The 72,089-nt window shown below is 41.2% G+C and overlaps 2 protein-coding genes across 3 annotated transcripts; one reads left to right on the top strand and one right to left on the bottom strand.

Moving 5' to 3' along the window:
- Positions 1 to 21,922: 21,922 nt before the first annotated feature.
- LOC117535310 (epsin-1-like) lies at positions 21,923 to 34,955 on the bottom strand. Of its 2 annotated transcripts, XM_034199740.1 has the most exons (11): positions 34,892 to 34,955; positions 34,168 to 34,298; positions 33,939 to 34,046; positions 33,141 to 33,296; positions 29,667 to 29,795; positions 28,905 to 29,025; positions 28,611 to 28,786; positions 25,502 to 26,987; positions 25,190 to 25,333; positions 24,580 to 24,741; positions 21,923 to 24,067 (listed from the first exon to the last, which is right to left on the bottom strand). In XM_034199740.1, exons 3-11 carry the CDS (start codon positions 34,005 to 34,007, stop codon positions 23,505 to 23,507), a joined length of 3,006 nt encoding a protein of 1,001 aa, XP_034055631.1. In that variant the 5' UTR covers positions 34,008 to 34,046; positions 34,168 to 34,298; positions 34,892 to 34,955; the 3' UTR covers positions 21,923 to 23,504. The 2 variants fall into 2 exon arrangements, with proteins under 2 accessions (XP_034055631.1, XP_034055632.1); XM_034199741.1 differs by lacking the exon at positions 21,923 to 24,067 and having other exon boundaries at positions 24,526 to 24,784.
- Positions 34,956 to 35,667: 712 nt separating this feature from the next.
- On the top strand, positions 35,668 to 50,664 carry necap1 (NECAP endocytosis associated 1). The gene is made up of 8 exons (XM_034199684.1): positions 35,668 to 35,809; positions 36,797 to 36,897; positions 47,095 to 47,199; positions 47,311 to 47,392; positions 47,716 to 47,824; positions 48,049 to 48,196; positions 48,516 to 48,609; positions 49,189 to 50,664. The coding sequence occupies exons 1-8, from the start codon at positions 35,715 to 35,717 to the stop codon at positions 49,241 to 49,243; spliced, it is 789 nt and encodes a 262-aa protein (XP_034055575.1). The 5' UTR covers positions 35,668 to 35,714; the 3' UTR covers positions 49,244 to 50,664.
- The last annotated feature ends 21,425 nt before the right edge of the window (positions 50,665 to 72,089 follow it).

Below are 72,089 nucleotides of genomic sequence, written 5' to 3'. Positions count from 1 at the left end.
CCATCTTCGTGCATCGCCCTGTGGTCAAAAAGAGAAGGGCCCCTGCACCACGATTCACCCCGGGACCTGTATCTACAAAGCCCATAGCTCATGATCACAGCGATAGTGTGAAAGGTGACACAGGTATAATAAGTATGAACTCTTAGTAACAAAAGTAATATTTCTTATTTTTAAGTGGTATAATATTTTAAATGTTCGAACATTTACAGTGCCATGTCTTCTACTTACATTAGTCTCAAAGATTGAGGGAAGAAGGGATGAGGAGACTGAGAGAAAGGAAAGTGAGGGTGAAGAAAGAGAGGACATGGCTAGTGAGGAGAGACAGGGAGGGCGTACACCACCCACTCAGCCAGCAGCCAGTCAGCATACGAGTGAACCAGCAGCCATTCAAACAGATCTATTACAACAATTAAAGAGAAAATTAAAGAGCCAAGAAGGAATCACCAAAAAAGCAAAGGCTGCACTAAGAAAAATCAGGAAGGAAAATGCAGCTCTCAAGAAAACAATGAAAATTAGGGACAAGAAATATAAGAAAACGTTTTCAAAAGACCAACTGAAGGCATTAGGCAGACTCACCACAAAGGGGATGAAATGGAGCAATGAGACAATTAAGAAGGCTTTAAAAATTCGCTTTGCGAGCGGACCAACGGGTTACAAAACTCTGCAGGAATTGAAGATTCCCCTTCCAGGAATAAGGACACTGCAAAGAAGGATGCAATGTGTTAAGTTTGAGCCTGGTGTGTTGACAGAGGTCTTTGATTTCCTAAAATTGAAGGCAGATAAATTGACAGACCTTGAAAGGGAGTGTGTGTTGACCTTGGATGAAATGGCAATCACACCAAGTGTGGAGTTAGACATGATTACAGGCAAACTGTACGGTGATGTGACTTTACCAGGTCACACAGGGGTGGCAACACATGCTTGTGTGTTTATGTTGGCTGGAAACACAACACGGTGGAAGCAAGTAGTGGCATATCATTACACTGGCAATTCTACCAATGGAGCAGAGTACAGGCCAATCATTATTGAGATAATACAGAGGGCAGCATCCATAGGGCTACATGTGCTTGATGTCACCACCGACATGGGTAGCCCTAACCGAGCCATGTGGAAATCCTTTGGGGTGGACCAAAATAAAACATCGGTGCCACATCCAGCAAAACCAGACAGGCAGCTCTATTTCATGCCCGATGTCCCACATCTGGTAAAAATTTAAAAAGTGCCCTTGTCCGTGGGCAGGTCTTCATAATTCCTGAGGATGTTGTTAACAGAGAGAACCTCCCCTCTAACGAGGTTTCTGTGGTCCCCATTAAGGACCTTTCAGGAAGGGATGGCCTTAAAAATAGCTCCCCATCTTTCAGCTGCAGCCATCGAGCCAAGTGACTTTGATAAGATGAAGGTTGGTCTTGCTCTAAATGTGTTCAGTAAGGCTACAAGTGCTGGGCTGAAATACATGGTGCAGCAAGAAAACCGCCCTCTGTCATACCTGACGACAGCGTGGTTCCTGGAGCAGGTTGATCGTTGGTTTGATCTGATGTCATCTCGCCATCCAATTACAGCCCTGAGCAGGCTCAAGATGGAGGAGTACCAAAAGGCCATCACCTTCCTCCAGAACATCGTCCATCTGTTTCGTGGGATAAAGATAGGTCAAAAGGGAGGTTGGAAGCCTGTTCAAACAGGGGTGATAATGGCAACAACATCAATTTTGGCCATACAAGAGGAGATGCTTACACAAGGACACAGGTTTGTGTTAACGTCAAGGTTCACACAAGACTGCCTTGAAAATACATTCAGCTGTGTGAGGTCTAAAAATCCTGTCCCAACTCCAGTGGAATTCCATCATGCACTGAGAATCATATCTGTGGGGCAGTTCCTCGCCACCATCAGCTCTGGGAGCTACCAGGAAGACCACAGTAGCTTTTTGGCAGACTTCCTGGACACAGGGGAGCCAAAAATCACTCCATCAGTCAGAGTGGAACAGCTGATGGCGGTGAACAGAGCAGCAGCACCTGACCTCACAAAAACTGAGAAATGTATTCTCTTCCATCTTGCAGGCTACATCGTCCACAAAATCATCAAATTTGCCAGCATCTGTGAAAAATGCAAAATTGCAACAGAGCACCATGATGAGAGTCCTTCTGGTGACAACAGCTTGTTAGTGGACTTGAAAGACTTCAAGGCAGGTGCTCTTTGTCGTCCCTCCCAAGAAGCCTTTGACTTCATTCACCAAATTGAGGAACTATTTAGGACCAAGACTGGTTCCTCCCTCATGCAGCTCCCCAACGCAGTGGGTGTCTTGGAGAAAGAAGCTCAGGCCCTCTCCAGCAGGCTTCCGTCATGCTGTGGAGTACAACAAAAACTCGTAAAAAGATTCATACGGCTGAGGCTGAGAATTGAGGCAAAACAAATCAGAAATGACAGAAAAAAAATAAAATTAAAAGATGGCCATTTTGGAAGCAAGAGCCAATCCAAAAAGGTGAAAAGGAACAACAGCAGCCAAGCTACCACATCCAGCAACCCCCAAACAGATCCACAGCTGTAATCATTTCCATTAGCCGTTGCAATGGAAATATTTGGACTAAACATTGCTCTTCCACCTGCCAGCACCCAGCTAACATCACTGCCCCTCCACCCGTAACATCACTGCCCCTCCACCTGCCAACATCACTGCCCTCCACCTGCCAGCACCCAGCCAGAGGAGAGCAAACAACAAAAACAAGCAAGGTGTCCCGTCATGTACCTGGAAGTTTGGGTTGGCAAAATGGAATAAGAGAGGGACTTGAAAAACCTTGGTGGCTCTCTACTCCTGTTGTTACAGTTGTCTTGGTTACAGCTCTCACGTGTTTTTTTGTTGCCATTTCCACATCTTTAGAAAATATGAAATAAAAAATTGAAGTGAAATCAACCTCTTCTCTGGAGAACAAACTTTGATTTCTCTGTCTTGTGAGTTTGCAGTCTTGCAGTTTTGCTCCTCCACCTGTAACATCACTGCCCCTCCACCTGCCATACAGTAGGTTACTAACAAGATTACTTATATAATACAGTGATAGAATACATGTTTAGTATGCTTACTTATATAAAACAGTAGTATTAAACTTACCTTGTGTGTTCACTCTCACTTAAGTCCCTCTCCCTTTGCCATCAATCCAAAATCAGCTGAGCTGCAACATTATACACACAAGTAATAATCAACATAATCACAAGGACACAATATGGCTCTGCTAAAAACACTCACTCTTACACGCACCAAAGTTATATTTATCTAATATTTAACTCCCTCCACCCCCGCATACAATCCCGTTTAGAAGCCCTTCTTCTCTAATTCAACAACGTTGGACCAAATGACATTAAGAGAACGGAATTTACAATTAAAAGGTTGTTCAACGTGTGTTGCTAACTTGCTTCGGTATCCTAGCTTGATCTGTTATCTGTAAACGTTCCCTAAATCTACTAATTTAGGGATAATCCACTGACATCCTTTAATACACATGTTCAATTGAATCAGATGTACTGATAATATCCGCAATATAAATCTTTAAACTTCTTCTTACCTTTAAAAGTCTGTCACGAACGGTTATTATGCTGCAACTCCACAGCTCTGCTAGCCTTGGCGCTAACTTCCGGGGAACGAATGAGAGGCTCCACGATCCGCCATTGCTGTAAAAAAGTGGTCCATTGGAGTGAACGGAGATGTCATAACTCTTCTATTATACGGCTCTGGAGCGGGTCACATTTAGTTTTCTTCTGCGCTGGTTCTTCTGACATGTTTGCAAGTGTATATATTATTTCTAGGTTAACGGCTGACACACACAGAACAATGTAACAAATAAAGTAAACAACGTAACAAATAAACAAATCTAAGCTTTTTTATTGGTTGTAATTTACATGGATACATTTGAATGGTGTGACAATGTCCTATTTGATTGGGTTAAAATGTACATATTCTTCCTGTTATGTCTGCCTGCTTTATTTTACCTAATGCAAAGTTACCTGCTGCTCCATCGAAATCAGTCGCATTCACCCGAAGACATATTTTGATTCCTAGCTTTCTAATGATATCAGGATTGTTTTTGTACTCCAAATATTAAGCAAAATTTGTCACATTATATAATGACTGTTACAGAGTCATCATTTTGAGAAAAAGGCCTTTAAAGTTTTCTCTTCTCTGGAATCCATCATTTCTCATCATCAATCATCATGATTGATTATTAGCGGAGCAAATGATCAAAATACTACGGAGGGAAGATATTTTCGTTTGGATTACTGCACTCACGAGAAACACCGGCTGTTGTTATGGCTGCTGTGACGTTAAACTACTCCGTTCTCCGCTTGTAATTATGCCGTCACAAGCTTCAAAGTTGTAGGCCTATTTATCATCTGAATTTGCCGAAACAAGTTTAATATTCTGAAACCCAAGACTTTGCTTATTTGAAATCAGATAAAAACAAACTGTAACGGACCCTGCCGTGTTATCTATGATTACTATACACCTTACATTCATAATTTCAGCGGGAGGGAGGGGGGCGGCGCTGAGGAACAGCAGAGTGGCGAGAGCTGTCATCTTCCCTTTACAAGCTTCAAACATGCCTGTAGCTAGTGAGATTGAATATAACAATCAAAAATAACAAAATATACACAACTAGATCAGATCACGTTTTAGATGCGACTTTAGAGTAGAGGGGAATTATTGAAACGGGATTTGTACAGTTTTCCGCGGCACATCAGCTTTTGGACGACAGTCAATATGGATTCAGGAAAGATAGATCAACATCTATGGCACTAATGGAATTAAGTGAGGAAATAGCAAACTGCATGGACAATAAAAAACAAGCAGTGGGAATATTTATAGACTTACAAAAAGCATTTGACACCATAGATCACAACATTTTACTGATAAAACTGGAACGGTATGGCATCAGAGGGGTGGGATTAAACTGGGTGAGAGATTATTTAAGCAACAGACAACAATTTGTTGAATTTGTTGAAAACATAAAACAAATCCACAGATACAATTATACTAGATAACATACACATAGAAAGAGTATATGAAATGAAGTTCCTTGGTGTGGTTTTAGACCACAAAATCAGCTGGAAACCTCATATCACTCATGTAAAAGCAAAACTGGCTAAAACTATCGCAATATTGGGAAAAGCCAGATACATTGGACTATAACTCATTGTATACTCTATATAACACACTAATATTGCCATATCTGATTTACTGTGTGGAGATTTGGGGAAACACGTACAAAACCAACCTACAGCCGTTATGCACATTACAAAAAAGGGCTATAAGAGTTATCAATAATGTTGGATATCTTGAACACACTAATGTATTATTTTTGAAGTCACACATATTGAAGTTCATTGATCTGGTTAAATTTAAAAACGGCACAAATCATGTACAGAGCCAGACATAATCTACTTCCTAGGAAATTAAAAACATTGTTCATAGACAGAGAGGGTGGGTATCATTTGAGAGGAAATCTACATTTTAAACAACTCAAGGTCAGAACAACTCTGAGAAGTATGAGTATAACAATCTGTGGGGTGATTTTATGGAATGGTTTGGAGCAGGAGTTCAAACAAAGCACAAGCATAATTCAGTTTAAAAGGATGTACAGAAACACTTTTTTGGAAAAATATGAGAATGAAGAAAGGTGATTGAAGACGAGAAATTATTGTATATGTATAAATGTAAATCTAAGTAGGAATAACTTGCATAATGATTTAAAGGACAATCATTGATCAAGTAAGGGGTGGGAATTAATAAGCATTTGCTTCCTCCTACTCCCTTTCGGACACATATGATTTATTATTATTATTAATATGAAGACTTTTTTTGTTTTTTTTGTTGAATATACAAATATTACCATGAATGTGGATAAATACTGTATTATAACAATACGGTATTCTGTTTTTCACATTTGTTATTTTTTATTTGTTATTTTTGAATCTGTTCGAAATAAAGACTGGAAAGAAAAGAAAAAAAGAAAAAAAATCTGCTGCTGCGAAAATGTGGGGCAGGGCTGAAAAGTGGGGGGGCCAATGGCCCCCTGGCCCCCCCGCTTCCGGCGCCCTTGATTCACAGTCATCATCGCTGTCACTTCCATCGTCGTCCTGATGTGGTTGTTCTCTATCCGTAATTGTTCTAGTTGTAATTTCTCTTTTTGACTTTGCAGGTTGTAGCTGTATCTCTAAGGGCAGATGGTCACATGGCAACAGGAGATTCTGGTGTAGTATCCGGCTTCCTCTACCCTTTCCTTGCTCCGGGAGAACTTCATAGATGGGCCTGTCTTTCCCAACCTGACGGATGACTTTGTGGATACAATCTTCCCAGTGGCTCCGAAGTTTACCTGTTCCCCCTCTGGGTGTCAGATTCCTGACGAGGACACGATCACCCTTGTGTAGTACAGAACTCCTTACTTTGCTGTCGTAGGTTCGATTGCTCCTCTCAGCACATTTCTTTGCATTTTCTGCTGTGATCTCATATGCCTCTTGCATCTGTTGTTTCCATTTTCTCATATACTCTTGATGGTCTGCATTTCCTGTCTCAGGGGTCAAGCCAAACAATAAGTCAACAGGCAGTCTTGGTGACCTCCCAAACAGGAGAAAGAATGGGGAGAAGCCTCTAACATCACAGTGAGTGCTGTTGTATGCATAAATGAGCTTAGGCATGCAGTGACTCTTTCCAATTTGACTTCTGCCTTTCAGGAAGCGTCTTTAGCATTTGCAGCAGCGTTCTGTTGAACCTTTCAACTTGACCATTCCCTTCCGGGTGGTAGGGCGTGGTTCTTGAGCCCATCACTCCACAGTTTTTCTTCAGCTGTGCAACTCCCTGATCGTGGTGGATTCTCCGAGGAAATCCGAACTTCAGTGCATAATCATTGAACACCTTATCTGCCACTGTCTTGGCGGACTTTGACATTGTGGCGTAGGCTTGTGCAAAGCGTGTGTAATGATCGACTATTACCAAGATGTATTCATATCCACCCTTACATTTATCTAAATGCAGAAAATCAATTGATACCAATTTGAATGGCTGTGTGGTGACAATGGAGGTGAGAGAAGCTCTTGTCTCTCTGTAGGGCTTCTTCTGTTTGAGGCAAGCACAGCTCTGAGACACGTAGTGCTCTATTTCCTGCTGCATATGTGGCCAGAAGAAACGGCCTCGAACAAGTGATGTTGTGCGTTCCACACCTTGATGCCCCATTTCATCGTGGAGTTGTCTCAGAACAGTTTTTTTGTACTTTTCTGGTAGGACCAGTTGTGTCCTGAAAGCAGTCTTTCTGTGAAGTATGCCATCTTCATCAAGGCCGAGTTTTTCCCAGTCGCGGAGTAAGCATTTACTCTGAGCATTGAATGATTTCAGCTCTTGTCCTGCAGGCCTCTTACCTAGCTATTTGGACTGTATCACAGGGCCAATGTTTTGATCATCCTGTTAAGCTTGACATACGGTTGACTTTGGAAGAGGTGTCGGTGTCCTCTCATCTGACTCACACTCAATAGCCATCACGGACCACACTGTGTTGCTTCCACTCCTTGCACTGTAGCTTCGATTGAAGGAGACAACATTTCCTCTGTACATTCTTGCATCATTGTTTCAATGTCACAAGGCATTCTTGAAAGGCCATCAGCATCACTATTTTCTCTGCCCGGACGATATCTGAGGGTAAGATGGAAATCTACTAGCTCAGCGACCCACCTATATCCTGTGGCGTTGAGTTTGGCTGTTGACAACACATAGATAAGGGGATTGTTATCCGTGAACACAGTGCAAGGTGAGCTGATCAGGTAGTCTCGAAATCTCTCAGTGACCGCCCACTTTAAAGCGGGGAATTCTAATTTCCCTGAATGAATATGGTAGTTTTTCTCAGCTCTGGTCAGTGTGCGAGATGCATAAGCTATTATACATAGCTTCCCCCCCTGTTCTTGATACAACACTGCACCTAAACCTTGGTTTGACGCATCCATGTGCAAGATAAAAGGTTTGTTGAAGTCTGGGAATCCAAGTACTGGTGGCTCAATCAGACAGTCAATCAATTGTTCCAGTATCTGCTGATGTTTGTCAGTCCACGTTATCAGCTGATGTGAGCTGGCTCCTCCATTCTTCATTTTTCCTGTCTTTGTTCTCGTGTTGTTATCTTTTTTGTGAGCCGTTTCAGGGGCTACAACAATTACAGAACCCAGAAAAACCCTCCAAAAATACCCTCTAACAACTATCACGCCAACAGTGTGCTTTTCACATTAATATTACACACAGACAGTCTACATACAGTTGCAAGAAAAAGTATGTGAACCCTTTGGAATTACCTGTATTTCTGCATAAGTTGGTCATAAAATGTGTTCTGATCTTCATCTAAGTCACAACAATAGACAAACACAGTCTGCTTAAACTAATACCACACAAACAATTATATGTTTTCATGTTTTTATTAGGGCTGTCAGTCGATTAAAATAGTTAATCGCGATTAATCGCAAATTAATCGCACATTTTTTATCTGTTTTAAATGTACCTTAGAGGAATATTTTTCAAGTTTGTAATACTCTTATCAACATATGAGTGGACAAATATGCTTTATGCTAATGTTTATTATCATTTGAACAATGACAAATATTCTCATGAATATTAAACACAACAACCTCTGAACATTACAAATATTCGCCTCAATTCAACCTGGAACCTCTCTCATACAATAATACATTACATTATATTACATTACATTGCATTTAGCTGACGCTTTTATCCAAAGCGACTTACAATAAGTACATTCGACCAGGAAGACACAACCTTGAAGAAAACAGAATCATATAAGTACATCAGGTTTCATAGAGCCAAACATTTCAAGTGCTACTCAACTGGCTTTAGGTAAGCCAGTCCTTTATTAGTATAAAAGTGCTTTGTTAATAGTTCTAACGCTCGAAGTGGAGTCGAAAGAGATGAGTTTTCAGTTTGCGCCGGAAGATGTGCAAGCTATCTGCAGTTCTGATGTCAATGGGGAGCTCATTCCACCATCTTGGAGCCAGGACAGCAAACCCACGTGTTTTCGCCGATGGGAACTTGGGTCCCCCTCGCAGCGAGGGTGCAGCGAGTCGTTTGGCTGATGCAGAGCGTAGTGCACGCGCTGGGGTGTACGGTTTAACCATGTCCTGGATGTAGGAAGGGCCAGATCCATTCGCAGCATGGTAAGCAAGTACCAGTGTCTTGAAGTGGATTCTAGCAGTTACCGGAAGCCAGTGAAGGGAGCGGAGGAGCGGAGTGGTGTGGGAGAATTTAGGAAGGTTGAAGACCAGACGAGCCGCTGCATTCTGGATGAGCTGCAGAGGTCGGATGGCACATGCAGGTAGACCAGCCAGGAGGGAGTTGCAGTAGTCTAGGCGTGAGATGACGAGAGCCTGGACCAGAACCTGAGTCGCTTTCTGAGTCAGCTGGGGACGTATCTTCCTGATGTTGTAAAGCGTGTATCTGCAGCAACGGGTTGTAGCAGCGATGTTTGCAGTGAAGGACAGGTTGTTATCTAGGGTCACACCCAGATTCCTTGCAGTCTGAGTCGGGGAAACAACTGAGGTGCCGATGTTGATTGTTAGGTCAAAAGTGGGACAATCTTTTCCCGGGAGGAAGAGCAGCTCAGTCTTGTCAAGGTTGAGCTTGAGGTGGTGAGCAGACATCCACTGAGAGATGTCAGCTAGACAAGCAGAGATGCGTGCAACGACCTGGGTCTCTGAGCGGGGAAAGGACAGAATTAATTGGGTGTCATCAGCGTAGCAGTGGTAAGAAAAACCATGCGGGCTAATGACTGATCCGAGCGAGTTTGTGTACAGGGAGAAGAGGAGGGGACCAAGAACAGAGCCCTGAGGGACCCCCGTAGTTAATTGACAAGGGTCGGACTCAGACCCTCTCCAAGTCACCCTGTAGGTACGGTCTTTCAGGTATGAGGTGAGGAGGGAAAGTGCAGAGCCTGAAACTCCAAGTTTTTGGAGAGTGCGAAGGAGGATCTGATGATTCACCGTGTCGAATGCAGCAGACAGGTCCAACAGGATGATGACAGAGGAGAGGGATGCAGTTTTGCCAGTGTGCAGTTCCTCCGTGACAGCAATGAGAGCAGTTTCTGTGGAGTGACCTGCCTTGAAACCAGACTGGTGCGGATCCAGAAGGTTGTTCAGATTGAGATAACAGGAGAGTTGTTTAAAGACAGCACGTTCAAGTGATTTGGACAGGAACGGGAGGAGAGAGACAGGCCTGTAGTTTATAACGTCAGACGGGTTGAGAGTGGGTTTCTTTAGGAGAGGGTTTACTCTTGCCTCCTTGAGACTGTTTTGAAAGTGACCAGAAGTTAGAGAAGTGTTGATGAAATGGGTGAGAAACGGTAGAATATCAGGAGCGATAGTCTGAAGGAGGTTTGAAGGGATAGGGTCCAGAGGACAGGTGGTAGGGCGGGCAGAGGTAATGATGGTAAGAACCTCACTTGGAGAGAGAGGGGAAAAGGAGGTAAGTGTGTTGGTGGAAGGAGGGTCTGGTGACCCAGCGGTGAGTAAAGGTGAGTCAGAAAAAGAAGAGCGAATATCATCAACCTTTTTTTCAAAGTGGGTAACAAAGTCGCTTGACAGAAGTGAGGAGGGGGGAGGAGCTTTTGGAGGGTCCAAGAGGGTGGAGAAGATGGAAAATAGTTTTTTAGGATTGGAATAGGAAGATTGGATCTTATCTTGAAATAAAGTGCTTTTTGCCTGAGAGATCGAAGCAGAGAAAGAGGAGAGGAGAGCTTGATAGGTTAGGAGGTCGTCACGGTGTTTGGATTTCCACCATTTCCGCTCTGCTGCCCTAAGGACGGCTCTATTAGCACGCAGTGCATCATTTAGCCAGGGAGCAGGAGGGGACTGACGAGCCTGCCGAGATGTGAGAGGACAGAGCGAGTCCAGAGTGGATGAGAGAGTAGAGAGGAGAGTTTCTGCAGCAGAGTTTGGAGGCAGGAGTTGGAATGAATCAGAGGAAGGGAGGGCTGAGAGCACCGACGAGGCAAAGGTAGAGGGGGAGAGGGAGCGAAGGTTACGGCGGACAAGTGCAGGATGGGAAGAGATTAGTTTGTTATGTTTGGAAAGGGATAGAGAGAATGAAATGAAGAAGTGATCGGATGTGTGGAGCGGGTTTACAGAGAGGTTAGAAGTAGCGCAGTTCCTTGAGAATATGAGATCAAGGACATTGCCAGCTTTATGAGTCGGTGGGGACGGAGACAGTGAGAAAGCAAAGGCGGTTAACAGAGATGTTAGTTCGTCTATCTTCCCCGTCTGGAGGTTGAAGTCTCCGAGAAGTACAGCGGGAGGGCCAGTTTCAGGGATGAGTGAGAGGAGATTATCTAATTCCTCCAAGAAGTCCCCCAAGGCGCCTGGTGGACGGTAGAGAACAACAATGGTTAACTGTATAGGATGGGTTACTGTGACGGCATGGAATTCAAAGGTGGAAGGAGTGAAGTTAGGTAGCTTGAAGAGGGAAAAGCTCCATTTGGGAGAGAGCAGGAGACCAGTGCCACCTCCTCTGCCAGTGGGTCTGGGTGTATGGGAGAAGGAATATGCAGTGGAGAGAGCTGCTGGGGTGGATGTGTTGGATGGAGTAATCCAGGTCTCAGTGAGAGCAAGGAAATCCAGAGACTGCAGGGAGGCGTAGCCAGAGATGAAGTCAGCCTTAGGAACAGCTGACTGGCAATTCCACAGGCCACCAGAAACTAGATGTTGGATCTCAGTGGAGCACGTGGGATAGACGAGAGCAGGCCGGTTATATCGATTAGGAGATACATGGGGCCAGTGATAATTGCGAGAAGACACATGAACAGGAATGGAGAAAATACACATGATTATAGCATGCGGGGCTAGAAAACTAAAGAAAAGATAAATAAGACACCAGCTCAATCAGAGTAGGATTTGCCTCCTCTTTGCCTCCCTCGTGACTCCCGCAGGACTCCAATGTCTTTGTCAGTCTTACTCCCGCAGGACTCCAATGTCTTTGTCAGTCTTCGGCTGTCTGACGCTGAAGCTGACGCTCCAGGAAAGAGCTACCCGAAATGGACGCCTGATTGCTCAGTTCTCACAGCTGTAGGGCCACGGCCCTCTAATTAGTTAACTATCTACAGCTGATGGGCGACAATAGACTGGCCGTGCCTATATTAATGCAGGCTTGAGTGCTGAGACCTGTAAAGCAGGTTTCGCCTGAGCAGAGATCTGAGATTTAAAATCTCTCAAACGCGATTTAGCCGTTTAAGCTACAATAACAATTTATACAGAGTCGAATAAATGAAACAGAGAAATCTAATTAAACAAGAATATAACTTACAGTGGTTGCTGCGTCAATAGGTAATGTCGTCACCGGGTCCAGATGCACACTGGATACAATACAAATGGTGTGTGTGTGTGTGTGTGCACGCGCGTGTGTGAGTGTGTGTGTGATGGATCGTTGGAGCTATGTGCAACTCAAGGCATATGCTCGAACGGGAGCTGCCTGGACGCTGCAATCATGTTGCGCATTATCTGTGCTGAGTGTGCTGACTTTTCGTACAATGTCCCACTGTCTGGCTTCCAGCATAAAGTCAAGTGCTCGGCGCAGTTGTGGCGAAATGTCGCTCCTCTGTTTTCATTTAAACAGCTCCATATCCGTTAGCGCAACTAGCTAGCACCAGATGCTAACAACAACAATGCACGTAAGGTCTCTCTCGCTCGCTCGGGCCACACATACACACACCCTCCCGGTCCTCCCAACAGCCAGTCGGTGCCTGCCGGTGAGCGTGGAAGTGTGGTCTGCCACAAGCGGGCGGCAGGAGCGGGGCTGTCAGCATCAGCTTGTAGATGGTATTTTAAACTCGATGCGCTCTGAAACTACGGGGCGGCCGAGGACAAAAAATACACATGCGTTAATCGCGTTAAAATAATTAGTGGCGTTAATTTTTTTTTGCGTTAACGCGTTATTAACGCGTTAACTTGACAGCCCTAGTTTTTATTGAACACACCATGTAAACATTCACAGTGCAGGGTGGAAAAAGTATGTGAACCCCTCGGCTAAAGACTTCTTCAAGAGCTAATTGGAGTCAGGAGTCAGCCAACCTGGAGTCCAATCAATGAGATGAGATTGGAGGTGTTGGTTAAAGCTGCCCTGCCCTATAAAAAATACACACCAGTTTTGAATTTGCTATTCTTAAGAAGCATTGCCAGATGTGAACCATGCCTGCACAAAAGAGCTCTCAGAAGCAGGCGCGCCGGATTCATTTTAGAAGTGGGGGGGCCAAAAAAGTGCGTGTGTATGGCCCAATCCCAAACCACGCCCTACACCCTACCCCTACACACTCCCCCTCCGTGACAGAGTGAACTCCGTGGAGTGACACATGAGGCTCCCTCCTGTCAGATGGATGGAGTAAATACAGCAGCAAGCTTTGGGACGGCCTCCCCTCTCTCCGCAGAAACAGGAAATGCCGTAACTCACTGTATGTAACAACGGTTTCAAATCAGCATCTCTTTGGCAAAAAATGTAAATGAATAACTCAAATAAAACTCCAAACATCTTTCATTGTGTTTTTTTGTAAAGCTCTTTTAGTTTTAAACCTGATGTTTATAAGCTTCTTAGTTTTTGCAACAGTCTGTAAATATACACAACTTTATAATAAAATGCACACATTGACCTTTTTCTAGACTAAACACAGGTATGATCCTAAGTTAAAAGAATATGAGGTTATCATGAGGTTGTTAACATCGCAATTTATCAGTGGATGTTTGCTGGAAGCCTGGAACTAGGCTACTTGTAAACAGCGTGTTTCCTGACGGACACACATAGCGTTGAGACCGGTCAGGTAGCCTACCTCTGGCTACAGGTGATGCAATTCATGACACTTATTTCAAGAAATTAAAGAAATGGACATCAATTATTTATTTAACCGAACCAAACAACAATTCTTGTGAAAAGAACGTAGGCCTATTACAAGCTTGTTAACAGTAACATAAGCTGTGATGTCGTGTAATTAAAATCACATGACTAAAATGTCCAATAACAGATGAGGGTGGATCAACCTTCAAACAAATGTCCCACAATACATAGGGTAAAGCAAAACAAAAATCCCCACGTGGCTAAATCTACTTAATCTTTCTACATTTTGCCAAAGTAAACCTCCCTTCGCTCACTATGGGCATAGATATGTCTCATAATTATTTGTGTGAACATAAAAATAATTTGTGTGTAAATATGTGATTTGTAAATGTAAAACAACATCCACAAATGCATTTAAAAGATTTGCAAACTCACAAATACATTTGCAAGTGTAAAACGGATCTGCAAATACGCTAAATATGTTCACAAATAAAAAAAAGATCTTTAACATTTACACCTTTCGATCAGGCATTTGTGAATCCATTTTGTATTTGTGGACCAAAAATGCGCTTGCGGATCTCAAATCTCTGTTCACGGATCTCAAATCTCTGTTCGCGGATCGTCTTTTTACACACACGGAATTTTGAGACATATTTTCCGCCGGTCTCGGCTAAAATCTACTCGTGTCACTCGGTTATTTTCGGAAACCATGTGATGGCCCGCTGATGACGACATTTCCGCATGATTTCAAAGTAAGAGCATGATGGTTTGTTTAATGCTCTGTTTTTGTATTATAATGAACAGCGGAACGTTAGATGCATTCTTTATCACCATAACCCTGACCTAAATACGGTGCTTTTCTACAGATTACTTTATTACTGCACTGGTAAGGTAAAATTAGGCCGATTAATAAGATGTGAAGTGCTTTGTAACTTCGACCCGCTTGACTGAATACACAACAAACAATGAAGAAAGAGTTTTATCTGGGCTGTTTCGCTGCCAGCTGCTCCCCCCGGGATCCGAAAGTGGCGTATAGCCTGCACTTCAACATCAACGAAAGTGCTCGATATATGCTATATTGAACCAATAACACAAACTAACTGTATCACTATAACATGATGATGATGGTGATGGTGATGAAGAATGCATCTAACGTTCCGCTGTTCATTATAATACAAAAACAGAGCATTAAACAAACCATCATGCTCTTACTTTGAAATCATGCGGAAATGTCGTCATCAGCAGGCCATCACGTGGTTTCCGAAAATAACCGAGTGACATGAGTAGATTTTAGCCGAGACCGGCGGAAAATATCTCTCAAAATTCCGTGTGTGTAAAAAGACGATCCGCGAACAGAGATTTGAGATCCGTGAACAGAGATTTGAGATCCGCAAGCGCATTTTTGGTCCACAAATACAAAATGGATTCACAAATGCCTGATCGAAAGGTGTAAATGTTAAAGAGATATTCACAGATCTTTTTTTTATTTGTGAACATATTTAGCGTATTTGCAGATCCGTTTTACACTTGCAAATGTATTTGTGAGTTTGCAAATCTTTTAAATGCATTTGTGGATGTTGTTTTACATTTACAAATCACATATTTACACACAAATTATTTTTATGTTCACACAAATAATTATGAGACATATCTATGCCCATAGCTCACTGGCAAAGCAGAAACTCCGGAGCACTTTTTTGAGGTCCAGGCCGTCGGTCAAATCTTTGTCGATGTGGAGGAAGAGAAGGTGATTTAAGCGGCGCTCGGACTAGTTGAATGAAGGAACGTCTTCAACCGACGGAGGCTGGAGAAGCTCTGCTCAGCTGTTGCATTGGACATCGGCACAGTGAAATACAGCCGTAGAAGCTTGTCCACTTCACTGAAGAGGGATTGCGTGCCTCGTCCCTGTGCCGCCAGCATGTCCGCGATTGTGGCCACCGCTTAACAAATAAAGTAAAAAACGTAACAAATAAACAAATCTAAGCTTTTTTATTGGTTGTAATTTACATGGATATATTTGAATGGTGTGACAATGTCCTATTTGATTGGGTTAAAATGTACATATTCTTCCTGTTATGTCTGCCTGCTTTATTTTACCTTATCCAAAGTGGCCTGCTCTATCGAAATCAGTCGCATTGACCCGAAGACACATTTTGAGTTGTATACACTGTTGGAAAGAGGAGATTCCAAGCTTTCTAATGATATCAGGATTGTTTTTGTACTCCAAATATTAAGCAAAAATATGTCACATTAGCCTATAATGACTCGAGTCATCATTTTGAGAAAAAGGCCTTCAAAGTGTCCTCTTCTCTGGATCGATCTGATTGATTATTAGCGGAGCAAATTATCAAAATACTACACAGGGAAGATATTTTCGTTTGGATTACTGGTCTGGGGGAAACTCGCGAGTGTGTGTGTATACGTGTGTGTTTGTGTATGTTGTGTACACCGGCGGTTGTTATGCCTGCTGTGACGTTAAGTTACTCCGTTCTCCGCTTGTAATTATGCCGTTACAAGCTTCAAAGTTGTATTTATCATCTGAATTTGCCGAAACAAGTATAATATTCTGAAAGCCAAGACTTTGTTTAATTGAAATCAGATTAAAAAAAACTGTAACGGACCCTGCCGTGTTATCTATGATTACTATATGCCTTACATTCATAATTTCAGCAGGAGGGAGGGGGAGCGGCGCTGTGGAAGAGCAGAGTGGCACGTGAGAGGCGAGCTGTCATCTTCCCTTTACAAGCTTAAAAAATGCCTGTAGCTAATGAGATTGAATATAACAATAAAAAATAACAAAATATACACAGCTAGATCAGATCGCGTTTTAGATGTGACTTTAGAGTAGAGGGGAATTATTGAATGGCCCCCCCGCTTCCGGCGCCCTTGCTCAGAAGACCTACGATTAAGAATTGTTGACTTGCATAAAGCTGGAAAGGGTTACAAAAGTATCTCTAAAAGCCTTGATGTTCATCAGTCCACGGTAAGACAAATTGTCTATAAATGGAGAAAGTTCAGCACTGTTGCTACTCTCCCTAGGAGTGGCCGTCCTGTAAAGATGACTGCAAGAGCACAGCGCAGAATGCTCAATGAGGTGAAGAAGAATCCTAGAGTGTCAACTAGAGACTTAAAGAAATCTCTGGCACATGCTAACATCTCTGTTGACGAATCTACGATACGTAAAACACTGAACAAAAATGGAGTTCATGGGAGGACACCACGGAGGAAGCCACTGCTGTCCAGAAAAAACATTGCTGCACGTTTGAAGTTTGCAAAAGAGCACCTGGATGTTCCACAGCACTACTGGCAAAATATTCTGTCGACAGATTAAACCAAAGTTGAGTTGTTTGGAAGGAACACACAACGCTATGTGTGGAGAATCCAAAGGGTTCACATACTTTTTCTTGCAACTGTATATAACATTTATCACGGATTAACTCACCTAATTTGGGGGAAATATCAGACAAGGAAACAGAGACGTTTTTAGTGTGCTTCAAATCCAATGTATTATGCACCCGTGGCAAGCTACAAGCGCCCTCTGCTGGACAGACCCGGAAGGTTATCAACCATGACTTGTCATATCTATTACAACAACACCCAATTAATTCTGTCCTTTCCCCGCTCAGAGACCCAGGTCGTAGCACGCATATCTGTTTGTCTAGCAGACATCTCTCGGTGGATGTCTGCTCACCACCTCAAGCTCAACCTTGACAAGACTGAGCTGTTTTTCCTCCCGGGAAAAGATTGTCCCACTCTTGACCTAACAATCAACATCAGCCCCTCTGTTGTTTCCCCGACTGCAAGGAATCTGGGTGTGACCCTATAAAACAAAAATGTCCTTCACAGCAAACATCGCTGCTACAACCCGCTGCTGCAGATACACTCTTTACAACATCAGGAGGATACGTCCCCTCCTGACCCAGAAAGTGACACAACTTCTGGTCCAGGCTCTCGTCATCTCACGCCTAGACTACTGTAACTCCCTCCTGGCTGGTCTACCCGCTGGCATGTGCCATCCGACCTCTGCAGCTCATCCAGAATGCAGCGGCTCATCTTTTTCCCACACCACACCACACCACTCCTCTGCTATCTTCACTGGCTTCCAGTAACTGCTAGAATCCACTTCAAGACACTGGTACTTGGTACCATGCTGTGAATCAGGGCCGTTTCTTCCTATATGCATAGGGCCCCCTTCAAGCTGAAAGTACTTTTTTTTTTTTATTCATCCAAAAAACAAAAAAAGTAGAATTCATACACATGAACATAATTAGTAGAAGCGGGAGGGCTGAAGCATAGCTTATGGAAAGTAGCCCTCCCGTGCATCATCCTAATACAACATCGGCATTATTGCGTAAAAAACGTATAGAAATGAAGGAGTACAAAGAAATAAAGAAAACAGGAGAAAAAAATAATTTATAGTTAGGGCAGGAAAAAAAACAATAAATGCATATATATATATATATTAGGGCTGTCAAGTTAACGCGTTAATAACGCATTAACGCAAAAAAAAAAAGTTTGTCCTCGGCCACCCCGTAGTTTCAGAGCGCATCGAGTTTAAAATACCATCGACAAGCTGATGCTGACAGCCCCGCTCCTGCCGCCCGCTTGTGGCAGACCACACTTCCACGCTCACCGGCAAGCACCGACTGGCCATCGGGAGGACCGGGAGAGACCTTACGTGTATTGTTGTTGTTAGCATCTGGTGCTAGCTAGCTGCGCTAACGGATATAAGGAGCTGTTTCAATGAAAACAGAGGAGCGACATTTCGCCGACAACTGCGCGGGACATTGTACGAAAAGTCAGCACACTCAGCACGGATAGTGCGCGCAACATGATCGCAGCGTCAAGGCAGCTCCCGTTCGAGCATATGCCTTGAGTTGCACATAGCTCCAACGATCCATCACACACACACACACACACACACACACACACACACACACACACACACACACACACACACACACACACACACACACACACACACACACACCACACACACACACACACACACACACACACACACACACACACACACACACACACACACACACACCACACACACACACACACACACACTTTGTATTGTATTATTGTATGAGAGAGGTTCCAGGTTGAATTGAGGCGAATATTTGTAATGTTCAGAGGTTGTGTTTAATATTCATGAGAATATTTGTCATTGTTCAAAGGATAATAAACATTTGTATAAAGCATATTTGTCCACTCATATGTTGATAAGAGTATTAAAAACTTGAAAAATATTCCTCTAAGTTACATTTAGAACAGATAAAAAATGTGCGATTAATATCTAGTTTTCGTATATATATATATATATATATATACGAAAACTAGATATAGGGTCATTTTCTGCACATCAATAGCACTATCTTTTTTTGGAAATGAAAATACTATATATAAATATAACAAAGTCCAAATCATCATTGGGCTGTCAGCCAATGAGTGACGTCTGAGGAAGATGAAAAATGTAAATTAAACATTGTTGAGAAAATGCTGCATCTCTTGCATTTATTGACATAGAGGAGCCTTATTGTTTACCTTTTTAATATTATTTTTTGTAATTTTCAATTGCTTGGTTTTCGTGAAATTAGCCTGTTTTCCTATTAAAGTGTGTGAAGCTGACCGTTGAGCGGCCCAGACCAAGCAAGGAGGCAGAACGTCCAAAATACAACCCGATGTGGGCATTTATTAAATCATGAACACATGACACACAGCCTCAATCCTGCTGTTTCTCCCTGAACACAGCCTGCAGCCACAAGGATCTCTCACACACACTACCAGCCCCCACAGACAGGGAAACAGAGCCTAAATACCCACACACTAATCAGCACAACAAGACACAGGTGAGGGGGGAGGAGACAACACAGGGCACCAGGTGCACACAATCAGCAGTAACAGACATGGGGAAAGGGAACACTTTTCAAAACAACACCAGCAAACAGAGAAAGACAAACTAAAACACAGACAGATGCACACACTACATACACTTCGCCACCAACAAAGCTACACAATCCGTAACGGAGGCCGAGATCTATGGCCCCAGAGATCACCTCCGTTACATTGTAACAGATTGATGCATCTCCACAGATCATCTTAAAGGCTTCGGAATCCCCCCCATTGTAGTTAAAAAACTGTAAAAACTAGGGCCCCCAAACAGCTAGAAACGGCCCTGCTGTGAATGGATCTGGCCCTTCCTGCATCCAGGACATGGTTAAACTGTACACCTCAGCAGGTGCACTCCGCTCTGCATCAGCCAAACGGCTCGCTGCACCCTCGCTGCGAGGGGGACCCATGTTCCCATCAGCAAAAACACGTGGGTTTGCTATCCTGGCTCCAACATGGTGGAATGAGCTCCCCATTGACATCAGGACAGCAGATAGCTTACACATCTTCCGGCGCAGACTGAAAACTCATCTCTTTCGACTCCACTTCGAGCAATAGAATTACTAACAAAGCACTTATATACTAATAAAGGACTGGCTTATCTAAAGCTAGTTGAGTAGCACTTGAAATGTTTTGGCTCTATGAAACCTGATGTACTTATATGATTCTGTTCTCCTCAAGTTTGTATCTTCTTGGTCGAATGCACTTATTGTAAGTCGCTTTGGATAAAAGCGTCAGCTAAATGCAATGTAATGTAAAGTAATGGTGCTAAAACTAAGGTAAACCAGGTGAGAGAAAAACATATTTTTATTTAGAAAAGCAGTTCTATTTACAGCAACTATTTCAATGGAAGAACGCATCTGTTAAGATAATGCAATCTGACTTGCTTAAGGCAACACGAGGATTCATCTATCATTATGTCCTAATGTAACACATGCTCACTAACTGTCAAAATCTCATTCTTGCATTTTCTGTTTTTCGACACTAAGCCCTCTCTGCATCATTGGGAGGCTCAGTCGGCTCAACAGCCAATCCTAATTTCTTCCTCTTCTCAACCAAATTTGTAGTGACCTTAACTGACTACACTCAATTCACACTATAAATGAATGGGGAGATGTAGTGAATTTAGAAATAAACAAACAGCTTGAGTTGAATCTTTTACAGATGTGTTTGAGGACATCTAAAAATACTTTGCTTTGAGTAATAATTCCTTTTTTTTCTTCCAAAAAGCCAAACTCGCCACATTTTCTCAAGAACACATATGGCAAATTATAGACAAGTTATTTATTTTTAAGTTAGAAATCATATTTTTCCATTTCCCTTTTCCGATCCAGTAGGATTTGTTATGTTCTTTATGTTGTGGCTTTATTTATTTAAATATTTATAATCAAATGCTATGGATAGTATACAAATTACCTTAGCATCAAACAGTGGAAATGAGGTCTGCTTTCCACATGGAGTGACTGGAATAGTTTGTGTCCAAACATGATGTATTTATAGCCCCCTTGTGGTGACAGTAGGCATGTTTTAAAGGTTGTAAGACAGAGTTGAACTCTAAGAAATTCACAACAAATAAGAAGCAATTTAGTGTCAAATGTAAGAAAAAATGAGAAAAAAAAATCTGCTACAGAATAGAAGTGAGTGCATCACTTATTGATCCATTTATTTCTCAAAAGATTTGTACACTGTCACAGTTTACATCACAGTTTTACATTTAAATACAAAGCAAAATAAATTCATTTGATACAAAATTAAATAACTGTAGTGTCATGGACTAGTTTCTCATCCTTATCTTTCTCTATACTATAACTAATTGAAGCTAAATTGTCTTGCAGTGTATTCTTCCACCAAAATGACACACACACACACACACACACACACACACACACACACACACACACACACACACACACACACACACACACACACACACACACACACACACACACACACACACACACACACACACACACACACACACACACACACACACACACACACACACACACACACACACACACACACACCACACACACACACACACACACACACACACACACACACCACACACACACACACACACACACACACACACACACACACACACACACACACACACACACACACACACACACACACACACACACACACGAGGAACCACTCAGACTGTATGCTCTTCAAAGATGTGTTCAAATTCGGTTTTTATTCAGCCAACACTGCAACTTGTAATCATACAGTAATTTCATTTCTGTTACTTGAAAATGGTAGGGGGTACAGTGGGGAAATGTTCAAGTCCACAATGAATCCAGAACGACTACAAAAATAAACAGGGAAAAGAAAGCCACCATTGGTTACCGAGTTGATTGATAATGCAGTGTTTGAAGCCGATCACGCTTAAAATCAATACCTTCAGGTCAACCCGTGTGAAGATGACACTGTAATGGAGGTTAACCTGAACTTTGTTGGACGGCCATTGCTGCATCAATAAATAATTAAGTCATAAATCAATCAATTATTAGATTAATAAATAGTTACGCATGATTGTAACACTCTAATATACAGTATATTTCAAGGTTTATCTGTGATTACTTGCACTATTTACAACAGAACAATATATACACACACACTGCGTTCATGCAGGTCACACACACGCCACCTTGTACAAACACATACACACTTAATGAGAGCCCCCTAGAGGGACTTCTTTCCCACCTCAGTTCTGCCAATGTTTTACAGGTCAACCCTCACATCAACAGTTATTCTTCAGTATTTCCACATCAACAATTATTAGGTGCTCTCGTTTCTCAGACTAGAGCATGGAAAAGACTACGGCTGGCTGCTCCAATAAATTACATGAAAGGAAGTATGCAGTTTCACCCATATTTTGTGTGTGTTCCTATTTATACATTACATTTAAGTCATGGCTATCATTAGTTGATCAAGTGTAGATTTCAGGGGTAAGCAAGTCGGCATTCACACACTGGGGGCGTTTTTGTTTAAGTGTTGTTTTAAACTATTGTTTTTTGTCATAACTATTTTATACACAGAAGGCCGATATTACCCAACAAAAAAGCAATGTCATTTTGTTTCGGATCCCTCACCCTATCCCTACCCCTCAATATTTCTGAGCTTTTGCACCCAGAAAAATGGTAATCATCCAACCACATTGTGCAGTCCAGGTTGAGTTGCACCTATATTAATAAAAACTATAACAGCAACACATACGCTCGGTTGACTGAACCAAAAGTGTAAACTTGTTTTCTCCTATCATGTGCATACCTGATCCAGTCCTTTTGTTCTTACCTTTCATAATAAAAGCCCTAGAAAGTACTGTACAATATTAGCAGGCTAGTATTTCACATTTCAGCTATTGTCAATGTGTCAAACCCCCCAGTGTGTGGAGGACTTAACGGAGGAGCTGTTGGGTTTATTTAAGGGTCACACAAGTGGTATGCATGTTTTAGAGTTGTATTCTTTTAGCTACTGGTCATTTCCCAAAAAAATACCAAAAAGGGTTAATAATGTTTCCTAATTCCAGGCTGCCTGATATTTCACTCCACCGTCCCTGAAAGGAATGCTATATTTAAGTTATGACAAAAATCCTGATGGAAAATTCCCCACAGGAGGGTAATTGTAGCTGATGGCAGCCTGTTACATGCATGGGAAAGCAATTGGAAATCCTTGAGCTATATTTTGGAAAATGGTTGCTACACATATGCATTCAACGTCATTGAATACAGTGCTTGACAGGAAAGAGGTACATTTTTCAGAACAGGAATGGATTGGTGTTTTTGTGCACCGTCTCACCTGACCCACTGCCTGAGAGCAACCGTGGCTGGAAGGGGGCTCCCCCCCCTTGAGTGGATCCTCCCATGTTAGCATTGCCTGTTAGGCGATTCCCTCCAACGACACTGGACTGACCCATTCCTGTTCCCAATAAGAGGGGGTCTGCCAATGGCTTCCCCAGAGATCCAGACTGCACCACTCCTCTAAAGAGGGGGTTCATGTTAAGCCCCATGTGTGGACTCCCTCGCACAGAAGGTGATTTTACCATTCCAGTTCCTGAACACAGAGGAGCCACCTGAGCTGTTTCAAGCATATTTAAGCCAGGATGAGACACTCCCATGGTATGTGATGGTGGCCGAAATAAGGGAGTTTCCCTGGCAGGATAAGCGGCTCCAAAATTTGGACTAGGTGCGACAAAGGATGGAGCAAAGGAGGGACCGAAGGGACTGCAGTATGGGGTTGATGTTTCAGGAAGGGACAGTCCAGCAACAGCCCCTGACCTGACCACAGGGCCAGATGTCATGCCCCTGGCTTTGAAAGCGCCTGTGAAATAAGTAGGAGTAATAGGAGGATGGAGGAATGGGGGGGAGGGATATATAGTTTGAAGTATTCCAGCAAAGAAATGCACCAGAGCAGAGAGAGGGGTGAGAAGAGTTAAATATCTGCTGGTTTGAATACACTAGTCTATATACTGTACTCCAAAAGGTCACAAATGCACACACACACAACATTACAAATTATACAGTGACACCACAGGGTAGGTTGGTTGGTCCAAAACACATTTTCATACAAACCTATTGATAAATATGTATTTGTCACTCATACTGTCCCCCACCCCTCTCTCAGTCTCCCTCTCTGAACTGCAACTGAAGAGTAGTGGAATACATTTGAAACATCACAGAGGAATTACGGATTTTTATCCTCTCAGTGGTTTTTCAGTCTTTGGGGTTGACCATGCATCCATTAGAATCAAGCGCACCACAGATAATTCCACATGAAGCCTTTGTCAAAGATGTTGATTTTCACCCATTCTGAAGCATTTGTTCTGTCCTTACCGATGACTTGTGTTTGGGTGACGAGCGTGTTGACGAAGGGGCTCTGGTTGGGTTTAGGGTTAGAAGAAAATAGATCGTCCAAGTCAACTAGCGACGCCCCCGCAGAGCCCAGAAACGAAGCAGTCTTTCTATACGAGTTCTCTTCCAGCGCTGTTCGATTTCCTGCAATACAATAAAGATCCAATTCTACTCTAAAAGGTGTTTTCTTTTGGGGACAGGTCAGGGAGGAAGAGAGAGCAAAGCGGGAAAGAGAAGTTAAATTGAATAAGGTTGTTAGCGAACTGCTGAAAGATGGAGAGATGGAAGGTGAAATGGAGGACAACAGTCACATGCAAATGACCATAAGGTGTACACAAGAAAACGTAATCATACATGAAGGTAAAACAGTTAAGTTGTTAGAATCACCATTCTCAGTCAAGCACAATTTGCTCGATTGAAATCAAACATACATTTTAGTAGAATACGCAGCAGAAATATTACGTTGATTTAATCAGAGGGGAGGGTTTTAATTGCTGAGTACAAAGAAACCAATGAGGTTTTAGTCTCATGAATAATGGAAGGATCATAGGAATAAATGTTCTGCAGACTCAGAGTGTAAAGAGTGTTGTACCTGTCCCGTTAGATGCGTTGCTCGGTGCACCCCAAGGATCGCTTTTTTTAGAAGCTCCGTCTCCAAAGGGGTCACTAGATGCGGAGGAGTCCATGGGGGGAGCGGGTGATCCCCACGCATCATCTGTGCTTATTGTAGCTGCAGCTGAACAAAGAAATAGAGGAAAAAGCCAAGCATTTTAGTCTATTGGCTTTTGGCTTCATCCAATTGGAAATGACCCAAATGTCATCATGTTAACTTGGAAAGCAACTTCAGTTATTTTACAAGTTGCATCTCGGGGTAATCTTTCAAATACATATTTGCTGTTCTCACCTGGGGCTCCCCAAGGGTCATCATCCAGTTTGGATGCATCTCCAAATGCATAGGAATTCTCAATTGGTGAGGAGGCGCTTGTTCCGTCATCCCAGGGATCTCCGCCTTTTGTTTCCTTTGGAGCAGATGGCGCCCCCCATGGATCTGCCTTGCTGGAGGGTGGGGAGGTAGCAGGGGCTCCCCACGCATCTGCACTCTCTTTGGGCGAGCTCAATGGAGGGTCATTGAAGGGATCTGAGGCATCATCTTTTGGTGGAGTGGATGGCACTCTGAATGAGTCCTCTTTAGGGGGTGTCGTTGTTGCACCGAAAGGGTACTCTTTGGTTGGTTCGGATGGTGCAGAGAAAGGATCCTCTTTGTGTGGTGTTGTTGGAGAAGCAAAAGGATCCGCTTTTGTAGGCTTGGACGGGGCAGAGAAAGGGACCTCTTTGGATGGTGTTGTTGGAGAAGCAAATGGATCCGCTTTTGTTGATCTGGATGGTGCAGAGAAAGGATCTTCTTTAGGTGATGTTGTGGAGGCAGTAAATGGGTCACCTTTAGATGATGCTGGTGCAGAAAATGGGTCTTCTTTAGGGGGTGTTGATGCAGGTGCAGTGAAAGGATCATCCTTTGGAGCATTGAATGGATCATCGTTCGGAGCATTGAATGGATCATCGTTCGGCGCATTGAATGGATCATCTTTTGGAGCGTTAAATGGATCATCTTTCGGAGCATTGAATGGATCATCTTTCAGAGCGTTAAATGGATCATCTTTCGGAGCATTGAATGGATCATCTTTTGGAGCATTAAATGGATCATCTTTCGGAGCATTAAATGGATCATCTTTCGGAGCATTGAATGGATCCTCTTTCGGAGCATTGAATGGATCATCTTTCGGAGCATTGAATGGATCCTCTTTCGGAGCATTAAATGGATCATCTTTCGGAGCATTGAATGGATCCTCTTTGGGAGCATTGAATGGATCATCTTTCGGAGCATTGAATGGAACATCTTTTGGAGCATTGAATGGATCATCTTTCGGAGCATTGAATGGATCCTCTTTCGGAGCATTGAATGGATCAACCTTTGCACTGTTGAAGGGATCTACTTTTGGGGTATCTTTTGGAGCAGTAAATGGATCTCCCTTATCCTTGTTTGCATTGAAAGGGTCTGAACTATCTTTTGGTGCGTTGAACGGGTCATCATTCAACGCATTAAATGGATCTGGTTCATCTTTTGGGGCTACAAAAGGATCTTTTCCATTCTTTGGCACATCAAATGAATCTTCATTGGTTTTTGGTGCTGAAAACTGATCTTCATCAGTTTTTGCCCCCCATGGGTCTGTGGCCTTTTTAGGTTCATTAGAGGATCCCCATGGGTCTGGTTCTACCTCCTCTTCCTTCTCCTCCTCTTTCTCCACTGATTTCTCTCCTCCCCAAGTAGCTCCTTGAGCATCATTGCCTTTGCCGGCATCCTCCCATTTCAGCTCATCTTCACTCATCTTGGCCTGGGATATAACAATTGAAAAAATAAGAGAAGTACAAGTTAAACTATTACAAATAGCTTCATCAGTGGTATTTCTAAATAAGTCCAATTGACAGAAAATATTGAACTTGTTTTTTTAAGAAGAGTAATTAACTGCAATGGGTATATGTTTGTAAAACACACTTTATTCTGATTTCAAATGCTCCATTGTTCAACTGATTCTTGCCTTCAAAAACTGTGTTATAGAATGTTGAGACCTTGTCAAAGGGATGTACATACAATGTTTTAGGATATGCTTTGTAGCAGAGGTGGGACCAAGTCATTGTTTTGCAAGTCCGAGTCAAGTCTCAAGTCTTTGCGCTCAAGTCCGAGTCAAGTCTCAAGTCTTTGCGCTCAAGTCCGAGTCAAGTCTCAAGTCTTTGCGCTCAAGTCCAAGTCAAGTCTCAAGTCAGGATGGGCAAGTTCAAGTCAAGTCCAAGTCCTAAACTTTGACAGAACGAGTCTTAAACAAGTCCTTATGTGCTTTTCAACAAATGTAATGACATCGATCAACAGAACAATACTTAATAATCAAACTGCTCTTTATTAGTCACATTAATAATTTAATAATCAATTTTCTCTCAGCTGGTAAAGTAACGTGTTTTCTTCTATGTTAAGAGGGATCAGTAAGGTAAGGCTACCGTGACGGTTTGATTCAGAAGGAGTTTAATGTATAAGATCCCTGATATTGAGGTAACCAGAATGTTTATTTCCACTGTGTACAACATGTTATAAGGGACCCACAATCTAGCTTTATGCAAGGGATAATGTGCAGCGAGGCGGTCTTTATGGGGAAAAGAACGCCTGAATCTAGATCCCTCTGCAGGTGGTACTTTACAGTAACTATATTTTGATGCTAATACTTTTCTACTTTTACTTGTAACATTTTGAATGCAGAACTTTTTATTGTAACCGAGTATTCCTACACTCTGGTACTTTACTCAAGTACAAGATCTGAACCAAAAGAAAACCCTGCTCTGAAGGTTATTTTCATTTTACAAATCTCCAATATCATTGAAATGCAGCCAGATGCCAGATTTCTTGACTTTTTCCGACGCGCTTGCATTTAAATCCGACTCCCCGTCGCTCTGTGTAGCTGGCCTGTACCACTACACCTGCTGTCTTTGGAGCATCTGCCCCCCACCCTTCTTTCACATAATGGTATGATCCTAGTGTGTCCTCGCATATGATTGGCCGCATGGTGGCCCAGCTAAATAAAGACCCCGCCCCTGCCTGCAAGGATTCTCAGCAAGAGTAGGAGCTGCTGGAGATTCTGCTTTTCTAGCTGTATCTCGCGATCGGCGTGTTGGAGACCTCTGAATTAAATTATCAAGTCACCTCAAGTCAGAAGGCTCAAGTCCAAGTCAAGTCCCAAGTCATTGGTGTTCAAGTCCAAGTCGAGTCGCAAGTGTTTTGTGATGTTGTCAAGTCGAGTTCAAAGTCATCAAATTGGTGACTCGAGTCTGACTCGAGTCCAAGTCATGTAACTCAAGTCCACACCTCTGCTTTGTAGTATTGTTATACCTGACTGCATTATATTGCACTGGTGCAGTATTTAAGTGTGTGTACTTGCTGTACCAGAGTATTCTACTAGCTTAACGCTTACCCTCCTTTCCATGTCTTTCTTCTCAGCTTCCTGTTTAATACGCTCCTCTTTGCGAGCAGCAAAGGAAGCAGTCAAGTCAGCCACAGAGGGTATGTTGTCTAAAGATGGAAGCCCAGAAGTCCCGGCAACGTAGCATGGCTTGTAGTTGGGATCCTTGACTATGGCCACTGATGAGGCTGGTTGCAAGGGATGGAGAAAAGGTTGAATACAATTTGTGTTACATACACAAACATGACAGTAAAGATTATGATAGTAAAACAGTAAAGCAGAGATACTCAAGACAAAAGTGCTCACCACCAGCACCCTTTGACGTCTTCTCCCTGGTCATGACGGCAAAGTCTCTCTCCTCCTTCAGTTTATCATCATCCTCCATAAGAACAAGGACGACTTTGGCCTTCTCTCTCACATTACCTCCCTGAGACAGAGATGTTTACATTGGATTGAAATGTTGTTTGAGCTTTCATCAAAATCCTAATGATGCTTAAAAAACAACTTCCAAATTGTACACATTGCGTAAGCTTGAAAATGTCAAGCATTTTCACTGTGGAAAGTTATTAAATCAAGGGATTCTTACATTTACACCAATCTAAGACTGAATCTGGTTTTATCTAATTGTGAAATTAGCCTAGAGGTTAAAAGGAAAATGATGATATTGGTATTTTTTTTTAATAATACACAACCTTACCAACATTGCCAATATTATAGTCAGCAAAATAGGATTCCTTTATTATGGTCAATCGTTCAGAAGATTTTAATTGGCTCAGATTTTTTCTCTGATAATTCAAGATCTGAATGTTTAGTGAGTAAAACCATTCATCCATGATAAATAAATAATTTAAAATGACCAAGATCTAGAAAGTGCATTGTAAAATGGCATGTGTAAAGGGGATACGCCTCAGTTCCAGTAGACCGAATGAAACAGACGGTAAATTTGATTAAAACTATGGATTTCTCTAGGTTTGTTGAAAACATATAGGATAATGTAAAGTAATGTAAAATATAATCCTAGTCATTTTTATACATGTTATTCTTTTAAATGGTTATCAAAAGTATTACCTGATCTTTGCCATCCTTTTCTATAAAGCGATACTCTGTGAGAGCTTTGACGATGTAGATGTTGTCTTTCATTTGCAGAAGCACGCGATCGTCCCCGGTCTTTAACAGGTACTCCAACAGTGTCAGGGACTTGTATAGAAATAGGCATGAGAAATGTATGAGAAATAAATACATATAACTGAAACAGAAAAAGACAATCTCTATCGTTTATCTTATTTTTTGTTTGAATTGAATGGGCTAAATAAAAACATCAGGATAAACACTTTGCAAAAGTTTCAAAACACACAATGCTTTTAGCGGACTATAGTGTAACTGATGTGCCAATAAAAAAAGGCACATAACTGGCAAAGTCACCATGGACTGCCATGTTACCCTGGTGATACCCGTAACTTAATAGCAGATATGCGGTGCAGTTGACGTCTTTATTAAAAAGCAGATAAATAATTAATGGAATGTGAAGGAAGAGAGAGTGCTTCAACTAAATGCCAGTACATTTCAATTGAATAAAAACTGTGAAATACTGCTTTGGTAGTGAACAATTCAATGTTTTTAATCTTATAAGCCTTCGGGTATCCCTGAGCATGTAACGATCACTCTAGGGCAGGGGCAGGGGCGGACTGGCCATTGGGAATACCGGGAGTTTTCCCGGTGGGCCGGTGCTGTGCGTGGGCCGGAGGGCCAAAAATATATATATTTTTTTTTTTACCTAAATCCTACCTGCCCACATTTGTAAGTGTTCCGGCCACTCCCTGGAGGGGTGTGGCCCACACCCCACTGGGCTGGGCTGGGCCGTTTTGATAGGCTATCAGATAGTTTCACTTTCACACATCAGCTCCGTAGCAGCTGTCATTGTGCAGTGAACGATCAGGAGTGAGTGACTGAGAGACCTAGCTGGCAGTTGCTTACAGATGGATAAACAAGCTCCAAAGCGTAAAGGCGTTTTTGTATAGTTTGTGTATACAGTATACAGTATTGTGGCAAGCCCTGGGTTCAGAGGGAGGGGCTTGCATCGGGGAGGGGGGGGTTGGCAGGGACACGGGGTTCAGGGGGAGTGGCTGTACCCGTAGGATAGAAAAGGGGGAAGTGACGTCTGACTCAGAGGTTGCACGGCTGTGGAGAAGAACGTGTTGCCCACATTCTGTTACTGAGTTTAGGCTAGTTAGCTAGCAGGTTTATTGTTTTGGGTGCAGTCACTTTTGTCCCTAATTTTGCTCTCAAAGTGCACCAGATTGATGCATTTAACTTCAACATTTAAAAAATCTGGTCGACCGGTCGATCGCGGGGAGATTCCCAGTCGATCGCGAGATGTGTCTAAAAATAGAACAACAATATTCTGTTTTATCGTTAATGTCCTATAACATAATCTTCCTGTGCCAGAATAATGCACTTGAACGCATCAAAGCTTTGTGATTGGCCGGCGTGACCCCATGTGTCGGGGCGTGGCTGGTGGGCAGTGGGCACTATTTCGCTGACGTTGTCCGTGTCAACAGGAGTGACAGTCCGCACACACACAAGACCGCAATTATAGCAGAAGCAAAAAAGCCCAAAATATATAATTTTCACTCCGAGTGGGAGGATGATTATTTTTGTATCTATTCCAATTCAAAGTCCATCTGTCTCATCTGCAATGCGAGCGTGGCTTTATCGAAGAAGGCTCATTTAGGAGCGGCATTTCAAAACAGTGCACAAACGCTACGAGACGGAATTCCCTCCTAATTCTGCTCTACGCTCCAAAAAGGGGAGGGGCCTGAAAGGACAGCTAAATACACAGCAGTCCATTTTCACCAGGCCCAACAACAAGAGCAAGGCTGCTACCATAGCATCTTATCGTGTCAGGCACGTTCTTGCGAAACACATGAAGTCTTTCAAAGACGGCGAAGTTGTGAAAGAAGCTTTCCTGGAGGTTGCCGACGCGCTTTTGGGGGACAGTAAAAATAACAGTAGCATTTCAACAGGTTTTTGATATGATAACAACTCAAGTTAGATACCGTTATTAATCAGCTGTAAGTTTTAGTTTGTTTGAACTTATTCATTATAATTATTGTACAAAATGGTATAAGAATGCAAACTTAAATTGATTATAGTCTATTATCAATTCAGGTTAAGAAACTAGTGTTGCTTGCATCCTATTTTAAAAGGCATTTATTTTGATACTCTACTAAAATGCAACAAAAACAGGGTTTGATTCTATTAATTTTGTCTTTTTTATTGCACTGTTGCAGCAGATTCCTGTGCAGCTTCAGATCTGAGTTGTCTTATTAGTAAGCCTAATTTATACTTTTGTAGCAACACTATTTTTATATAATGGCAAAGAAAGGGTTCAGAGTCTTTTCTTTTTTCCCTGTGTCATATGTGGCAGCACTGTTCAATGTTTCTTGAAAACATTACCCACTGTGTGACTTGTGAATAAACTCCAACTCTGTATCAACAACACTGTTGTGTAACTTCAGTTAAATACTTGTATGTGTGTAGATTAGAAAGAGGTAAGATAAAGGATCTGCAGTATTTTATGAAGTATTCATCGTACAAAGGTCAGTTTTATACAAGTAGAAGGTATTTACCTGGTAGTAGGCTGTCAGTAATGCCTCTCTATTTGGACTGGTAGATCTCGGCAGTCTGGCAACTTTAAAAGTAGCTCTCGGTTCAAAAAAGGTTGGGCACCCCTGCTCTAGGGGAAATATCGTGCTTTCATTACATTTTCTATCATTTATTTAATCAATACCTAATCAATAGGTGTAGGGTACGAAATGCTAAGTAAAAGATGGACTATTATGTAAAAAATTTGAAATGAAGATCATGATGGTAAAAGCCATTGTTTTGAAAAGAAGGCTTGTCCATTTGAAACACCAGAGAGGGAGCCACATTGTCTTTTACAAAAAAATAGGTGTTTGGCAAAATGTACAAAATCTACAAAAGTACTTAAATCTTAAAGGGGCCTTATTTTGCTAATTTTCAGGTTTTATAATTGTATTGCGCTGAACTTTGAATCACGGGGTAGCAAGTTCAACTCCCACTGCAGTCAGCATCTCATTGTGTCCCTGCGCAAGACACTTCACCCCAAATTGCTCCTGTGGGGATTGCCCACAGTACTGAATGTATGTAAGTCGCTTTGGATAAAAGCGTCTAACAAGTGACATGTAATGTAATGTATTTTGTGCCTCTCCTGTTACATGTTTACATGCTTTAATGTTCAAAAAGTGCTTTCAACCGCTTAGAGATGTCCTGCCCCTTCACGTACAATAGTGGTGCTATGAGTGTTATGTATCGATTTCACTATGTTACGGAAGTATACAAATGACTACAATTGAGGCGTTTCAGGCAGGGGGGGGGAGTGTGTTGAAGAGAAGGAAAAGGAAAACCTCCCAAAAAGCCTGATAGGGCCCCCTTATAGCTGACATAACATCCATAATGACTGTTTGAATGGCACTTTTACCACAGTCTTGTTACATAATCCATGTTTGTGTGTATTGATACCTTGTGGATGTGTCTCCAGTTCTTGTCGTCTTTCAGACGCCTCCAGAGCATCGTCATGATCTCGTTGCAGGCTACCACATTGTAGGTCAGATCAGAGAGGTCTGCCATCTGAGTGCTGGATGGGCCCCATGGGTCATTAGAAGTCGCCTCTCTCACCTGCAGAGGAAGTTAAGCAAGACATGTCAGTGTTAAGGGAACCCAAGGTGGCTGCATTCCAAAGGTCAGATGCCAGCTTGTCCCAAAGGGCTCACAGTTACAAACAGTGACCCCAATTAAAAATGTAGCAAGTCATCCTTGCCAAAATCTAATTTCATCATGCCAACAAAAATGATAAGGAGTCTGTTCTGGCAAGTTCTTTCCAGATCATGTTTCATCGGATAAGCATTTTTGCCATAAACATCCACATCTATGTTTCCTTCAAAAGTCAAATCAACTGATCGGCTGGTGGGGGCAACTGTTCAAGATGTTGAACAGTTGTTTCTGTTTTGTGATATTAAAACATGGCATCTTGTGCTAATAGTATACATATTTAAAGTGTCCATTATCAGATATATGTCATGCCACTTTTACTGCCTAGCGATATATTAAAAGCAAAAAACCTTCAAAAATTAAGCGTCTTTGAGCACTAGGAAAAGCGCTATAAAAATCCAATGTATTATTAATATTATTATTATTATTAAAACATCCTTTTGTATAAATGCTTCCTAAACTAGAGTTCAGAATACAATAGGAAAGCATTGTATTTCCTGGCTAAGGCCAAATTGAGTTTTTTACCCCTTTCAAATAGAGTTGATTTACCTTGACCTCAGCCTCAGAGTAGTTCTGGACCAGGTTCTTCAGCTGTCGGCGGAGCATAGAGGACGTCATGGTGTGTGTAGGGTTGGTGGGGAATCAAACCACCGCAATCTGTTTCAGAGAAAACTTGTAAACAATATTGCATGCTTACAAAGAAGAATGATCCCCAATTATATTGATTTGTTCGAGATACATGTTTAAACATAATCTCGAACAAATAAAACTCCAATACCTTTGTAAAGTCTGTCCAAGATGTATTTTTAAACGTTTTGAGTGCTGGCTCAGTGAGCGTTCATCCTGCTGCTCTCTCGTCCCCCTGACTGCATTGACTTGTCTCAGGATTCCAGAAACCAGATCCTACAGCTGCAGGGAGGAACCAGTCAACATAAAAAGAGCTGAGGCACGGGTTGGCACTGAGTGACAAAAGCCAGCATGCGATAATGAATGTGTGACTGCAAAGCTGCACTATAGGTGTGCTTACACCTGCTCTATATGACAGCTCGTGACAGTTTGTCATTATCACTGCGACAAACACTGATTCTCATCAAGGTTAGCTATCTGGCTAAGCTACAAGCTAGTTAGCTGCCAGCCTCCTGTGGCTAGGTGAGGAAAATACGCTGAAACCTGATTTGAAGTGCACATTGATGATCAATCTGAGTCATGTTAACTCTCAGTCGAAATGCTTAGTAGTAACGTGTCTCTGAGGATCCACGGTCCGTATTTTCAGGACCTCGGAGAGCGACTGAAGACGGCCAGCAGCCGTCAATATGGCTAATGGTTAACCCTGCTGTTATCAAGCCAGCTGGAATCAACTTACATACCAGACATTAGCCAACAAATGAAGGGTTGTATTTCGAGAAACCAGCGCTAATATGAGTTAAAAAAAACACGCACTCGCCGCGTGTTATTTTCGTTAATTAAATGTGCGTATTTGCAGAAAAAATGAAAGGACTAACCCTGAGCAGATCTTCAGGAATCTTCCAGGAGACTACACGACGACGGTTTCCGCTTCCGCAGTCCCAGCACCTGCAAGCCCACGCCCCCTCACGATATATATATATTTTAACAATTAAATACAAAATCATAGCTCCTTGTTTTTCTATTCTGGAATTTCATTTAAGCAGAACGTTAATTATGTTGCTATTTATTAAAAAGGAGGAGAATGATACAAATATATACACATTTGAATAAATATTGTAGTAAATATATAGATGCATTAATTAAAGTGTAATTAAACAGGACACAATTATATAAACATATAAAAGATAAGTGTTGAACAAAAATGTCCAAATACATACAAAAATATTTTTTTATTTATATTCTTAATTTGTGGTATGACTTGATTCATTTGTTCTGTATTTATTTACACATTTATGTTATGCATGTATGCATCTAATTGCAATATGTATTTATTTAAATGTAAATAATCATTGTTTATTTCATTTATTTGGGTTTTTCAGAATAAGATGTATTTCCGTATTTACGAATATATTTCAATATTTGTTTTAGCATTTATTTATTTATTGATAAACATGTCATTATTCGTCCTACTTCAATTTAAAGCAGCGTCATGAGACTTAGGTACCCTAACAATTAATAACATCTCTGATGCGGTTGTGGTACCACGCACGCACGCACACGCACAAACACACACACACACACACACACACACACACACCACACACACACACACGCACACACACACACACACGCACACACACCCACACTGAATACATGAGTCACAACCACAACTCCCACATCAATAACAGTTGAATCAAGATGGCGGCCGAGGGCGAGTACGAGTCGATCCTATGCGTAAAACCCGATGTCAACGTTTATCGCATCCCGCCGCGAGCCTCAAACCGCGCATACAGGTACAGAGGAACCTGCCGGTGGTTAACGGCGCTGTGGAATGTGCTTTAACGGGGTTTGGTGTCGCTCGGTGCCGGTGCGGGTATTTCACTTTCACTGCTCGATGCCAGAACATGCTTCATATCACGTAGAGGGGGCTTTATGTTGTGACTGTGGAAGGCAGAAATGAAATGGGTCGCCTGTTGTAAATATATATATGAATCGTTGGCCGGTTCTGTGTGTCGCTTTGTTGTCAATAGCGGCTGAGCTGTCAGAGTTGTGACGGGGGGGGGGGGGGGTTGTCATTCTGCCGGGTCGATACGGGCCATTTGACAGGACTGTCCCGCTCTTGTGTGTCAGCTTGGACGTCCTCTCTCCACAGTGACGCTATTGAACTGAAACAAAACGGTTTTCACTGTCTTCTGTGTGGATAGTCTTTGATTGAGGTTGGGAATACAGAGTTAGACTTTATGTTTGACAGTGAGTAAACATTGTCTGAGTGTGCTGCATGCAGGGAATGATAACATTTTGAGTGACCGTCAATGTCCAAACCACTATTAATGTATTATGAAATGTAGTTTAAAATGGAGGCTTAAGGATCACAACACGATTGTATGAATGATATAAAATAAAGAAAAAAGGTAAACAAAATATGTTTTGAGCTTTTTTTTTGCTGCTTTTTTGTGTAGACTACTGTATACATTGACTTGTTCTCTAAAGATTCTTACAGTTAAATACTGAATACTTTTACGCTTTCATATCTGTAGGCATTTGTAAAATTAAACAAATCTTTCTTCATCCACAACCCTATTATATGTGTATAATGCCTTTTGACACACGTACGACAGAATCACAGATTATGAGTATTGTCAAATGTGTTCAATCCGTTAAAAAGACCCAACTTAATCTTTGTAAAACAGATAGTTGTTAGTTTTATATATAAATATTTTCCTCTTAATATTCAATTGTGTATGCGTAACATTACAGTCTAACACCATGCTTGTCCACAGGGCAGCTGACTGGAAGCTGGATTCTCCAGACTGGTCTGGTAGAATGAGGATCACAGCCAAGGGCCAAATGGCGATTGTCAAACTGGAGGACAAAGTTTCAGGTATGATCCTAATATCATACTCCCGTACAGTATGTAAGACTTAATTACGTTACAGCATCACATCTCAAACTGTACGTTAACATTTTTAGAATCCCTGTGATATTTGCTACAGCCAGGGGCGTAATTTCCACTAGGGACAGGGGGGACATGTCCCTAGGCCTGTCACGATAATTAATTTTGTTGGACGATACATTTTCCCGGAAATTATTGCGATAATATTGCCGGCACCGTTGTAAGACCATTTTAGACCACTGATATAATGATAATATATAATAATAATTCAAGTACATCTTTCAAACAGAACTTTTGTATTCAACATTGCAAATGCAATTTGAAATAATATTCAAATATATAAATGATATATAAACATTAATTAAACAATTATAAAAAATGTATTAAATCACACACAATCAAAACAATAAATTAAATAGACTCAGGCTGGAAAACAGAGCTCTCTCTCTCTCTCTCTCTCTCTCTATCTCTCTCTCTCTCTCTCTCTCTCTCTCTCTCTCTCTCTCTCTCTCTCTCTCTCTCTCTCTCTCTCTCTCTCTCTCTCTCTCTCTCTCTCTCTATCTATATGTATTTATATATGTATTTATATATATATGTATTTATATATATATATATAAATAAATTAGGGCTGTCAGTCGATTAAAATATTTAATCGCGATAAATCGCATGATTGTCCATAGTTAATCGCGATTAATCGCAAATTAATCGCACATTTTTTATCTGTTCTAAATGTACCTTAGAGGAATATTTTTCAAGTTTGTAATACTCTTATCAACATATGAGTGGACAAATAATCTTTTCTATGTGTGTTTATTATCATTTGATGAATATTAAACACAACAACCTCTGAACATTACAAATATTCGCCTCAATTCAACCTGGGGCCTGTACTACGAAGCTGGTTCAACCTAACCTGGATATGTTTGAGTTAGCCGGTTGGCCTAATCCAAAACATACGCGCTTTCGCTAAACTGTACTACGACGCTGGTTATCAAGTGGATCGCTCAAGCCAGCCGTGTCCTATCTAGTTAGGTGCGCGTTCACATGAAAGGGGTGGTATTTGGAGCATTCGACCAATCACAAACATGGAGAAGCGTACTGACAGCGCAGCGTCATACTTCCTGAATGAAAAGTTAACTTTAATACTAGTCAAAAATGAAGAAATTAAACTTTGAACATCCATGACTTAAACACTTTATCCAGGATAAAAGCCACATAGCTGTGTGGCACAAATAAAGTTTGAATGCGTACATTAACAGGTTTATGATATCACTGCCCCGTCTAAAACACGATCTGACTTTAATTACATTTGTCTCGAGTGTTTCGTCAACTTAATGTGCTGCTTAAAATAATACTTCTGCATACAGTATGTGACACTGTGAGTGTTGCACGGCCAGATACGGCTCAGCTGACTCAGATAAGAAAATATATGATACATTATGAAGTGATATGCCGCGGACTGTACTTAATATTACTTTGATCCGGTTACTTATGTTGTGGCAGATATTTAAGTAAGCTTTCTTAACGCTAATGTTATAATAGTCAGATTGCTCTGAAGATGGGAGGTGATATTCTATTAATGTTCATTGTTCACGTTCACAAAGTCGGTGATTTTTGCCGGCCGTCTTTCCTGCGACTGCAGCTTTTCTGTATTTCCTTTCTCCTGTAATATGACTTGATCGCTTTAAACTCCGCACACTGAGCTCTGATTGGTCAGCAGGCAGTGCTTTCACTGAGTTGAGCTCTTAGCCTGCAACCTAACCTGCTCCCGACCAGGTTAGCCGCTAAGCATAAGTTACCATGGAGATCTAGCCTGCTAAAAAGAGAACCAGCTTCGTAGGACCGGAAAGCCGGAGTTGTCCCTGAATTTAGCCGGCTAAGCGAAAATCCTGCTTCGTAGTATACCCCCCAGGAAAGCCCTTATCTTATCCCAAAGCCTGTTGTCTGGCTTAACCAAATATAACAGGGAGAAAGCAGCTTCTTCCATACTTAAGATGTTTAGGAAGTCCTCCAGCCATATTAAATTGAAGCAGTTGGGCTTTCTGAATTTCCAGTTCATAAGAACGAGGCGTTTAGTTCAAAGGCATGCTAGGGCTATGAGTTTACTTGCACATTTTGATTTTATGCCATTGATCGGGATCTCAGCGAGTGTATCTCCAACTACGTCACAAAGAGATTTTACAGCCGGACAGGGCCAAAGACAATGTAAAAGGATACCCACTTCCGCACAACCATGCCAGCATAGGCCCGAGAGTGTTTGATCCATCTTTTTGAGTCTACCTAGCCTCCTTTGTACATATTTCCCCCTGGAACCTCTCATACAATAATACAATACAGTATGTGTGTGTGTGTGTGTGTGTGTGTGTGTGTGTGTGTGTGTGTGTGTGTGTGTGTGTGTGTGTGTGTGTGTGTGTGTGGTGTGTGTGTGTGTGTGTGTGTGTGTGTGTGTGTGTGTGTGTGTGTGTGTGTGTGTGGTGGTGTGTGTGTGTGTGTGTGTGTGTGTGTGTGTGTGTGTGTGTGTGTGTGTGTGTGTGTGTGTGTGGAGAGAGAGAGACACTGTGATGGATCGTTGGAGCTATGTGCAACTCAAGGCATATGCTCGAACGGGAGCTGCCTGGACGCTGCAATCATGTTGCGCGCACTATACGTGCTTAGTGTGCTACTTTTCGTACAATGTCCCACTGTCTGGCTTCCTGCATAAAGTCAAGTGCTCGGCGAAATGTCGCTCCTCTGTTTTCATTGAAACAGCTCCTTATATCCGTTAGCGCAGCTAGCTAGCACCAGATGCTAACAACAGCAATACACGTAAGGTATGCCTCGCTCGCTCGTGCCACACAGACACACACCCTCCCGGTCCTCCCGATGGCCAGTCGGTGCCTGCCGGTGAGCGTGGAAGTGTGGTATGTCGGGTCTGCCACAAGCGGGCGGCAGGAGCGGGGCTGTCAGCATCAGCTTGTAGAATGTATTTTAAACTTGATGCTCTCTGAAACTACGGGGTGGCCGAGGACAAAAAATACACATGCGTTAATCGCGTTAAAATAATTAGTGGCGTTAAAAAAAATGTTTTATTATTAACGCGTTAACTTGACAGCCCTAAAATAAATACATATATATTAGGGGTGTAACGGTACACGTACCCGTACAGAAATTATTCGGTACGGGCCCTTCGGTTCGGTACACGTGTGTACTGAAGTGTACCGAACGAATATAACGTTAAACGTAAAAAATTGAGAACGTGAACAACTTCTTGGAAGTAATCTCAGGTGCTGCGTCGCAGCATTCAGAGTAATTTGCTCACATTGTGTTCAACGCGTCATATAGCGAGCAAGTCATTTCATTGGACGAGAGGCATACTATGAGAGCTGGTCAGAGGGATGCGTTCAAATGTAGTCAGTAATTTGAGGAACTGTCGAAATGGCGAACGCAGATAAAGTTGAGCTCGAAAATCCTCCAGCACCATTGAAGTCTCCGGTTTGGGAACATTTTGGTTTTGCAGTTACGAACAAGGATGACGGAAAGACAAAGACAGGTGGACCGAACCAAAGCTGTTTGTCGGCATTGTTCAACTAAAATTGGTTATGCGGCTGGCAATACATCAAACTTGCACACTCATTTGAAAAGGCATTACCCGAACGTGAATATCACCGGTACCAAAAGAAAAAAGACTGAAGTGCAAACCCAACTCCCACTAGCATTTAAGCCTCCACCACTCGCAAAGAGTTCAGACCGAGTCAAAGCTATTACAAACGCCAAATATCCTTATGTTGCCATGTTAGCAAAGCGCTACCAGGCACTACCATTGTTAGTGCCAGCCCTTATGCCCTTTCGGCAAGCAATGTGGACAAGTACATTTTTCTTTAAATAACATGAAAATACAATGACAAGCAAGTCATAATGTCAAACTGGCTGCTTAGGTACTAGTACAGTACAGTTCAAATACAGATTATTTCAGTTCATCCGAAAAGCTGCACCTTAATGTTTATTTTATTATATTTTGTATTTATTTGAGTGAATATTCACAGTTTAATAATAATTAAAAACCCAAAACTAATAGTTTATGTTTTGTGAGTACTAGTACAGTAAAGTTCAAATACAGATTATTTCAGTTCATCAAAATGCTGCACCTTAATGTTTATTTTATTATATTTTGTATTTATTTGAGTGAATACATTATTCACAGTTTAATAATAATTTAAAAAAAATATGTTATGTTTTGTGATAATTTTTTCTGCTGTACCGAAAACGCACCGAACCGAACCGTGACCTAAAAACCGAACCGAAATGTTTGTGAACCGTTACACCCCTAATATATATATATATATATATAAATAAATACATATATATATATGTATTTATATTTATAATATAACAAATATATAAATATGAGCACACATTGTCTCTCAAGCAAAATAAACCTCAACAGGCCATATCCAAATCTGTATAAATCAAAGATTTCGAGCAAGGAACACCAACATGTTTGCATTGTCGGGCAAATGCATCTTTGATTGTAAACTGTCGGGAAGGTGGGGGCTCTCCATTTCCAGCTGCCGTGTTTGCTACCAGCTGGAAAAACATTATGGGGGGGTTGTGTTTCAGGTGCAGTTTAAGGTTGGTCGTATTGCTAGCTTTTGTTGCTACCTTTTTTAAACAAATGCGACACATCGCCCGGCTCATCCAAGTCCGTAGGTTCGCCTCGTTGATTTGGCTTAAATCCAAAATATTCCCACACCGGAGATGGAGTTAGGTTTTACAACCAATTCCATTTAACTTCAAATTCCCCTCGAGTAAGTCACACGTTGTCTCCTGCTTGTCTCTATATTATTCATTTGGCTGCTACTAGATAGGTAACGATACCAAAAACTCACGGTACGATAATATCGCGATTAAAAAGTCCACGGTACGATATTTATCGCGATATTGAAAAATAAAGGAAAAAAATGTGAATTTTTTTTGTAGTAGGATAGTAGTATTTTAAAGTGTCAACAATATAATAATCAGACCCTGCAATAGAATAAATCAAGTTTCACTTTAGTGTTTCAAGTAACTCAACTCTAACTCACTAACTCACTCACTCAGCATCATCAAGGTTATCTTTTAGGAATATGAGCATGTCCACATTTCCAGGTAGAAGCTGGGAGGTTTGGGCGTTTACAATATCCCCTGCTGTGGAAAAAACTCTCTTGCTTGGTACTGATGTTGCTGGGACAGAGATATGCTCTGGCCATGGGTAACAGCAGTGGGTAAAACTGTGCATTGTCTCTCCACCACTTCAAAAACAATACAGTTTTTGCCAACTGAGGCTTATTGACAGGGTATATATAGGGTATATATGTATATATACATATATTGTTGGTACTTGTCAATGTCTCTAGGTATGTACTATGTACATGTAGCCCTGTAAATACAATGTCCTTTATTGTTATCTGTTGTTTTATGTTCATGTTGTAACCTACTTGCTGCCATGTTGGACAGGTCTCCCTTGAAAAAGAGATTGATGATCTCAATGGGACCATCTGGTTGAATAAAGGTTTAAAATTGTTTTATTATTATTTACCGCGATATCACGATATTCGATATACAGTGGGGCAAAAAAGTATTTAGTCAGCCACCAATTGTACAAGTTCTCCCACTTAAAAAGATGAGAGAGGCCTGTAATTTTCATCATAGGTACACTTCATATGAGAGACAGAATGGGGGGAAAGAATCCAGGAAATCACATTGTAGGATTTTTAATGAATTAATTGGTCCATTCCTCGGTAAAATAAGTATTTGGTTACCTACAAACTCCACTATGGCCAAGACCAAAGAACTGTCAAAGGACACCAGAAACAAAATTGTAGACCTGCACCAGGCTGGGAAGACTGAATCTGCAATAGGTTAAGCAGCTTGGTGTGAAGAAATCAACTGTGGGAGCAATTATTAGAAAATGGAAGACATACAAGACCACCAGTGTTGGGCAAGTTACTTTCAAAATGTAATATATTACATATTACTTATTACTCTCTTTTGAAAGTAATAAGTTACATTAAAAAATTACTGTCTCTGAAATGTAATGAGTTACACTACTTTAGTTACTTTTTTAGTTACTTTCACCAAAATAACCGCAAAAGAATGGCTAGGTATTTTAAATGCTGAAATGTAGTTTAGTGCAGCTCATTATACATCCAGTGAACCGCAATGTGGTATAGCATAACAACTGTGTAGGCCCTTAAGGCTACTAACAACTTGTATTACACGGCTTAGTTATTACACGGTTTTGCCATCACTTACTGTACGGAGGCTCAGTCACTGGTACTTTTTCATTTACAAAGCCATGTTGGATAAACTACCATCTTATATCTGCTCACTGATCTCTCTGCGAATTGAAAGTACTTATTGCCTGAGATCGCATGCTGTGGTTTTATTAAATGTGCCAAGTGCTAGGACTGTCTTAGGGAAGAAAGCTTTTAGATGTGCAGCTCCACTAACATGGAACAGTCTGCAAAAAGAATGGAAATTACCAAGCTAGTACCACTACATGTTTTTAAAGCTCGGTTGGATGCTACAAAATCAGATGCTGTTGGTACCTGTACATGTGGTTAAATATGTAAATTGTAATCCCTGTACATTTTGCTGTATGATGTCCTTTTGTTGTTCTGTTGATTATGTTTTTATGTCTTCTTGTGGAACCTACTGCTGCAGGTCTCCCTTGAAAAAGAGATAATGGATCTCAATGGGATTTTACCTGGATAAATAAAGGTTTTGAATTGAATTGAATACTCGATTCTGATTGTAAATTCTTAACATGTGACACGTTGTTAATACAGCAGTACAGACCACTGTCAAAGGACTATAATGAAGATTGCTAAGGAGGATCCAGAAAGAGAAAGGAAAAGAGGTTAAAAAACGGAGCGCTGGACGTCAGATAAATCAACAGAAGAAGGCAGACAGGAAGTGAATAATAACAGGACACGGAATGGGCTCTGTAGTTTGTTTAGTATATGTCCATGTACAGGCCCAGTTCCAGAACAAAATGACTCAGGGTGCCTCTGAGATTACAGGGGTAATAGGTAGTAGGTTTACGTGAGCAATAGTGGCCGGCAACAGCAATGAAAAATAGCATTGATGGTTCCCAATGAACAGATTATGGCCTTTGTTATGTTTTGAAACCAAGCAAGTGAGAACATTTCAAGTGAGTTAAAAGTGCAATCCTGAAATATTTCATATAGTCCAAAGTGGACTATGGCAAAGAAAAGCACAGAAGCTTCACAACTGTACTGATAAAACAAATGAGAACATATTGTAAATCAAGGCAAATATTATTTGAACCAGCTCATGGTTTGAAATGGCAAACATTGAAAAGCAAAAGTATTATTAAAACCATGTAGCCTACTAAATCATCACTTTGGTCCCATCATATATACTCTGGGAAGAGAAAATTTACTGTCCTTGAAAACTGGTATCACGTCATCATGTGAGGTTGACTTTGTGACCTGGAGAACATTTCAGCTGCAACATTAGCTTGTTGATAAACTTGGGATATGAGATAGTTTTATAGGCATTCGTGGTGAAGGCATCTGTGCTATTGTATGCATTATTTTTGACCCAACATTTCTACAGGCATGGCAGAATATGGCACTATTTTCACATGAATATTCTAGCCCTTGTCTATTTGTATACCACGAGCTGCAAAATGACCGCCTAACCCCACTGTACAGGCGGGTACTTGTTTAGATAGACCTGAGCAGGCTCTGTTTTGCCGTGGTATCCTGGCACCTGCGGGCCGCAGAGGGGCGGCGTAGTTTCGGGCAACGAAGACTGCTGCTCCGGGGGCGAGGGCGGCGAGTCAGGCGGGAGTAAGCTAGTGTCCACAACGGTCTGCAGTAGATGCAGTGTTGCTGGCGTTTAGTGATGGTTGCTTTAACCATTTTCGTATTAAATGATTATCCACAGATGTGTGTCACTGCTGTGGAAGCACTTTGGAAATGATGCACGCGCAGCGGAGCAGGTCACGCGCACCTGACACAATTTTGTTGTTAGTATTTTTCGCTCCGTTCTCTTTTTTTAATAGAGGGTGCATAACATTCAACTGCCCGGAAGATCCCGACGCGAAGCCTGAAGGGTAAACACACCAGGTTTACTAATCTACCCGCACAATTTGTCTGGTGTCGGAATGTCTCGCTGTGTTAGTATATTGTTAAAAAACAAAACACCATTTAATTTCGGGTTAAAATGTGTTGTAACTGCGTTACTGAGAATTGTAACGGGTAATATATTACCCACATTTCATTAGTAATGCGTTACATTACTTCGTTACAGCAAAAAGTAATATATTACTGTAACTCCATTACTTTTGTAACGCGTTACACCCAACACTGAAGACCACTGATAATCTCCCTCGATCTGGGGCTCCACGCAAAAAAAATGATCACAAGAACGGTGAGCAAAAATCCCAGAACCACACGGGGGACCTAGTCAATGACCTGCAGAGAGCTGGGACCAAAGTAACAAAGGCTACCATCAGTAACACATTACGCCGCCAGGGACTCAAATCCTGCAGTGCCAGACGTGTCCCCCTGCTTAAGCCAGTACATGTCCAGGCCCGTCTGAAGTTTGCTAGAGAGCATTTAGATGATCCAGAAGAGGATTGGGAGAATGTCATATGGTCAGATGAAACCAAAATAGAACTTTTTGGTAAAAACTCAACTAGACGTGTTTGGAGGAGAAAGAATGCTGAGTTGCATCCAAAGAACACCATACCTACTGTGAAACATGGGGGCGGAAACATCATGCTTTGGGGCTGTTTTTCTGCAAAGGGACCAGGACGACTGATCCATGTAAAGGAAAGAATGAATGGGGCCATGTATCGTGAGATTTTGAGTGGCAACCTCCTTCCATCAGCAAGGGCATTGAAGATGAAACGTGGCTGGGTCTTTCAGCATGACAATGATCCCAAACACACCGCCCGGGCAACAAAGGAGTGGCTTCGTAAGAAGCATTTCAAGGTCCTGGAGTGGCCTAGCCAGTCTCCAGATCTCAACCCCATAGAAAATCTTTGGAGGGAGTTGAAAGTCCGTGTTGCCCAGCGACAGTCCCAAAACATCACTGCTCTAGAGGAGATCTGCATGGAGGAATGGGCCAAAATACCAGCAACAGTGTGTGAAAACCTTGTGAAGACTTACAGAAAACGTTTGACCTCTGTCATTGCCAACAAAGGGTATATAACAAAGTATTGAGATTAACTTTTGTTATTGACCAAATACTTATTTTCCACCATAATTTGCAAATAAATTCTTTAAAAATCAGACAATGTGATTTTCTGGATTTTTTTTTCTTCTCATTTTGTCTCTCATAGTTGAAGTGTACCTAGGATGAAAATTACAGGCCTCTCTCATCTTTTTAAGTGGGAGAACTTGCACAATTGGTGGCTGACTAAATACTTTTTTGCCCCACTGTATGTGTTCCTCTGGTCCAGGTGTGAGAGGGCAGTGTGGATGGTGAGGGCTGTGGACCTGTTTGCTCTAGGCAAACTGCAGGGGGTCCAGAGAGTCAGGGAGAGAGGAGGTGATGAATGTTTTGACTAACTGCTCAAAGCACTTTATGATGGAGTTGAGTGCTACTGGGCGGTAGTCGTTGGGGCTGGTGATGTTGGACTTTTTGGTAACATAAGATAAAGAGAGGAGGGAGTTAGGAGTTTATCAAATAAACAAGTTTAAATTATTTGTTATTGTTTGTGATCATATTTTAAGGATTTCTTTGATTATTGAAATATATACAGTTCTGTTTCATGAGTGTTGACAACTGTATCCATAATGCCTTAATTTCCCCTTAAAGCGCCACAGATTGATGCATTTAACTTCAACATTTAAAGAAAACATTTATGGGGGAGCATGCCCCCGGACCCCCCTATTTGTTGTGAGGTCCACCCCGAATAAAATAGGTTGACATGGATTGGATACTCGATAAGTTTGCACTCTCATTATATACACTACACATTTTTGCTTGGATTTCTTTTACACCATATTTGTAGAAAGGCAGGGAATGGGATTCAAATCGAGAACGTTTTTCGTTCGTTTGTGTGTCCCCCCCACTTCTCAAACCAAAGTTACACCCTTGGCTACAGCTCTTATTCAACCAGGCTAAACAATTCAGAAATCACTTACTAATTTGTATGCTTATTCTGTCTTTCCCCCAAATGTCCTGCAGGGGAGCTGTTTGCCCAGGCACCAATTACTGATTACCCCGGTGTTTCAGTGGAAACGGTCAGCGACTCCAGCCGATATTTTGTTCTGCGCATACAGGATGACAGCGGTGAGGATGTGCATTTTATAAAAAAATACCCTTTTTAAGAATGTAGAATTGAAGAACGTTATATTGACTCTTTTTCAGGTGAGTATCTGTAATATCACTTCCTGTCCACAGGGCGCAGTGCTTTCATAGGAGTTGGCTTTGAGGACCGAGGGGACGCTTTTGATTTCAACGTGTCTTTGCAGGACCATTTCAAGTAAGCAGTGACTGGGTGGTTTGAGTCTGGTTAAAAGCAAGTACATTCACAGTAATCAATACATATACGACTGAACATCAGACATGCAGACGACCATTAGTTTTCCTTCTAAATAATTAACAACTTGTTTTACATGTCCTGCTGTCCTACAACCCTCTGCAGCACAAGCAGTCCAGGCCAAAACAAAATGATGTCTCTGAGATATACAGTACTGCACTGTATACTGTACTGTCTGTGGGTTTTTTGGGAAACTGCTGAGATGCGTTGTTTGTTTGTGTATATGTGCTGATTGTTTGTATCTTTGTGTCTCTGCCACCCTGCAGATGGGTGAAACAGGAGAATGAAATCAGTAAAAATGCCCATCTAGTGGATTCAGGACCAAAACTGGACTTGGGCTTTAAAGAGGGGCAGACCATCACACTCAACATAGGAGTAAGAACATCAATATATCCATCTTTTATTATATATTTTCAAAATAAAATGACTGTTGGCAGGTGTAGAAAGTTATGGTCACTATTTCAATTTAGTTGCCTATTTTTTATTAAGCAGCCCATAATAATCCAAAAGTTAAAGTATTTAAGTTTCACTTAATGTAAATAAACTGGTGGTTGAAAGCGTTAACATTCCTATAAATCATTTTCGTTCTTTGTCTTTAGCAAGGTAGAAAGAAGGATAAGCCCCGCCCCCTAAGCTCTGGTGGATTTGGACTCCTCCCACCACCACCTGGAGGAAAGATAGTCCCGCCTCCTCTGTCAGGCCCATCCAATCACAACATCGTGCCCCAGACAGGAGACACGGCGACAGGTAGATGGCACATTCAATCAAACTAAAGCTACACATAAATATTATCACTTTATATGAATTATTATCTGTGACGATCACCAACACGTGTATTTAATTAGGGCAAATAGAGCAACTTCTTCACAGTGTGTTGGAAATGGTGTTGTTTTTTTAATTAATTATGTTTGTGCAGCTTTAACATACAGGAGTGACCTCATTTCTTAATCACTATGTGAATGAGTCATACTCTTAGAGCTTCAGGACGCAGGAAAATAAGAAGAAATGTGTGTCAAGTGTGTAAGCAGCCTTTAATAAGCTCTGTGTTTCTGTGTGTCTCCGTCAGCCTGCTTGTTGGAGCTGGACAGCAGTAACTCTAACACAGTGGTCCAGTCAAACGCTAGTTCTGATCTCTGGGGAGATTTCTCTGCTCCTGCAAGGTAGAAAACGTATTTTTGTGGGCATAACATTTCAACCATATGACCCAGGGAAGTCTTTACAAAGTGGTTTGTTCCTTTCAACCCCAAAGGCATGAGTGATGTTTGGCCTGGTTCAGTCACAGTTTCAATATCATCTATTAATATCACAGCATAGGTCATTTCACCTTCATCACAGTGATGGTTAACACCACTTTACAATAATTGTTCCTAAAATTCTATTAATAATTGGTTTTAAAATATTCGTACTTTATCACGTTTGATTTAAATCTATTTGTGTCTCATGAAACTAAATTGTTTTGCAAATGAAAGCTTTAAGGTGCCTGAAAACTATAATTACAATACTTACACACATATTTGAATGTTAACAGGTGCTGATTTCACTCGGCACAATACAAAGCACTTTATAAGTCACATACATTTGTACTTTAGAATATACAACAGCTCTGTACAGGCCAGACAAGTTCTTCCATAACAAAGAGTTACTGTATATACAGGGTAATGTAAAACCACTGAAATTGTCCTTTAATAAGTAATATGCCATTATCTGAATAAAACTAACATCAGTGTATGTGTTCCCAGCTCTGTTCCACCTTCATCACGACCAGAGAATGCCGGAAACTGGATGCAGTTTTGAGTCGTCACGTCGGTTGTGATTTCCATCCCATCTGTCGCTTCCTGTGCATCACACTGAGAGTCACTCCCCGCACTGATCCCAAAGCAGAGACGCAAAACTCCACAGAGCTGTAGAAACAACGTAAATAATCTTTCAAATATTATTCACAGGAAATGAAGCATTAACATGTTTAAAGCCATTACATAATGAGCCATTTTCCCCAAAAATATTGAAGGGCTATGTGTGGCGTCCTGAGTAGCAGGTGTTCCTCTTTTCTGTGTCTGCATCGCCTCCCCAGCAGATGGCTCTCTGAGCAGAGCTTTATCTTGGATCTGGAATGTTTTGTCACTGCAAAGGCTTCCTCTGAAGAGAGGCTTTCTGAAACCTGCTGTGAATACTGTACAAAAAGATGCAAAGCTCAGTTTAAGTGCAAGCTACTTTAACAGTGTCTTTGTTGTTCTAAAATTGGCCATTTGATCTTTGTGTATTATCATTTCCAAATGAAATTAGAAGTCTATAGAGAGAACAGTTTAAGGGCCATTCCTCCCCCCCAAGTTTGCAATAGCTCTTCATTAGGATTTTTGGAACAGGGAATACAGTATATTATTCATTCCGATCCTCACACTGAATTGTGATTCAGTGTGGTTTTGATAAGTCTCAGAATATCTGTATTTCAAACAACTAAGTCTAATATGTGGTTTCTTTACACAATGCTAATGCTAGTTAATTTTGGGTGCAACTGAAAACATGGTTAGCTTTGTGGCATAGGAAAATGAGGATTTCCAATAAATGCAGATGCAACCCTCTGCTTAAATCAGCTTTATTATGCCTTCTGCCAGTATTTATCGCCACAGGATCTAGGAAATATCACTATTTACTGTGTCAGTAAAATGTCTGTGCCTGCTGAAAGTGGGATAACATACTAATATCAGATATAGAAAACACACAGGATAGATTCACATTCCTGTCTATGGTTTATGTTAACAATGTGAAATCATTGTTGTGCTTACTACTGGTTGGCTTATTTTGTTGCAAATAAGTAACCAAGTCCAGACATGTATTATTACTTTATTTTTGCTTCATTTAAAATGAATGTATGTATAAGCTAAGAATGGAACATATTTTGCAGATTTAGCAATTTGCTGCAAATAGATGGCAGTAAATTAAAACTACTAAAATACTTAGAAGCCTTCTTAACCACAATGTATTTGTTCCCCTCATCCCAATTAATGAGTCAATTTACAAAATCCACTTGAATTGAATAAAGGAGGCAGAGCAGGAAACTATGACTAGTTATCAGAAATTCCTATTTAGACTTAAAGATTCCCTTGGGCCCATTTCTGAAGTCTTAAAGATATTTGATGGGATAATTGTTGAGTAAATCTCATCTTCACTATTTGCATTTCCCCTTTTCAACAACTACCACTCTTCAAAAAAAAAAACAGAGTAAGAGGAGGTTTAAGATTGTTCCAGTAATGGTGGAAAGGAAGTGTGTTCTCGATCTGCTAATTCATGTTTATCAAATGACCATGAGGCTTTTCCTAAAAAGGGAACATGTTTAGAGAATGTTGTTGCAGCTGGAACAGCCTTGTTCATGACCTCCACAGCTTGTCCTCCACCAAAAAACGACCAAATAGGTCGATTGTTCAGCGGCTTATTACGACCTATAGTCACGTTTTAAAGTTTAGCACCTCTAGTGGTCGTGTAAGAAACAACAATTTGTGGCATATGGGCTGATGCTCCCGTTGATTGCAAACGCTCCGGAGGGTCGTATATTCACAAATAACCCTCTCTGGAAAATCCTAAATTGTAGAATATAGGGATGCTCCAATCGCCAATTTTGGAGCGGATCGCCGGAATCAGTATCGGCCGATACCGATCGCTGATCCGTTCGGGTGGGTGGGGGCTTTGGGGATCTTCCATTTAAAGTGATGTTTAAAACTCGGTTAATGGGGCTCATTTTTATATTGCTTCAGTTTATAATCCTAACGGATCGAAAAGTCCAGATTAATTTTTCAATACATGATGCGCTTCCACAAACAACAACCAACATAATTATTACGTTCAAATGAAGTACATTATTCAAGGGGCTGCATGATTTCTGCTTCACACACGTTGCATACCTCTATTTTATTGTCTTTTTCGGACACTTTAAATACTGCCAGGCCGGTGAAGCCATTTTGACGAGCTTGTTTTGCCGTGCACAGAGAAAAGTGTCATGTATTTTACGTCATGTGATCGGCTCTCCTGATCGGCCTTTATAGAGAGCACCGATTGATCGGCCGAGAGTGAACATCGGCCGATAACGATCAGCGGCCAATCGATCGGAGCATCCCTAGTAGAATAGTTTGGCCATTAAATGCTTTTTGATTTGATTTCTAGCGAGAAGTGTATATTGTACTTTTAGAATCCAGGTCCAGTCGATGTGTAAGATCTATAGTTTGATAGATATTACGAAGATGATTTGAGGTCTCGCCAGGAGAACGTGTATACTATGTATTTCCCCTATTCATTTCTATTGATGGCAGCTTCCATGTAAAGTTGCCGTCAACCCTCACAGGGTGAAAACAGTATTTCCGGTCTCGAAGTTTTCATAATAAAACCGGAAGTATTCCCCTCACTGTCAAATGATTACACAGTGATATCTGCATTACTCATCCACTAAAACACATCAGTTTATTCTTGTTAATTACACAACATTGATTGGTTTAAATTGTGTAAAATGCTTTTGTGTTTTTAACCTTCGATTTGGAGAAACAAATAGTTTTTTCGGAGTTTAGGATGGCCGAAGACACTACACTACCCATAATCCTCAGCTATTGTTTGGGACTACAACATCCGCTTTGCTTGACAAACCCCGTAATTAGTCCTCAAGCTCTGTGATTGGATGTTGGTCAAACAGCTCTTTGAAATGGAATGAAACCACGGCAGACTATCCAAAACTAGACTTGAACGTGTCCACCCCCCCCCCAGAACTACACATGCTGGCTAATTGTGTTTCGCATCATGTTCTATGGCACGTCTCTACTGGGAATTGTAGTTTTAAAAGACGTTTTCGTATTTCCCATAATTAGAAGTTGCCAGTATTAAACTGTGTACATCCCTGGAGGTTTAGGGGATACGAAACACAGTGGTGTTATTAAATTTAAAACATATAATTAATAAATGGGTGAAAATTGCTTGTGTCCATAATGGGTAGCATTAATATATACCCACATGACAGCTAAGGTCAGAAGAGCTTTATTTAACAGCTGGTCTTATGTCTGTGACCCCTCCTGTTGTTAATTGATAAGCCTGAAACATGCACTTGTCAAGGTTCAGAGGCTAATTTAGCAAATATGGAAGTAGCCATCGATCATCTTAAGATAAGATAAGATATACTTTATTGATCCCAAGTTAGGAAATGTTTTTGTTACAGCAGCATGTACAACATGCAATTTATTGTTACTTTGAAATTCTACTCCACTACAATTCAGAGGTTAACCTGGTATTTTTACTCCACTACATTTATTTTAGTTACTTTGCAGATTCTAATAAATGATGTGAAATATAAACAACCCTTAAAGCAGACTTTAGTTACACCTGAGTAAAATTCAGACAAGGTGATTGTCAAGTGCCAAAATAAACTATGCAATATATTAGACGTTAAGTACTTTGTCAGGCTTAATATGTATCTCTCGATACCCCCAAAAAATGTTTCTTATTCAAAAGAAGACCTTAATTTAAAGTATTATTTAATGTTTAAATAAAGCCTTATTAGTTTGTCTGTTTTGCACATCCTGTTTTGCACATCCATATTAATATCTTTGGACGTCCTCCACTTGCTGTTTTATTGTAGAGATCACTACAGTATCTTCTTGATATTTTCCATTCTATATATTTCTATCATTGACCTTCTACTTTCCCCCTATTTTGTATGTAGGCTACTCTTAATATTTTTATTTCTTCATCAAATATAACATATTCAACAAAAAAATGCAATAACGTGCTTTAGCCACGAGGCGGTGCAGGTTAAAAAACTGTCAAGTTTTCAGTGTTAAAACAATAAATTATAATTTCCAGTATAATTTCCAGTTTAGTTTATGACGGATTTATTTTGTTATCCACACATATATTGTTTTGATATTTGTAACACCAACCCGACAGAAAAGATGGTCTTAACAACATGACCCAGTGGTCTAGTTAAAACATAATAATATCAAACATAATATTACTATTAACTTTATTGTGAAATTAAAACAGAACGGTAAAAAAAAATACAGTTTCAGTCTCTCGATTTGAAGCTTATGCATTGTACCATGAACCTGTATAGACCTGTAACAGTCAACTGGTGAGGAGTTGGAAAGGTAGTTTCTCAATATGTTACAAATAACACACAGCATACAATGCCATAATAACTTTGTATTATTAGTGTATGACACTTATGTATGTATAACATCTGAAGATGTGTAGTTTTATTCATAATTTCACATAATTCTACAGGATATTGCTATAATATTTCACATATTGTAGTTATACACATTAATATCTGATTTGTAAAACATCATAGACAGAAAGGTATATCTGTCATTTAATGGTAAGCTATTGAAATTGTGATTCCATAGATGTGTCTCCCATCACCCAAAACCCCTGACTATTCTCTCAACTCAGTATTTACATTATTTAATGCAAAGAAAATCAGTAATATCTTTAAAAACTACAAGTCCCTTTCTATCAGCTGTGCACCGTTATGGTATAAATACAGCCTATTTACCAATTGTATCAAATATAAAAGTCAGCCGAATTAGTGTTGATACTGCAAGGAGACATATTGTGTGAAGAGAAATTGAATATGTTGTTTAATTGCTGATATATCTATGATCCACGTCACGTATTCAGTTTCGGCGGCATTTCTTCCAGTTTGTCCAAAGGTCTTCTAATATAGGTCTTCTCTATAAATAGAGAACTACTGCAGATGTGTAATATTTAATGCAGCCGAACCGTGTATTACAATGCCGTTATGTGATGACTTTCAAAGAGAAAAGCAAGCACACTCGGAATAAAGTATTATTTTCTTTTTAAAAATGTTTTCGGATTTCACATCGCATAAACACCATATCCCAACGTGCATTGCGGCTAAAACATCCAATCACCGAGCTTCAGCGATAGCTGAGGATTATGGGTCGTTTGGTTGACGCTAACTTTACATGGACGCTGCCGTCAATAGAAATGAATAGGGGGAAAGACGTAGTATACACGTTCTCCTGGCGAGACCTCAAATAATCTTCGTAATATCTATTAAACTATAGATCCTACACATCCACTGGACGTGGATTCTAAAAGTACAATACACACTTCTCACTAGAAATCTAATCAAAAAGCATTTTAATGGCCAAACTATCCTACAATTTAGGATTTTCCAGAGAGGGTTATTTGTGAATATACGACCCACCGGAGCGTTTGCAGTCAACGGGAGCACTAGAGGTCGAAAACTTTAAAACATGATTATAGGTCGTAATAAGCGCTTGAACAATCGACCTATTTGGTCGTATGAGTTGGAGGACTTGTTGGACCTTCAGTATGAAATACTGAATATTTTAGTTGGAATTTTTTTAAGTTAGAATAAATCATGAAAGTAAAAACAGTTATATTGGCAGATACTGCTCAAAACAAGGTTTAGTCTTGGACAATCGGACGATTAGTTTGATATTTTTCGATGAGTTAGATGAGATGACTGATATCCCTATTGTGCATTCAACATAAAGCTGGAACAAGTGGTTAGCGTAGCCGGTTTATTTCGTACAATGTAAAACTTCTCCTTTACTTTATTTTGATACAGAGCAATTTTACCTAAAGGGAATGGATCGCCATGATGCTGTTATTCCTATGAGGCTTATCTGAAAAATACATTAAAATACGCTCTTTTACTGAGCCAATGTAGAGATTTTAATGAATAACAACCTGATTGTCTTTTTTCATGTGATGAATGTCTAAATTACAGCAAATGATATGTAATGTTTGTAAATCAAGACAGTGTTCACAGGACTTTGACATAAGAATTGTCGTTAGCATTTCTCAACTGTGAATTATTTGTCTGCAATGATTTTGAAGGTTCACTGTGATCAAATCCAATGGACTGTGTTTGATTTGCATTCAGATATAGGGCTGATTGACATGATATGTTGACTTGTGTGTTGTGTTTACATTGCTCGTATTGCTGGCTGATATTAAAAAGAAGTCTCCCATTTCTCACTCATACCACTCTGTAAACACACTCGACCAACACGTTTGATTTATGACCAACTTAACGAGAGAGAGGCAATAAATCCTTTCAAAGGATGTCTGATGTCTTGTTTTAATAGAGCACTAATGCAGTTTAACTCAAATGTGGGATACTTGAGGTTAATAGTGTGAGTGGGAAGAATGGACCAGCATGCAGGTGTTTTCCTGATAAAAAAAGTTTTATCTGGCTAAAAAAGGCTATTTCATTAGTTTTAACTTAGTGTTCTCTGCAGACAAGTTGTTAGAATTTCTTCTTTTTTTTTGCACCACACATTTTCAAAGAGAGTGCAAAAAGACCAACCAGTTTCCTATTATCCAAAACCTTTTAACCCTGTCACCTGAGGCCTGTACTATGAATACCCTGGATATGTTTGAGTTATCTGGCTTAACTAACCCAAAACAAACGCGATCTCGCTAAGCGGTCCTACGACGCTGGTTATCAACTCGGTAACTCAAGCCAGGGTTTCTCTGTCCGGCTGAGTGCACGTTCACATGAAAGGGGCCGGGTTAGCAAGATTTGACCAATCACAAACATGGACAAGCGTACTGACAGTTAGGGCTGGGCGATAAATCGATTTCATCGATTAACTCGAGTGTGTAGTTCATGTCGACGTGTTAAAATGAAAATCGGTTTTCTCTTCAACATCCGCCAACTTTTCCCTCAGGGCTCCCGTAGTTCGCCTCAGCCCTAAACCGCACAGTGCGCGCATTTACCAAATAGAGTGATACACATTACACAAACAACATGACAACGAGCAGGTAAGAACTTGTTCCAAAGAAAGGCACGGTGTCATCCGTTATTTGGAATTGGTTTGCGTTCGCGAGGTCAGATTTTGACCAGACAACACCCCGCTGCAAAGTATGTTTGAAGTCTGTTGCTAGCAAAGGCAGCAGTACGACAAATTTACTGCAGCACCTCAAACAAAAGCATCCTGCTGAATGGGAGAAATGTTCCGCGCAGCGGAATGAAAAAGACCGCGGCACTACAAGCACCTCACGCACAGCCGCCAAAATACAGTCTACCGTAACACAGACATTTTCAAACTGCATCCCATATGACAAGAATTCGGCCCGCTGGAAAGCCATTACAGATGCGGTCGGTATGTATATAGCAAAGGATATGGTGCCAATATATCCTCCTGGGACCCAGCCATTGAAAATGTCCACTGTAGTGGACATTTTGTTAACATGCATCTCCTTTTACTCTTTTGAGCTACTCTATCAATCCCTGACGTACTGTACAGAAGACATCCTGGTCTTTCCAGTGATATGTCATTGGTTAAAATTGGAACAATTACTTTGTCATCTGTATATGAATTGGGGGGGGGGGGGGGTGGGGTGGGGTGGGGGGGGGGGGGAAATATGTGCCCCGCTGGACTTACGTTTCTGTGGTTGACCGTTACTGTGACATATCAGTATAGCCACGGAAGATAGTTTGTGTGTTTCATTCCCATGCATCAAGGTTATTTTCATGTATGTAATTGTTTTTCCTGCACAGTGTAGAGTCTTGTTGTGATGAGAGGGATACAGGTATTTCATAAAAAAAACGTGCTCCCTGGAGAATAGCTACAGCATTTATATCACAATTTAATCGGAGCTGATCACAACTTGTCATGAGTGATCCAGTCATGTCGATGAGCGTTCGGGCTGTGAATAAACAACTTGTGTTTTACTTTTAGGCTGTCTGAAGGTATGGACAGCTATCAGAGCTACTATACATCACATTAAGAACGATGTACAAATGAAAGTCGGACACAAATATATAATTTAAATGATTTATTCAAGTTTGCAATATTTTGAACAGGCATCCACACAGTCACCTACTTTGTAATGTTCGATACCTCCCTGTAAGCGTCACGATATCCACCTCTCACCCACAACCTCACATACGAGTACTGAATGTGCATCAAAGTGATCTTAGGAAGGCAGATATAGCAAAAGATGAACGTAAACGACAAACGAGGCGATCAACATGGTAAGTCAACAATGGGTCCTCAATGTACACGCCCCGGATTCCGATGACGAAAATAATAGAATGTCGCCAGTTGTCATGACTCAAGTTATACTGCAACACCGGTACCGGTGGCAGATTACTTTTAGAATACTTTTGGAATACTTTCCATCACCCGGACTGCATTCTTTGTACTGTCTTAAAACCTTTCCTTAGAATATGTTGTGAATTGTAAGGTGTCCTTGGGTGCTTTGAAAGGCGCCCCTAAATATAATGAATTATTATTATTATTATGATCTGAAACTATGTAATAACTTTTACAACTTTTTCCAGTCACTTGCCCCATGCCTTCAGCAGCAGCAGGCCATTCACTTTGATTTTATCCCGTTATAAATGTCATCATTTCGACAATAAAGAAATGCTACATAAACGTTATCTTGCACATTTTATCTAACCATCTCCGTTTCTAACTTTCAATATATTTTAAAAGAGATCTCTCTCTCATCTGCGTGCGGGGGCGGGGCCTCACAGACACGCTGCATCTCTCTCGCTCACAGACACGCTGCAGCCCTGTGCAGTGCACACCGTTCTGCAGGTAATGAATATTACATTTTGTGAGGAAACTTTTCCACCAATAATTCCAATAAGTATTCCAAAATGTATTCACTTCAGGTTTACGAAAGTAACTGTAATCAGATTACTCGTTTTTCAAATGTAACGCCAGCTGAATACACTTGATTTTTGTATTCTGATTACGTAACGCCGTTACATGTATTCCGTTACAACCATAGACTGTATATATCAAATATATAATAGGTTACAATCAGTGGCGGCTGGTGGAAAATATTTTTGGTGGGGCTGTTGATATAGTGAGTAAAACAATTTTTTTGGGGAGAAATGACCCCTTAAATTGGGACTTCTGGTGATGTAATGGCGCGTTTCCAGTGCAGCGCGGAGCTCGCTTTAATGCTGCGTTCAGACCGGACGCGATGCGAATATTCGCTTCGCTCTAAACGCTCCTATCGCATCGCTCTAGTCGCTCGAGTTTCACCGCGGCTGCCAGCTGTGTTTACTCGCATCATTCAAACAAGACGTGCTGGCTCGGGAGCTACAACTACAACAAAATGAACATATTTTACCGTGATTAAATTGTAATAGACGTTTCTAAATGATGCCGACGTAACAACATACTGATACCGGTTAGTAAAAACCATGAATTAATGCTTTGACAAGTCTGCAGACAGACGGCAGGCGAAAAACCTTTTAGAATGCTTGTTTTCTGAATGGAGCTTGGCTAAGCTAACGTTATATATGTTCCGACCGTCCACACTCACAACAACGGCCTATACAGACATAAATAAACCAGCGACTGTATTCTCCATGACACAGACAGTCTGTGGTTTGTACTTGTTTAACTTTTGTCTAGTTTCTGAACAGATCGTATCTGTCCCCGGCTGTTTGAAGAGCAAGCATGGGAAACAAAAGATAGCATTTACCTGTTTGCATCGTTTGCATCCAGCTAGCCTCGTTGATACGTTTTGTCTTTTTCACGAGCTTGCTGTGATATAAATCGGGTTGGTCCGGTCCAAGGTCTATAAGTATCAATTTATCTCCCAAACTTCTCCTTTGGAAAGGATTGGAGAGTAGCTCTTGCACGGAATTGGGTGCAGACCGAGGTCCGGCGACTCCACCTGCACACCATTCTAAATACTGCGTCACCTTGGTCACTCACGAGTCTAAAAAACAACTCACTTCACGTAAGCAACGTGGGCGCCAACGTGAGCGCCCTCGTGACCAAAATATTTGACGGCGCTGATTGGCTGAAATTATGTTTCGGCGGCACAGTTTACTATTGAGACTTTTGCAACGTGCTGGTTGCTGCTGTTTGTCTCGGGGGCTCCGCCCGGTAATGATAAACTAATGCCATGGGAAAGGCCAGGCAGGAAACATGTGACTTATCAGTAACTTTAGACATCGTAACACAATTTTAAACGAGATTTTATTGTAGATTATACATTTTACTGATACCAATTGTATGATATTTACCTTGTTCATTAAAAATAAAAATATAAAATATATATTTTTTAAAAATATTTTTATTTTTATTTTTTTAATTTAATATTTTTTTAATTTAATATTTTTTTTAATGTGGGAAGAGGTGGGGCGGCGCCCCTATGGGCCGGCCGCCACTGGTTACAACCATAGGTTACAACCCAACCCTGTGTATATCTCTCCGGACTGTCCACCAGCAGATGAAAAACACCCACCTCTCCCCCTCTTCCAAGGGACGAGGGAACCGTGCGGCAGAGTTTCCGTTAACATTTTTTTTCTTCTGACAGCCCAGCAGCAGGAGAGGTGGGGAGAGGGAGGCGGGGCTATTTCATCGTTATCATAAAATGATCGTATATATATATATATATAGATCGCTGCTAGATGAGGGCAGTGGGGGCTCTTCTTGGAGTCTGGCTTTTTAAAAAAAAAACAAAGTTCATTAGTGAACTTTGAGCCATCATTTATTTTGCAGGCAGCTCTCTGCCTCTCTCACGTTATTATGGCGCGCGCCGGAACCAACAATCAGTTTGTACCGTATATGAGTTCGGTTCAGAGGATAAAGCACATACAACATTAATTAAACTCGATATTTGTTCACTTGAATTTCACTTTGAATTATTGGATATTCTATGGGTGATAACGATGGGTGAATAATCTTTTTTATTATTATTAATAATAATAAAATAATTTTAAAAAAAATAAAAAAAATGTAAATAACACCGAAGCTTTCTCAGGGTGGGCCAATGAGTAAACTGGGTGGGCCTGGGCCCACCCTGGCCCTATGGTGGCTACGCCACTGCTTTAAACATCCATGACTTAAACACTTTATCCAGGATAAAAGCCACATAGTTGCACCTGCAAGGTAAAAATAAAAGTTTTTGAATGCGTACATTAACAGGTTTATGATATCACTGTCACTAAGATACGAGTGGATCTGACTTTAATTACATTTGACTCTAGTGTTTCGTCAACTTAATGTGTTGCTTAAAATAATACTTCTGCATACGTGACACTGTAAGTGTTGCACGGCCAGTTACGGCTCAAGAAGCTGACTCAGATAAGGAAATATATGATACATTATGATGTGATATGAATGATAATGGGACAGATGGACGTCTGCACTCACAGTGCCGCGGACTGTAGGCTAGATACGTAATGTTACTTTGATCCGGTTACTTATGTTGTGGCAGATATTTAAGTAAGCTTTCTTAACATAATAGTATAATAATAGTATAATAGTTATAATAGTCAGATTGCTCTGAAGATGGGAGGTGATATTCTATTCATTTTCACGTTCACACAGTTGGTGATTTTGGCCGGCCTTCTTTCCTGCAACGGCAATTTAAACTGTATTTCCTCCGCACACTGAGCTCTGATTGGTCAGCAGGCGGTGCTTTCACTGAGTTGATCTCTTATCCTGGAACCTATCCTGCTCCAGCGCAGGCTAGCCGTTCAGAATAAGTTATCTAGCCCGCTAAAAAGTGAACCAGCTTCGTAGGACCGGAAATCCCAGAAGTTAGCTTGCTAAACGAAAATCTTGATTCGTAGTATAGGCCCCTGGTTTGCCGTTCAGCATAAGTTACCATGGAGATCTACCCCGCTAAGAAGTGAACCAGCGTCGTAGGAACGGAAACCCAGAGTTAACCCTGAAGTTAGCTCGCTAAGCAAAAATCCGGCTTCATAGTACAGGCCTCAGGCCTCTGTAATTCACCCTTTCAAGAGGCAAAATCAAAACATATATGTTGTTAAAAAAGTTGTTAACAAGTACACATTACCCTTCCTTGGAACTGACTATTATTAGAGCATAAACATTACCAGCAAAACATTTTTAAAGAGGAAGTGCACTCCTTTTTTCAGCATACAAGCCAACATACACAAAGATATTATAGATAATATGCAAATTATATATTGGGACTGGGGACAAAAAGCTCCATCCCTGACAACTTCACATTAAAAAAAATCTACAGAATGTTTGTTTAGAGATATGGTATTTCTTAGGGATTTTATAAATTATTTGTCCTCCCCAATTTTATTTAGCATAGGTAACAATCCTGAGGGTGGTGCTAAAGCTCTGATGTGATACACCATTTATAAAACTTTATACCCGACCCAAAGCGACTCTGAATTACTTTGAAGCAGCCACTGTGTATGTAAATGTTTTGGCTGATCTTGTTATGACTGTGATTGGGTTATGATTGTGGATGTTTTAAGTTGTCTGTAACTGTGCTGCTGCCTATTTTAGGCCAGAACTCTTTTGAAAAATACATTTGTTATCTCAGTGAGACCTATACTGCTTAAATAAGGGTTAAATTAAATCTAAAAATATGACTTCATATCTCCTACAGTTCAAAACCTTACTACAAAAAGACTATAAAAAAGAGGCCTGGGCAACTATACACAGCTACTGAACTGAAGAAGCACCGGTCATAATGAGGGGAGAGGTGATGATGAACTTTAACACAGTTGGCAGTGTTATTATAACCAATGGTGGTGATGTTCGAAACCAAGAAAATAAAATACAATTTGTAATAAACTAGTTGTCCTTAAACCTAAGTTTACTTGATAATAATAATAATGGGTTTCATTTATAAAGCACTTCATATTTGACTTAAAATCCCGAAGTGCTACAAGCAGTGAGCATGAACAGTATAAAAACATTACACAACACGGTAGAATTTTTTTTTTTTTAAACAGACAATAATGTGGTCAGGGAGAGTCTGGGAGAGTCTGGGAGAGTCTGGGAGCAGCCGAGCAGAAGGCCCGGTCTCCCATAGTACGGAGCTTGAGTTATCATGGCAAGTAGTTAAAAGTCAAAAAATGTTTGTCAAATATTGTAAAGTACCTTTTTAGGTACTTTTTTTTGTGTAGGTATTTTTACTTCACGTAGCTTTGAAATTCTGCTCTTTATTTCAGGGGGAAATTCTATAGTTTTTATTACACTTTTCTCCACATATAATCGCCACCTTTTAAACCCTGGTAATCAGTTTGTAATATACATATATATATATATATATATATATATATATACTGTATATATATATATTGTTAGTTGATATTATTCTTTGAACTTTATAACGTAGTTTAAAATAGCTCTTAAAAACATCATGTTTCCCAAAATGTGGTTATTGACAACTGAAATGTGCTCTCTTACTTTTCCCTCCTTTGATCAAACTGGTTGATAATACTTTTGTACTTATACTTAAGTATTGTTTTGCTTGTAGGACTTTAACCGTACTGGAGTATTTGTACATTTGTATTTGGAATGATTTGAATACTATATATTGCTGTGGGAGGGCACAGGGATCCCAACACTATACACTCTGGAAGAAGCCAGTGGGGTAAGAAACAGAGACCGTCATTGTAGAAGAGAGAAATATTGCTTTAGTCAGGACATGACCTCATAGAGCAGTAGCTTTTAGCACTGCTGACAGACAGAAACAGAGAGGGACAGACAGCTGGACGCACAGCCTGAGGCGATGAGAGGAAACCAGTCTCCTCTACTGAGCTTCATCAGAAAACCCATCCACCTTCCTCTCGTTGTTTGTCCCTCCTCTGAAATATTACATTTTGAGTGTGTGAGCAGTGGTGAAAGTGACTAAGTATATTGACTGAAGAACAACTTGAGGTATTTTTACTTTATTTGAGTTGTTACATGTTCTGAAGGTATATCAAAGCCTAACCCTAGCCTTATCCCTAACCCCCGTCCTAACTGTAATTAATTGACTATAGAATATACTATAATGGTATGCCTGTTGCTTTGTAAGAGGATCAGTATATATATATCACTGATATAAATGATACAAATACATCTCTGCCCCAAAAATACTATTACTTTGAAATGTAAAGTATATAGAGCTGTTTATGCTTTTTATTATTTAAAAAAAATGTTCACTGAGTATTTTTATAGGCATTGCTACTTTTACTCAAGTAAAAGATGTGAGTATACTTCAACCATTTCCTTCTTCTCTGTAAGCCGCACCCAGCAGCAGATCACTCCAAAACACTACAACGTGTCATTTTGATGGATTCATTTGGAATCTTGTCGCAGAGAAATTCAGGACTTTTAATACACTCGATATCCCCGCATGCTGGCTGTAGATTGTGTTTCCCTTTCCAGAGAACTTTCCCATCCATCGTGTGTTGGGCTCAGGTAGCTGAGCAGACAGACAGCAAGACACAGTACTAGAAGATCTTAGCATCACTTTCAAAACTACATACATCAGCACCTCACAAAACAAACAGACAATTTAATTTCTCTTGGCTGGAGCTTGTGATAAGAAGAATTCAGAGCAGGTGCCCGGAGATACATTAGTATTGAAGTTAGAAAACAACATGCCCATTACATATTCCAGGGATCCATGTTCCTCTTTCTGATCCAAAACATTTGGCGCCGGCAGAACCCCAAGTTCCTTTCAAGACAGGCGCTGAACGATGTTGCAGTGATGGGCCTTCTAGCAGTGGCAGGATTCTCAGGAGAATAAGTAAGTAGTAAGTCGGTCAGTCCTCTTTGGTCCAGATTGAAATCTTTATATTCCATAGGTTGAAAATTGGCAGGCTTTCTCGGTCCCTAAAGGACCAACCCATAAACAAAGACATTGGATATGTTCTGTTTCTACACGGACCACTATTGCGGTAAGCATGTTGTAACTTCCGGTTGTTGTTGTCACCTCCGGGTATCCTATGTGCCTGTTCTGTTGCTGATAGCTTATTATCTTAACTTAATCGATCGTTTTACAACTCTTGATCACGGCAACTGCCTGACGTTGTAATCACACGTTACTACAGCTTAAGCACTCACAACTCTCCTTCTCTTAGCGACTGTAACTCCACAGTTGCCTACACTCTTTTCGGGTTTGCTAACGGTAGCTACTTTAGCTTGATAGCTAGCCATGGCTCTTTCCCCACCCTCGGGTGCTATTTCCTGCTCTAACATGTTTGGTTACTTCCCTACCTCCTTTACTGGTACCGATACATGTGTTAAATGTAGTATAGTTGTTAGGTTGGAGGCGGGAATCATAGCCATAGAAGCCCGGCTCCGCATCTTAGAAAGTAACTCAGCTACAGTAAAGCCCATGTTAGCCGGTGCGGACCGGCAAAAGGTAGCTCCTATTAGCCGTCCCCCGGCAACTCCCGAGCAGCAGGGAGACTGGGTGGGTGACTGTTCAGAAGGGGCATAACGCGAAACTTGCAGGTCCCCACCAACCCGTTCATGTATGTATCTAACAGATATTCCCCACTCAGCGAGACACCCGCTGAGAAGCCAACTCTGGTTATTGGTAGCTCTATTATGAGACACGTGAATTTAGAGACCGAAGCCTCCACAGTCACATGCATTCCGGGGGCCGGAGCGGGCGACGTTGAGGCGCATCTTAAACTGCTGGCTAAAAATAAATACAGTAGGTATTGTATTGTTATTCACGTCGGTGGTAATGATGTTCGTTTACGCCAATCAGAATGCACCAAACTTAATGTGGAGTCGGTGTGTAGTTATGCTAAAACAATGTCGGACACCGTAATCTTCTCTGGTCCCCTCCCCAATCTGATCAATGATGACATGTATTGCCGCATGTCATCATTTCAGCGCTGGTTGTCTTGGTGGTGCCCAGCAAACAATGTGGGCTTCGTAAATAATTGGACAGCCTTCTGGGGAAAACCTGGTCTGATTAAGAGAGACGGCATTCATCCTACTTTGGAAGGTGCAAATCTCATTTCGGCAAACATTTCAGGGCTATGTGGACTTAATCCATGACAAACGGCGAAAACACGTGGGTTTGCTATCCTGGCTCCAAGATGGTGGAATGAGCTCCCCATTGACATCAGGACGGCAGATAGCTTGCACATCTTCCGGCGCAAACTGAAAACTCATCTCTTTCGACTCCACTTCGAGCGTTAGAACGATTAACGAAGCACTTTTATACCAATAAAGGACTGGATTACCTAAAGCCAGTTGAGTAGCACTTGAAATGTTTGGCTCTATGAAACCTGATATACTTATATGATTCTGTTTTCTTCAAGGTTGTGTCTTCCTGGTCGAATGTACTTATTGTAAGTCGCTTTGGACAAAAGCGTCAGCTAAATGCAATGTAATGTAATGTAATGTAATGTAACAAACTGGAGTTGAGACCAGGAGGCGGAGTCGCAGTCTTACACGCTTCTCTGCGCTCTCTCCTAGTCATCCATAGGAATCCCAAACCCAATAAAATACCCAATATTAACGGTGTGTGTGTCTGCCCAAGGACAATTTAAGGTAAAACCTAATAGAGGTGTCATACATAATAACTAGGGCTGTCAAACGATTAACATTTTTAATCAGATTAATCACAGCTTAAAAATTAATTAATCATGATTAATCACCATTCGAACTATGTCCAACATATGCCATTTATTTATGCATATTGTTGTGGGAATGGAAAGATAAATGAAAGAAGGCGGATATATCCATTTAACATACAGTATCTATGTTTATTATAAAAAATGTCTGCGTGTCAAAATGAAAGACAACCCACACACCTATCAATCATCAAACCGTGGGGTCTTAATTCATTACGTGTTGATTTCTATCAACGGGTACTTCAGGAAAGTCGACAGGGGGTGGGGGCTAGTGGAGTACTTCGTGACCACAGAGTGTGAACGTTGTGATCAGCTGTTTTAGCGCAGTTCTCCAGTGAAGGGGGGGAGTCTCCCTCCGTAGCCGGTTGGCGTAGTTTTGGCACAATTCCGTTGTACAGACCGACGTTAACAGCAGCCCTGTCTGTGCACACGGAGACCGACTCTGTCGTCCGGTGATCTAACCGCCTTCTGGAAAAGTTTCACAAGTAGCCTACGTCGGTACGCAAATGCGCTTTGTGACACAAGTGACGGTACGCATTTCAGAGAGATTACGCACATAACCTGCGTACCAGTTATGTGCACCCCTGTACTACAGCAAAAGTATTCTCCGTCGGGACTTCCTGCAACAACACCACGCCGTTATCAAAGATGTTCTATTGAGAAGACGATCACTACGTGACAAAAGTTTTCAAAACCGTGGCTACTGAAATCAATCTTACTAACTGCTGTCTGTGCAATTTACTCCGCGCGAGTTGGCAGACTTTATTTTGCTTACTTTAACATCATTTTTCATGGTGAGGCTATGCGATTTCTTGGTATGGGTGTAGCCTACCCCAGCCATACCCTGGCGCTGCCACTGGTGGCACGTATGGGGCGGGCCATTCTGCACATGCGTTAAATGCGTTAAATATTTTTAACGCAATTAATTCAAAAAATGAATTACCGCCGTTAACGCGATAATTTTGACAGCACTAATAATAACCTAATAAAAGTAAATGTAACAACTACTACAGTGCAACAAAACAGGAATATTAAATGTGGTCTCTTAAACATAAGATCTCTAGCATCTAAAGCAATATTGGTAAATGATTTAATATCAGATTATAATATTGATATATGCTGTCTCACTGAAACTTGGTTGAGACATGAAGAATATGTCAGCATAAATGAGGCCACTCCACCCAGCCATATCAATACTCATATTGCCCGAGGCACGGGCCGAGGAGGTGGAGTTGCAGCAATCTTTAATAATAATAATAATACATTTTATTTCTATAGCGCTTTTCTTGAACCCAAAGACGCTTTACATTTGGGAGGGAGGGTAGAAAAACAAAACAAAAACCAAAGCAAAGCCAAAAATAAATAAAACAGAAAAGCAGTCATGAGGAAGTTGGTTGAGAGGGGGGGATACAGAGTTGAAGAGGTGGGTTTTGAGGCGGGACTGGAACAGGGTGAGGGACTCAGACTTACGGAGGTCTTGGGGGAGGGAGTTCCAGAGCTTCGGGGCTGCCACAGAGTAGGCTCTATCCCCGAAGCTCCGGTGTTTGGCCTTGGGGATGGAAAGCAAACCGGCTGAGGTGGATCTGAGGGACCGGGGTGGTTGGTAGAGGATGATATTGGACCCCAAAGCAAAAGACTTAGAGAGAGATGGTCAAAAACAAAAAGTTTATTTAAGCAGAGGCACAGAAAAACGGCAGTGGAGGCAGGAAGCTGGCTGGCAGGAGGCAAAAATCCAGGCAAAAATATCACAGGGACGAGGAGAGCAGCGAGACACACCGGAGGGTCGAACACAAAGGAATTATCTGGCAGGGAAGTGGCAAGAGAACCGGGCTTTTATATCAACAGGTGAAGAGGTGAGTGGAAACAGGTGTGCCTCGTCTGCTGCTGCGAGGAGCCAGCCAACTCCCTAGAGGTTTCTCAATACTCAAATGTCCCCTCCTCGACTCCTCGGTCCTCCGGTAGTGACCCGGAAATGAATTTCAGCGCGCCATTTTGAAGGACATCTCATTTCTCTAAATGTACTTCGAGGACCGAGCATCGAGCATCGAGGAGGCTCTCTGGAGGAGCTATAACCGAGGATACACTGATGGGTCCTCCACGGCTCCTTCACGGATGCATTTCCGGGAACCGAGATGTTTCAAAGAGTCGTGACGCACGGCCGGACTTATCTCAGCCAATGACAGCTCTGCATGCATCCCCTGGATATTATTTTAGAAACTGCTTTCATCGCGACGCAATGTTTACAGTGAGAACAGCTGTGAGGTCCGTGCAGAAAGCAGAGCAGTGTGTATATATCACTCAGTATAACAGGCCTACTCTCTTTATTTGCTTTAGTTTAGTAGATATCTACAAACAAAGAGTCGATATTTTTCTAAAACCATTCAGTGCTTCACATAATAAAATACACAACAGCTGTAGCCTGCTTATGTGTAGGTGTGTGTGGTACAGTGTGTGTGTAGATGCAGCGGACATACAGGTCTCAGTTGGTTTGGCGTCCTCTGCTTACTTTTAATACTTGTAAATAAAACTTTTGGCACGTAATTTATTTTCCTCATTGTAGCGACCAGAGAGGGGGGGGGGGGTGGGGGATATATCCAGTCTCTGATAGTGATTACGTTATTATGAGTGCTCTGTTTGATTCTGAAATTGTATATATTTATATAAATATATACATATATATATGTGTGTGTGTGTGTCCGCATCTGTAGCCTGTTATTGTCTCATTATACCGCACTGTGAATGAATCAAAGTAAATATATAAGTCGTCATGAACAGAGATGGGGTCGTTACTAAAAAAAAGTCATATTACATATTACTTTAAAAAAAAGTAATATATTACACTACTTCGTTAATCGTTACTCTCTACATAAAGTAACTCGTTACTTTATTCGTTACTTTACTCGTTACTTTACTCGCAGGGCCGGCCCGCCCCTCCCTGCAGGCAGATCACGCAGACTGCTAAAGTTTCAAATGTTCTCTTGTTCAGTTTCCATTGTCGCATAAGACTGATCCAGATCCTGAATGTTTTCCTATCTGACCATGCTCCTGCTATCTGTATATTTTGCGCAGTCTATCTCTGCTCACGCTGTTGCGTCGGCGTGTTCTCCTGCGTGTTGGCCATGTGTTGCACTGGAACCAGACACCGCAAAGACTTCAGCCGAGCACGTACTAACTGCGCATGCGTGAGTGGCAATAACTCTCCTTACCAGCAGGCGGCAGTAGTGTGTATTCGTCATTCAAAACAGGCAACAACCGGAAAACAGAAAAGAAGAACAGACTACGTGATATAAACAAACAACAAATAGCTGTGCGTTAGCTTCACCTTAGCATGTGTTCTTTGCAGGTGTTTGTTGAGGTTTTATTATGACTGATTTTAGTAAGTAACGAAGTAACGCGTGTCGGGGCAATGTTAGTAACTGTAGTGTGATTACTGAATTATAAAAGTAGCGCGTTACACTACTCCGTTACTGACAAAAGTAATATTATTACAGTAACGCGTTACTTCTGGTCATGAACACATGTGTCCATCAGACAGAGGGCTGCTGTGCCTCCTGTCATCATTAATGGACGTCTCTTTAAAATGACCGCTCAGAGGAGAGGAGTTCTAATTTCTCTAACCGCCTTCTGCTTCCCCTCCTCTCTCCTCGGCTCCCCTCCTCGGCTCCTCCGCTCGCATCTCCTGTGGGCGGGACTAAGGTTGCATTCCAATAGTCCATTTAGCTTAGGAACCTTCCTAACGGAGTGAAATGACCCGGAAGTACGTCACTGGCAGCCATGATAAGTGCCGTTCGAATTCTCCAAATGATAGGAAAGGAGGTTTCAAACTTCCTTTATAACCTCCTTTAGCTTAGGAACCACTGGACCTCCCTAACCGAAAGGAGAGGAGAAAATGCTGCCCCACAATGCATTGCAGCCGCAGCATTTGCCATCACAACAGTCGGCCGTTCACGGAAACAACCGATTATGACCGAGAAATGATATCATGAAAGTTACGGTGCTTATTAAGCATTTTAAAACGTATGTGGTAAGTTGCCAAAGTGCTTTTTTCTGAACGTTCATCAGTATTATAATCAAAAAGAGAAATATGAACGTTAGTTTTTACTGAAATGATCAAATAAAGTCAACATCTCACAGTCTTTACTGAGCTGTGTGGGGTTTGTTCAACTTTTAAAAGATGTTTGAATGGTGATATACACAGTGATAGATGTTAAGGACTAACGTTTATAATAAATATTTGTATTGATTTTAAGATCTTTATAGTTCATACAATCATACGTATTGGGATCATTTGTATTAATGTGGACCGGAGGGAGAGGGTGACGAGCATAAGTTTCACTTTCCTTTTTTATTTCAATTCCAACTTTGGTCATGAAGAATATGTTTCTCTGTTGTCCACATTCATAAAGCAAAGCAACAGCATCAGAGCACGGTGCAGAGTCTCGAGATGAGTTTACAGTAGTCCCTCGTTCTTATTAAACATCCATGTTGTAGCCCGCTGTATAGACAACTGTAGTTTCCATAGTTTCCCCACAGCAGCAGCAGACGCACAAAATGACATCCGCTGGCGCATCATAAACACGTCGGATAGTGAAAGTGCATTCGGATTCTCTAAAGTACCGCAGTCTCTTCTCCTAAATCCTTTTGAATTCTCCTATCCACTATCCCTTAACCCTGTGACATTTCACTCAGAGGTCAAGGAATAGGAGATAGGGTTAGAATTTAGGAGCTGATTTTTGGATTATCGGAACGCAACCTAAGTCTCGAGGATAGGAGTCGAGGAGGGGAGTCAAGGAGGGGAGTTAGAGAAATTAGAAAAGGCCCCTGTCACACACCAGCCCTGCAGAGGAAAACAGAGAAGGGAGGGGGGAGACAGGAAAAAATACAAACAAAGCACACAACAAAACCAAAACTAAACAGAATCATAACACTAACTCTCTAATCTCCGGAAAATGTGGACAATGGAAACATACAAAAACTGTTGGATGCAGCTATTTCCCTTTCAAAATATAAATAAATTATAGATATACCTGGCAGAAAGGCCTCTAAAAAGTATTTTTAATATTGATTTTCTCTTTGTGTCCACTAACGATGCAATCGGACACACTTTACTTAAAGTGGACCTATCATGCTATATTTTAATAATATATTGTAGGGCCATACCTATATAAAATATGTCTGCAAAGTTTTTTTTTCAAAATACCAAACAGATCATGCATTTTAGCCATGCCTTATTTTGCTCTATTTGCTCTTTTTTAGCCCTGTTTTTGCAAGGGCTGAATCTGTGAGAAGTCTTCTTCGCTGCTTTTGTGGCAGACTACAGCGCCACCTACAGGCCTGGCATATGTACTACAGTGTCTCCAGCGCTTTCGAACGGCAATGGCCGTGGCTGTCTCCTCCTGATAGGTGGAGAGTTGCCCATATAGGCGGAGCTCCTCGTTTCTGACGTCAGAGATATTTCAAATCTGTATCAGTCTGTATCAGATCTGTTGCAGCCCCTTTTTTAGAGATTTGGGTATGGAGGAAAAGAGAGAGGGTTGTGTTTTCTGACACTTGGTGAGTTCCCTGACACACCAGGGACACACATTCATGTATAAAGACGTACAAAAGTGCATTTTGCATGATAGGTCCCCTTTAAACTTATATCTTAAACTAAATGCATTTAACTTTTACTTAAAAACGGCTACTGTGCAGGTAGTTAATAATATTATATGTACTTTTAAACGTGTCGATTCCACTCTGGACAGATATAACTCTGCATTTTGCAATGTCTGCATTATTTATTTATTACTGTGTTAAAATTATATATTTATAATCTGCCCTCTTGTCAGCCTCTATAAATTCCTTTCTCACTTTCTCACTGACTGTCTGGCAAGACAAACACACACACAGTGACACTTGCTGTTACCTAACCCTGGTACTTAAGACATGGCATAGCGTTAATGCAACATATCAGGTGAAATGTCAGGACTGGAAATGTTCACAGGCCAGCACTTCATGCCCCCACAACAGGGCCCCTTGGACCTGCTCCGTAACTGTGGTACGATAATCAAACTGTCTCACTTTAACAAGCTCGCTAATTCATGAGTATGGGTTCAGGGTTGGTTTGTGAAAGAACTTGGAGTGGTTCCTCCTTACAGATGATCTCTTTATCTCAATTCCACTTTAATACGATCTAGAATATATATATATTTTGGCACTGAATGCTAGAGTAATTGAACTGCCACTAGGATCAAGGGAGGGTAAGGGAGAGGTCAAGGGTGTAAGGCAAGGCAA

Source organism: Gymnodraco acuticeps, unplaced genomic scaffold (genome assembly GCF_902827175.1).
Source record: "Gymnodraco acuticeps unplaced genomic scaffold, fGymAcu1.1, whole genome shotgun sequence".
NCBI lineage: Eukaryota > Metazoa > Chordata > Actinopteri > Perciformes > Bathydraconidae > Gymnodraco > Gymnodraco acuticeps.
The sequence above is the reverse complement of the archived record's forward strand: the minus strand, read 5'-3'. Positions and strand labels throughout refer to the sequence as shown.

Coding starts and splice junctions, on each gene's coding strand:
- necap1 (XM_034199684.1), top strand. CDS start 35,715: ATGGCGGCCGAGGGCGAGTACGAGTCGATCCTATGCGTAAAACCCGAT. Junction 47,393..47,715: donor TCTTTGCAGGACCATTTCAA/GTAAGCAGTGAC, acceptor GCCACCCTGCAG/ATGGGTGAAACAGGAGAATG. Junction 47,825..48,048: donor CCATCACACTCAACATAGGA/GTAAGAACATCA, acceptor CTTTGTCTTTAG/CAAGGTAGAAAGAAGGATAA.
- LOC117535310 (XM_034199740.1), bottom strand. CDS start 34,007: ATGACGTCCTCTATGCTCCGCCGACAGCTGAAGAACCTGGTCCAGAAC. Junction 28,787..28,904: donor GACGTCAAAGGGTGCTGGTG/GTGAGCACTTTT, acceptor CCTTGCAACCAG/CCTCATCAGTGGCCATAGTC. Junction 24,068..24,579: donor CACCCAAACACAAGTCATCG/GTAAGGACAGAA, acceptor CTTATTTCACAG/GCGCTTTCAAAGCCAGGGGC.